The sequence below is a fragment of the Peromyscus eremicus genome, chromosome 11 (assembly GCF_949786415.1).
Source record: "Peromyscus eremicus chromosome 11, PerEre_H2_v1, whole genome shotgun sequence".
Classification (NCBI taxonomy): domain Eukaryota; kingdom Metazoa; phylum Chordata; class Mammalia; order Rodentia; family Cricetidae; genus Peromyscus; species Peromyscus eremicus.
In genome coordinates this window covers 19216769-19288857 of record NC_081427.1, presented here as the reverse complement: position 1 = coordinate 19288857, position 72089 = coordinate 19216769, and positions in this window count along the sequence as shown.

The window sequence follows — 72089 nt, the reverse complement described above, 5'->3', positions numbered from 1 at the left end:
CTAATGGTTATTAAATTTTAACAATGTTAACACAATAATACTAACTTTCATAGTTTTCACATTGCTTATAATGCATTCTCTACAGACATAACACATTTTTAAATTTAATGAATATTATCAACTTTTTCTCATTCACACCTATGGCGATTTAACAAAACAGTAAGTTGAGTCCTGATTTGTACTAGTTTGCTGTTCCACATTTATGTAAATTGTGTATGGTCACTGCTGTGATTTATCTATGGTGTGTCTCTACCAAACTGCATGTTCAGGCTTGTTCTAACATACATTGTTCTTGACCGGCTTTAAGAAGTTTTTAACAGTCATTGGAACTTTTAAAGATTAACATATTTTTAGTGACTGGATTTTACTTTAGTAGGAGTAAATTAATTCTTGTGAGACTGCCCTAATTGAGAACAAATAGATAGCTCACATCAGTCTCTTGTCTTCTACATGGTCCTCTTGTCCTTACACTATGAATGCTAAGCAGAAGCTGAATCCTTGCTGGTGCCATGCTCTTGTATCACTAAACCTGTGAGTTAAATACACATTTTGTTTTTGTTTATAACTGGTCCAGTATCAAGTATACTGGGATAGCAACAGCTTAGGGACTAAGCCCTTCCTTTACTGTGATCAATTTCAACCTACATTATATCATAACCAACTGTCCTTGCAAAATTAGGAATGTTCAGTAGTGTCATGAATTGTTTCAGCCACATAGATATGATGGAAGTAAATAATTTAAGAAAGAATATAATAAGTAAATGCAAGGCATTTATAAATTTGTATATTTATTTAACATTTAATTGTTAAGTTCATATGATATAGCTGTAGTATTTTCTATCTCTACTTATCAACTTCCTGAACTCCTAACTTAGGGATTGTCTCTGGTAAGCTGACACAAATAGGATCTCTCCTACCCTGTCATTATCCCGACAGCACTACAAACGATGATATTTTCAATATTAGGTACTTTGAAAAAGCCAGAAAAATATCAAGTGTCTTCCTATATAGGAAATGCTTGCATGGGAGACAAAAGTCACTTTTCATGATGATAATAAGCAAAGCAAGAAGGTTTATGTGTATAAATAGAACCATTTACTCACTTTTATTTTGGTATTTTTATTAGCATGCAAATTAATTACTTTCCTTTGGATGCTTTTGAACACTTTTTTTTTTGCATTCATTAATATGTCTTCCCAATTCCTTTACCAAGTTCTCTTTCCTCCACGTACTTCTACCCCATCAATTTTCTTTCAACTTTCATGTCATATTTATTATAATATTCAATCCTATTGCTTAAAATCTCATTTCCCCTTTCACGGGAATATAAATGCCCATAAATAAAAAATCAGAAGCTAGGATATGCATATGAGAGAGAACATGTGGCATTTGTATTTCTATCTCTGGATATCTCACTTAGTATAATAACTTCTGCATTCATTTATTTTCTTCCAAATTTCGTGAGTTCATTTAAATGGCAGAATAAAATACCATTGCACATAGCTACCATATTTTCATTATCCATTATTCTGTTGATGGACATTTGGCCTGATATTTTCCCCTTGCTATTACAGAGAATATGTTCTCTTCTCATATTTGACAGTGCAAGAAAAATGTTCTCTCTTTGATCAAGCAGTCTACTGGACACATTTGTTGATTACTCAGTCTTTTCATATTAAATCTCACTGCATCCAATTAATGCTTCTGATATTCTCATAGATAAGGAACCATCCACTGGAACATGTACAACCTACTAGTGACCAAAACCTCAATGATAAATTACTGTTAATGCTCTCTCATCACCTGTCAGCTATAAATGAAGTTTAAGTAGCCACCCACACTAAAATTTTGGCTAGTTTAATCTTGTATAGGTCTTCTACAGGTAGTATGAGTTGCAGTGAGTGCAACAGTAATATAATGCCCCAAAGATAGCTTTGATAGCACTATGCCCTCTCTTCTTATGCTTCCATTCTACCTTCTCTTGGATAATGGCCAAAGAGTCTTAGGTAGGGGGTAATATAATTGTCTTATTTTTAGCAAAGCACTTGCAATCACTTAACTCTCAACACTCTACAAATGTTCTCTTTTCAAGGTTAAGAGCAGCCCAGATCCATGTGTACATATAAAATAACTGGATGGTAACTTTATAACATGACCATGAGCAAAATAAATAGGGTAGGTTTGCCACTAGAGCCTATCACCTTCCCAGGCATGGGATTTTGACCAGGTTTGCATCACCGGGCATGAATTCTGTCTTATGGAGCAGGCCTCAAGTCAAACCTGAAAGACTTTGGTTATCACCTAACATTCAAGGCACTATTGCTCATCTAGCCTGGTGATTCACCATTAATCTGGTCTTCTGGAAGGCATTTCTCTATAGATCACATGTTAGGTAATTTCCTTCTGGTATGAAAAAACATCCTAACCAAAGGAATTGAAGAAGCAAGGATTTATTTGAGCATAGAGTTTGAAGGGAAGACTAAGACAACTGGGAGGGATGGTGACAGGAAATTGAGACTATTGGCCACATTATATCTATAGTCAGGAATAAGAGAGCAGTGGGTCTAGGTGCTCAGTTAGTTTTCTCAGTTTTGTGGAGTACAGGACTCTATCCCAGTCAGCTGCAGCAACCACAGTTAGGGAGACTCTTCCAACCTCAATTATCTCAAGGTAATTCTTCACAGTTATGATGAGAGGATTGATCGTAGGTGACTCCAGAGCATGTCAAGTTGATAATATGAACCCTAAGAAATCTCATGCTCACTTCATTTCTGTGTCCATAATATGCCCTCACATTATCTCATCTGTTCACTGCACTGACTTACTAAAATAATCATCAGTAATTAACAAATACTACCAAAACTTGACATTTCTTTGAAGACTTCACAACCAAATTTGGTGCTTTTATTTGTTAATTTCCTATTTTTTTTTTACCTGCAACTCATATTACAAACTCAATGTTTTCAGTACAATATTGCTCAGAAATAGTTATTCATGTGTCATTTTATGATACTGTCATATACGTGTTCAGTGCCGATACTTGATCATAATTTTCTCTTAGTCACCAACCTAACCACCAAGCCCTCAATATCGATGTGTGGTGGTTTGGATGATAAAAGCCACTTGTAGGTACAGATATGTTAACACTTGGTCCACAGTTGGTGACGAGGTTTGGAGATGATGTGGAGATATGAAGCCTTGCTGGAGGAAGTGTGTCACTGGTACTGAATTTTGACAATGTATAAAGTCTGCTGCCACTTCCAGTTCACTTTCTCTACTTGATACTGTGATTGACATGTGATCTGTTGGTGTCCTGATCCCCATACCATGCCTTCTGCTTGCTGGCATGCCTCTCTGCTATAATTAGCTCTCATCTCTGGAATCACAAGCTCAAAGAAACTCTTTCTTCTATAAGCCACTGTTGACTATAACGTTTTTTCACAGCCACAGGAAGTAACTAACATACTAAGAATATTCAATATCTCCCCAAGTGTTTGGCCCTAATGCCATTTACTACATTCCTCCATCCCAATATCCAATATAATAAAGCACAGGTTTTCTGAAAACATGATTACGTCACTTAAGGTCATTAAATCTCTTAAAGGTATAGAGTCTATATATATTTTTTTTACAAATATCCTTTAGGTAAGTTATTGTTGTTTAGATATATTTTTGTCAGATAAAATATAAAAAATAAGTTGAAAATACCAAAACTTGTCAGTTTTCAACCACTGTTACAAAATACCAGCCACATGATCTTCTAAGATGATCTATTATGATCACTTTCAGAGGCTTCACTCCATTTTCTGGGTCCTGTGGCGACTTGTAATAGAACTGTCTGGCAGTGGGGCTGTTAATGCACTGGTCATAAGGGCAGAAAGGAGGGAAGAAGAGAGTGAGAGTCATAATAGAACTCGAAGGATACATCTTCAATTACTATCTTTCTTCCACTTCTGCCTACCTCCTGCCATAGCATAATAGACCTTTAATAAACAGGCTTTAGTGGAAATAAAATGTACAAACTGTGTTCTTCTTTTCAAAGTTAAACCAATCAAGCTCAATTTATGCTGCCCATATATTTGTAGATGGGTGACCTTCCACTGAAGCTTTGTCCACCCACCAGGCAGGGGTCACACCTTTTAATAAACTGACTCTCCTTCCAGCAATTGTCAGTTACCAATAGCCTCTCAGTATGGGTGGGATTTTGTTCTTAACTCTCTTTTCTATGCTGTAATTCTTTTGACTTGATCTGGTGCAGATCTTGTCCATGCTGCCATAAAGCACTATGAGTTCATGTTCCAACTGCCCTGCTATATCAGAAACAGTTTCTTTGAAGTCATCTGCTATCTCTTGCTGTGGGATGTTCTGTATGGCAAATGTGTTGCTAATTAGTCAATAAATAAAACACTGATTGGCCATTGGCTAGACAGGAAGTGTAGGCGGGACAAGGAGGAGAATGAAGCTGGGAAGTGGAAGGCTGAGTCAGAGAGACACTGTCAGCTGCCACGATGAGAAACAGCATGTGAAGAAGCCGGTAAGCCACAAGCCATGTGGCAAGGTATAGATTTATAGAAATGAATTAATTTAAGCTGTAAGAACAGTTAGCAAGAAGCCTGCCACGGCCATACAGTTTGTAACCAATATAAGTCTCTGTGTTTACTTGGTCGGGTCTGAGTGGCTGTGGGACTGGTGGGTGAGAGAGATTTGTCTTGACTGTGGGCAAGTCAGGAAAACTCAAGCAACAATCTCTAGCTTGTTTGCTCTTTCTGACCCCTTTTTCCACAATGATCCTTGAGATTTGGTAGGAAGGGATGTGTCTTCATTAGGGCTTCTATCGCTGTGAAGAGACACCATGACCGCAGCAACTATTATAAAGAAACAGATTTATTTGGGTTTCTTACAGTTTCTAAGGTTTAGTCTGTTATCATTATGCTGGGAAACACAGTGGCATACAGTGAGGCATAGTGCTGGAGAAAGAGCTGAGAGTCCTACATCTTCGATCCACAAGCAACAGGAAGTGAATCAAGACACTTGGCGTGGCTTGAGCATATATGAGACCTCAAGACCACCTCCACAGGGACACACTTCCTCCTAAATGCCATGCCTACACCAACAAAGCCACACTTCCTAATAGTGCCCATACTCCATTTGGGGGCCGTTTTCTTTCAAACCACCACAGGATGTGATACCAATGCCCCAGTTAAGCCTGAGTATCCCACTATCTCTTACTCTCTATATTTCGACCAGTTCCAGGACTCTGTGTCTCACCATCTTCTGCATAAGACATGATCTCTGAGGAGGATTGGAAGATGTATCAATTTGGGAATAATGATAAGTTATTAGGACGTGGTTTAATATTGTCCATTTAACTTAATAAGAATAGTAGGTCCTCCTTAGAGCCTATGACCTACAGAGCCCATGACCTTCTTGTCCCCTGATCACAGTGTCTGGTATGGGTTACATCTTTTGGATCAAGTAAAAAATACAAGCAGAAAGTGGTTGGTTATTGTCATGTCATTTATTCTGGGATTGTGTCAGTGGGCATGACTTGTCAAGGTGGTCATTATTGAAGTTCTCAGGGTTCCAAAATGGAAATACTTATTAATTGCTTTTCTCCTCCAACAGTGTACATAGACATAGTACCTTCCAGCCCTATGTTAACTACCCAGTAGGGACACAATATTTAGGTGAATATAAAATTTATGTCTCCATGTTTTATGACTCAAGTATGTTGTATCTTCAGAAATAAAGTCTTACTGTGAAGTTCTTTAAGATGATAAAGCACTGACAATAACATGTAGTGTTTGTAGGTTTCTGGGACCTCACTGGCCAACAACTGTAAAAGAGGTCGTCCTTCCTGGCATTGGACTTTCATTTGTTTGCCTGTGGTGTTTGATATGGACATTACTATCTTCTTACAGGCTTAACTCCATTTAAACTCTTTCGATGTACATTTCTGTATATATTTTAAGAAGGTTCTACAGTAATAGGTTTCCTCGTGAATTGAAAGGTCTTAAGTGATATTTATTCTTCTCCATATTCTTTACCATTCAATCTCATCCCTAACCTACCTTAGCCCTTCCTGTTTCATTATTCCACTTTAAAACCCTTTATACCACTATATTTTATCTTCCCTTTTGTTAACTCTCCTGCTAATCCTTACTAATTTCTTAATATTTAGGGGCATTCCAAATAAAACACATACATATCAAGAATAATAAGCAGGATATCACTAAAACGAACAAATGAGAATATTTTATTTCTTTCCTTTTAATTATTTCCTTTATTTATTGAGATTATAATATAATTACATCAATGCTCTCTTCCTTTTTCCCCCTACAAATGTTTCTAATTTATATCTCCTTCTCTCTTTCACATTCATAGTCTCAGTTTTTTAAATTAATTGTTGTTTCATACATATACATATGTATTCCTAAGTACATAAATGCAACTTGTGCAGTCTATATAATGTTATTTGTGGGTACATTTTTAGGAATGAACATTTGATATTGAATAATCTATTAGTGTGATCTCTTATGGGTGGACTATTTCCCCTGCTGTTAAATTTCTTAGTTGTCTATAGAACTTTGTGGAAGATTAATACCTAATAGGCATTCTCCTGTTCATGTTAACATGTCTATTGTTCTTGTTCAGCTTATCTTTAAGCATTCTAAAAACACTTGTTCTGACACATTTTTTCTTTCAACTTAAATGACAATATCTCTTCTAGAATATAGAAAATTGTTATTAGATTTTTTTATTTATTGTGTATTTCAATATACTAATTTTGACTCCAGCACATTTTCCCAATAGTAATACTGAATTTTGTCTCAAAGAATAGAATTATAATAGTTAATATACATTTCTACCTGCAGATAGCAGCAAAATACTATAAACCGAGGCCAATTATTTTCTTTCCTATTTCATGTTTTTATATTAAAACGCATGCAGAGTTCTATATTTTTACATCTCTTAAATACTGTTGCCTTCTACTTTCACAAGTTTGGGCAAAATAATAAAGAATTCTAAACAATGGCCTTAAGTGGTGGTTCTAAGCAGAATGACATCATCCTGTCCCAAGAACCATCTGGCTTCTTCAGCAATGCCTTAATTCCAGTGTAAGTAACTGAAGTGTTGTTTTAAAAACCCCTGCAAGCCAGGTGTGGTTGCACATGCTTATAACTGATGAGTCAGACACAGATCATTTCACATTCTAGGCTACTTTGTACCTCCTACAGAATTCCAGGTCAACCTGGGACTCACTGAAAACCTATAAATTCAAAAATTTCATATGAAGTTATTTGCATAAATCAGAGCCATATAACAATTCTTTGCGATATTGGGATGCTCTGTATCTACTTCAAAAATGCAGTAGTCACTGGCTGCCTAGCCCCACTGAGTTGCTGGAATTCAGCTATTTCAACTGGCAGCCTGGATTTTTATATATAGTAATGCCAGTTCAGTTTAAAGTTAAAAGGGCATATTAAACAAGTGGAAATGATATAGGGCTGCACAATTCTAAGATAATGCACAATTTCATTAGATTAATAATCCCAGAGGATTTAACTAAAAATAATTAAAAGCTTGTTATAATGTTCAAATACTATTAGAATCTTTGATGCTAGAATTTGTGATAAGAATTAGGATTTGGAGCTGGGCGGTGGTGGCGCACGCCTTTAATCCCAGTACTCGGGAGGCAGAGCCAGGTGGATCTCTGTGAGTTCGAGGCCAGCCTGGGCTACCAAGTGAGTTCCAGGAAAGGCGCAAAGCTACACAGAGAAACCCTGTCTCGAAAAAAAAAAAACAAAAAAACAAAACAAAACAAAATAAAACAATTAAGATTTGGAACTAGGCAGAGTAACTACAATACTTAAGTGTATAGCTTTGGCAAATTTAACACTTTTTTAATACTTAAAGATACCATGCTTTTGTGTAGAGCTTCTTACAAAATGAAAAAAAAGGAATCACCTGAAAATACAATATGTCTTACCTGCAACACTTGAGACTATAAAACTTCTAGAAGTAAAGCAAGATCATTTTTTTTGCAGTGGTTTCTTATATGAAATATCAAAAAGATGCACAAAATATAACACATAAATTTGACAAGCTGGACCCCTTCAAAGTACAATCTTACGAACAACAAACAAAACTGACTGAAAAGGCATTCTACAGACTTGTAGAAAATACTTTCAAGTTGTGTAGGTGATGGAGGATTAATATCTACGATAGGAAAGAGCTACTAAATTCAACAACAAAGAAGTAAAAAGCTAAAACAAATACAAATGTGCACTTAAAACACTGACAAATTACTTAAATATTTCTTTGTAAAAACCTAAATAACTAACCATTAACTATATGAAACAATGTTAAATGTAATGGAAGTCGCTGGACTCAGTTGAATTCTTGTAGCAATTTTGTATTAAATGAAGGTCAATTTAAACTGACTTCTAAATATTGCTGTTATCAACTTTTGTCAGAGAGAAGCTTCTTTTTCAATGGGTGTTAATTAGTACAGAAACTCCGAACTGGTCAAAGTGTGATGAATAAGTGAATGTTTGATACTCAGTCTTAAGTAGTAAATCCAAATCAGTCTCCCCAGAGTCCAGGAAATGTTGCCAAAGAAGGAGAAAATTCTAAGAGGTTGAGAATGAGAAGGAGTTTTATGAAACACTATCCTCTTGCTATTTCCTGGCCACTGCAATCATAAACACACATTAGTTGTGGCTACTTTAGAGACCTTTCCCAAATAAGACATAAAAATAGTAATGTGTGGGATATCTAGGAGAGTAATGAAATTTTCATCAGATTGCTTTAGGACTTCACTAGTATCTTCACACTGGCAGGCCTCTGTCTCTTAGACTACTGACCAGAATTGCACCTTGGCTTTGAATTTTGTGCCTATCAGCTAATCTGTAGAGTTGAGTTTATTAATCTCCATAATCCTATGAGCTCTTTTTAGTTTGCTTTTCTGTTTTGTTTTCTATGAATATCTTAGTAATCAAATGGAAAGGAAAACATGGCTTAAGATTATTCTATTTCCAACCACAAGAACAAAATTTACACATTTTTTTACTTCAATATCAAAGCATGATCACAGTACTGTTTCAATTACCATGATACAACAAATAAAACAAGCTCAAAGAATCCAGGAAGAGAGGATCACATTAAAAACATTTGCCAGGAGTACTTTTTTAAGTGTAGCTCAGAAAGTAGAATTCAAATGCGAAACAGTCGTCCTTCTGATAAATGAGCAGAAAGCCACTTGAGTTTGGGGCAGTCTTACATTTTAAGAGAGGGTGAAGCAGAGTAGTATAAGATAGCACATCAAAAAGCTGCTTTTGAGCCGGGCAGTGGTGGTGAATGCCTTTAATCCTAGCACTTGGGAGGCAGAGGCAGGCAGATCTCTGTGAGTTCAAGGCCAGCCTGAGCTACAGAGTGATGTTCCAGGAAAGGTGCAAAGCTATACAGAGAAATCCTGTCTCAAAAAAAATTGCTTTTGTTGTTTTGTATACCTGTATTAAATCATACAAACAAAGGATGGCATTCTTCAAGGGCCAGCAAAAAAAAACAAACAAACAAACAAACAAAAAAACAAAAACAAACAAACAAACAAACAATAGTGAATGTTTATGAGTAAATTAGAACCATGAAAATCATGGAGTTTATTAGTAGAACTATTGGAGATGCGATCATATAATATGGAGTTACTTTAGTGAAAATATGTATTTAAAAAACATGCATAAAACATTAGCAAAGATGGCATGTCACTTGGAACATAATCGAATAAGTCTTTAAATTCGTTAGGACACATTTAAGGTGGCAATATTTTTTTTTCTAAATTCATTGGTTCATTAGAAAAATTACTAATATTTCAAGCAAAATATTTATCCAAACTGCTAATTTTATGAACATTAAAAAGGTAATCATTGGAAAAATATCAAATAATTTTATTGCTAAAATAAGTAGATAAATACCACAGAAGTAACTTATTAAGAAGTTGGCATAAGAAGAATTAGAAATAGCTGAGGAGCGCCCAACTGGATCAAGCCCTCTGGATAAGTGAGACAGTTAATTAGCTTAATCTGTTTGGGAGGCATCCAGGCAGTGGGACCAGGACCTGTCCTCACTACATGAACTGGCTGTTTGGAACCTGGGGCTTATCCAGGGACACTTGGCTCAGCCTGGAAGGAGGGGACTGGACCTGCCTGGACTGAATCTACCAAGTTGAACTCAGTCCTCAGGGGAGTCTGCCCTGAAGGAGATGGGAATGGGGGGAGGGCTGGGGGGAAGGTGGGGGTGGGGAGGGTGGGGGGAAAACAAGGAATCCGTGGCTGTTATGTAAAATTAAATTAAATTATAAAATAAAATTAAAAAAAAGAAGAATTAGAAAAACTATAGAATTGCTATGTATCTATGAAATGAATTGCTCTCCTAATGAAAATAAAACATTTTTTTTCCCAATAGGAAGAAAATTTAAATTTGAATGTATATTTTATGTAATATTTTTAGAGTACATTTTAAGTAATGTCTTTTGGCTGTTTATAAAGTATAGTCAGTGTAACACAAAAGAACAAATAATAGAGCAAAAGACACACAGTCATGTAATTAAATAGGACTAGCAAGTTAGAATGGATGCATAGTAGGTAAGAAGAAGGTAGTTGGTAGATATTTGACATGTTTGAACTAAAATCAATCACTTTTCAATGTCTATTCCTTTTGACTTGTTCTATATAGTCCAAGAAATACAATATGGAATTTAGAAGTCTCTTATGAAAAGTTATATTAAGTAGGGGAATTATACAATAAATATTTTCTAAATACTTAAGGATTCATGAAAACCAATTAAAATGCACATGCCTTGTCTTAGAGTAGACAATGATTTTAAATATATCACTCCTCTTGAAAATTTGAGACATAGGAATTAAAAGCTGTGCCTAGTGAAATACAGAACAAAATTTCCAGCTATTTGTGAGGCTTAAGTAAGAAGATCAAACATTAAAGCTTTTCCTGGCTACACAGTGAGTCAATGAGAGACCTTATTTCAAAATAAAAGTGACAAGAGAGGGAAGCAGTCTAGCACAGAGTTCTAGCACAGAAGTATTAGCTAAAAAGCATTAGTCCCTGGGCTCAATTCCTAGTACAGAAATAATAAAATAAATAAGTATGCAATAGGAGAGATGACCAAAAGGAAATTTTGAGCAATCCAATGAAATAAATAATCTAAAGTGTTCAGGTATTTGAGTCTGGAGCCTCAGCTTAGTTGCGAGTCATTGCTGTTACAAAGGATTGACAGTATTCCCAGTATTCCGTATGTGTTCAGTGTAGTGTGGTGCACTCAGTGAACAATATTATAATTATTGATACTAGTGCTGAACACAATTAGGGCTCCAGAATTCAGTCAAGTGATGCATGTGATCAGGTGGAATCAATCATTTAATGATCCTATTTGATGGTTGATGTTGCCATTTCAGTGCTATGTTCCCTGAGTTCAAATCTTGCTTTAGATTTTTGTTCTTGCCACAAAAAAACAAACAAAAACAATAAACAACAACAGCAAAAAAACAGGAAACACAAAAAGAGTCATTTTGCTTTCATTCATGTTTATGTTGAAGTAAATATTTCAGGCATATGTTTTTCTTGTCCATTGTCACGATTCTCAACAATACATAAAGAGAAATTTATTTGAAGTTTTCTAGCACAAACAGGTCAGTTCTGACACAGAAAGCTTTCTGCTTATTTTTATGTGTATTATCCTATGTGATGATGCATATTTGAGGAAATATTGTATTCACTTGTTCACATTCTATACTCAAAAAACTAATAATTAACTTGTTTGGTCCAGAGAAGATAAAGTAAATAAAAAGTTTCTTGCATAAAGAAACCTTTTATCTTCCATAGCTCAGTGCTTGCCTATTGGAAGAAATCCCAAATGTCCTTACATCTTTCAGTAAAGCATTAATACCTGTCGTGAAAAACCTTTACTAGTGCTAACTGTTCAATCAAGCAGTGAATGGGGAACAGCAGGCCTAGGGGTTGTCTATGACTATCTACAATAAAATGAAGCGCTATACTTCATGGCTCCCTAAGCATGCCACTAACCCTTCAGATTACAAAAGGCACAAAGTGCCATTAAAAAGCATCAAGATTTCCTGAAGACAATTATAAAGGCATATAACATCTGTTCTCAATCATGGGCAACAGGGGAGAAAATGTGCACCACATGACATGTTCCATGCACAAAGAAGGCAAGCTGAGGGAAGAAAAGCAAATGAAAAGGCCCTGTCCAAGAAAGAACAGTGCGAAGTTGGCATTTTGTAATGATAGGGACCCACGGAGATCTCTTTGAGGGACTCTGTAGTGGTAAGATCAGTTTGTCCTTCTACCGTCAGGCCCACCTGAGCCATCCTCAATTATTGGCACTATTCATAAAATGCTACTACTTATAGGAAAAATTGGTTGTAAAATTTCAAATAGACACCTGAAGATGCCACATGGAAAAAGCTTTATCTCAGTGCCTTGTTTTATAGTTCATGTTCAAAAGTGCCTTCATTCCATTATACATAAATCCATGTTTTTTTTCTAATAAGCCTTCATAAATTTAAAACATAAGCATAATGTTCCTATAATAAATATCAACATGCATAAGTATTCTTGAAAATAATGATCAGGTCTTACTGTTTGAACGTTTCTATGTCTGGCTCCATTATTTTTCTTACTTATTCAAAATGGGTTCCAATCACACTGCCTTTTAATTGTCATAGGCATAACACACCGTCCAGTTCCATGTTTGCATATAATAATTGACCCTTTGCCTGCTCTCCATTTATTTTCTAGAGAGTTTGCTTCCTCAGCAATTGCATGTGTCAGTGACATGCTACTAACTGCATGAGGGCTTTTCAATCAAGGTGAATTAAAATCCGATCCAATAGAGACCTTTCCAGCTTCTGAACTGTTTACCCGTATACGACTACTTAGCAGCTAACAAAGCATTTTCAAAGTGTTTGCATTTATATATCTACTATATTTTTTTAGAAGACAGTACAATAGGATATTTGGGTTAAATATTTTGTTCCCTACCTTTGTAACTATATATGCTATGTGCTAAAACTTCAAATTTATTTTTAAATAACATGATTGTCTCAGGATCCCTGCAATGCTATTCATTTTAATTGCACAGGACAAGGTTAAACCTTTAGGATTATTAGTACATAAACCTTGGATATTTTAAACAAATAAACCGGTCCTTGAACACATAACACCACTGAGAGTTTGGACATGCCATATGCTCTTGATCTTTGTTTGGAAAGAATCACTTAGGGTTTATGTTACATAGGTGGATGGTCCAGGTCTACAAAACTGACCTTTAACATCTCCCTGATGGGCAGCACTTCACTGTGACAGTGTATATCACTCTGTGGATAGCCGAATTTTGTGTCCTCCATTTGATCTATTGGAAGGGTTTGACTGTTTCCTTGCACCTGGCTCCTCATGGATTCTGTTTTTCATAACTTCTGGAAACTATGTTTCTAATTGAAATAGAGTCACATCGCTTTCCCCACTCCCTGGCCTCTCTCCAGCCCCTCTTTGGTACTTTCTCTCCAGCCCATCCTTTGTATCCTCAACTCTCAAGTTGGCAGCTCCTTTTCTTTGATTATTGTTGTTGCACTCATATGTATGTGCATACATTTACATAAATATGTAAATCCAGCCCATCCAGTCCATATTTTTTCATTATTTGGGTGTAGATGGTTTCAGGCTGACATTTTTCATTGGACAACCCTTTCCTTGGAGATGTTCATTCACCTTCTCCTAGTATCATTAGTTGCATGTAGTTCTTTTTTTTTTGTCCATAATTAAAACTTTATTGAAAAACTGACACCAAAATAAAAGATCACTGTTGTAGACTTTATAAAATCAAACACAGTTACATTGTCGTGGTAGAGTCACTGAACTTGATAAGGCTTTTTTGTCTCCTCAAAAATTCCCCCTTTCTACTTTAACACATCTACTGATATTGCCACTGTTTTAGTCTTATTTATGCAGCTGTTTCTAGGAAAGACCGTTTTACAACAGAATTCCTGGCGTTCTGAATCTTACACCTTTGCTTTCTTCTGAATATTTTGTGACCTACAGATGCAGTAGTTGCCATGTACTTATTCATTGGGGCTAGGTTCTCCTCATTCCAATGATACCTGCATTGTGTACAGTGTGGACTCTGTGTGTGTGTGTGTGTGTGTGTGTGTGTGTGTGTGAGAGAGAGAGAGAGAGAGAGAGAGAGAGAGAGAGAGAGAGAGAGTGTTTCCATTTGATATATTAAAGAGACTTCACTTATTTTAATTTGTAACCCTTCATTCCAGAAAAACTGTAACTGACAAGATAATAACTATTCTAATTTCTTTAGGTGGCTCTGACAGGCCTAGGAGACTGTATAAAAACTTAGGACTTTTAAAACAACAATTAAGTCCATGTTGAAAGAAAAAAAAAACTTAGCAAATTATCAGTTTTAGTACTCAATTTTTAATTGCAAAATTCAGAATAAATATACACTAAATTAAACTTATAATTTGGATTCATTCATGTTTGTCTTATTTGAGGTAAATAAATCCTTGAGTCATTTATAAAATGGACACTGTTATAACAGTATGTTAATTATATTTTATACCAAAATATGTGTATTCATAGTGTGTCTAATTTTACCATATGATAAACTCTGCAGAACAGCTCTTACCATTCTTTTCAAGATTATTTTCAGAACCAAAGTTCAATCACATGATATCAAATATAAACTTCAAACTTCAAATAAAAAATATAATTGCATACTATGTATATAGCATTTAGTATATTTATTTATTTAACAATTTTGATATTTACGTACATACATATGAACTTTTTCCTGCTACTTCATTTATCTTGTTCATATTATCAATGCTGGTAAGACAATGACTGCATAACCTAAGCTCCAGGCAGTAAATGAAAAATGTTCTTTATCTTACCTAATAGTAATATTATAATATTATATAATATATATATAATATATATAATATATATATAATATATAATAATATAATATTATAATATTACTATTATATTATAATATTATAATATAATAGTAATATTATAACTATAACTTGTTTAATTAAATTGTTAAATTATAAGTTTAATTTAGTGTATATTTATTCTGAATTTTGCAATTAAAAATTGAGTACTAAAACTGATAATTTGCTAAGTTTTTTTTCTTTCAACATGGACTTTATCTTTCTAATAGTAGAAAGTACTGGAAGCTAGAGACATCTGGCCTGTATACCTGTTATATGTGAAAAACAAAACTGATAAATGATTGCCGGAGGGAGGAGGGGAAGAAATGAATAGAGAATCATGGGTAAACATTCATAGAACGGAACTCCAGTGTAATTATGGATAGATGAATTAAAAAAAAATGTAAGGAGGACACTGTGACCTCTCATAGTTACAATCTACATTTTAAATAATGCACCATTATTGCAACAATTATGCAAGATGATAATAAAAGCAGACATTTGCACCCCAGGGAAGAAGACACTTGGCAACTCAATATTTTGATCTTCATTTTATAAACATCAAGCTACTCAAAAAAAAATCACATTTTAATTAAATTATAAAATCAATATACATGCAAAGCATAGTACCACAACTTTTCAAATTACATATTTTCTTACTCAGCAAATTTAATTGTCTCTAGTCTCTCACTTTGTTCTGAATGTTCAGTACCTTCACTTTGACTTCTAAGCCCATGATGTCTCATGAAAATAGCTTTGTATGGATAGCAGTAACATTATTTTTTATATTCCTTGAAAAGTTGATTTATCACTTAGTAGAAGGTTTAAGTAATAATGTCCTTTCCCCCACTTTAAACACTTTTGCTGACTAGTGACTACAAAGGGCCTTTTTTTTCAACAGTGCTGTCAAACTTATTTTATGTGGATTTATGTAGTTCTGTGTTGCATAGTCAAATCTTTCTTTGTGTCTGTTTTACAGGAAAATAAAGAGTTTCATTTACTTATATTTTCAATAATTTCTATCTTCTCAGGTCTTGTCAATGACATGGATGACAGATTCATATGTGTTACTAAGTTGCCTTGAATCATAAAGCTTGGCATCAGTTTATGTCCCCTTTTAATTAAAATATCCAATTCAAAAATTCTATCTTATTTATTCCTTTGGAAAAATAAAAGTATGACAACAATGACTAAATATCATTTTAATTATATCTTTCCATCCATTGAAAAGCTTCAGTTTCAAGTTATAGTAATCTAGCTTATTTAACTAAAAGTCAATATATTTAAGAAAAACAAACAACCCAAAACCAATTAACCAAACAAAAAATGTTATTTTAATTATTGGCAGGTTGGGTAACTTCCAGAAATAGCTCTTCTAAAATGAAAATCAGTTTTCTCCAAAGACAAGCCTTCTGATTGGTTATCCATTCCCAATTATAAGCCATTTACAGGTCTTGGTGTATTTATTGGCTCTGTTCTTATCTAAATTTGAACTTCTTATGTTACAAAACATTGACAGATAGCCAAGTGAGGATATGTTCATTATGAATAGCTAAAGCAATGAAGAAATATCCCATAGAGAAAGCTTGACTCAGATAGACATGGGCCATATTTTCCCTATCACAGTTAGAATGTAGAGTTAATACATGTTCATAAAAATACAAATATTTAAAGCGTAATGGGGTTTTTGGAAGGAGAAGGGTTTAAGGAGTGGAGGAGGGTGGTAGGTGCTGAATATTAGAAAAGGATAATTGTATACATTATTAGAATTTCATAAAGAAACCAGTTATTCTGAATGCTAAGGCAATAATAATAGTAATAATCTTCACTTTCTTCTGATTTAAATATTTTAGACCAATTGAATAATACCGAGAATCAGAAACTTCCTCAAAATGTAGTTGGGATGTCTGGTCAAACAAACTGCCAGTAGTCAGATTAACAGGACTACAAGAATATAATCTTACAAACATTTAAATATGCAGAGATCCATCCTGAAAGAGAGGAGGATCTTAGGGTAGAACAAATACTTCAGGGAGAGTTTCTTGGTTACTTTTACATTGGGGTGAAGGACCAATATAATTATCCAGGCAACTTTCAAAAGAAAGCATTTAACCAGTATTGCTTACAGTTTCAGAAGCTATTTCCATGACTTCCATGGGGAGCTAGGCAGCAGGCAGGCAGGGATGGTGCTAGAGCAATAGCATAGAGCCTACATCTGTTTCACAAGTGAGAGAGAGAGAGAGAGAGAGAGAGAGAGAGAGAGAGAGAGAGAGAGAGAGAGACTAGGCATATTCTTGGCTTCAAACCTCAAAGCCCATCCCAAGTGACACATCTCTAACAAGGCTACGCCTACTATCTTTCCCCAAAATACTTTCACCTGCAAGTGAACAAATTTTCAAATCTACGAGCCTATAAGGGCATCTTCATTCAAACCATCATAAGAGTATGTGACATTTCACATTCCAGATATGTGGGACTAATTGCTAGGATATCCATCCCACATACACATATTTATAATAAGAAAGGGCAGAATATGTACAGTTCACCAACAAAATTAGTCTTATCATTTAAATTAGTCACCGAGAGATGTTATGATGTTCTGTGTGACAAGTTAATTGATAAGAAGTGGGCTTGATGGTTTTACAAAGTAGTGATGATAAAAGATAAGATTTACACAGTAAGACTTCTACATAACCAAACAGAAAGAATAATTTGATGGTCAAAATTATTTTCAAGTATATACTTAGTTACATAAATTTTATATTTAAGAAATCTACTCTTCTAGTGTAAAAAAAGAATAAGGACAATTACACAAGCACAATGAAACCTAATGATAAGTGATGAGATTTGTCTAAGAATATATAGAAAACTAACAGTGCAGATAGAGGGCAATGAAAGAAGAAAAACACCCATGCTTTTGTTATACTTCTGAGTTATTTTTTTACTTAAGTATCACCCTTGATATTTGAAGTGAAGCATTTATTTCCATTTTGAATATTTGTTTTTCTAAAGACCTTGCAAAACGGCATAAGAAGGACACATTCCTTCTCAATATCATGATAAACTCTCATAAAGTTGATGTTTTTTATTTTAGTAATTTTGAACTGGGATTTTTACTGTGTATGAATATACAGTATTGAGATTGAAGATTCTGCAGGTAAGAGCATTGTTGTTCTCACAGAGGATCCAGACATGCAAAGAGGCAAAACACTCATACACAAATTACAATAAGTAAATCAAAAAAACTGAATACACAAGATTATGAATTCATAAATTATTAGTCATACTTCTAGGTTATAATTCTTAAAAATTGAAATATGAATACTTCTTTTAAAATTTTTCATTAGTGAGCAAATAATAGGTTTCATATTTTTTTATTTTCAAACACATGACCTATGTTATTTCCCCAATTATTTTTAATTCTTCATAATCCAACACACTAATCCCATTACTCCTAAACAATACCTCCTCAGCATTTATGTCATGTGTAAATGCTGCATGTGAATTTAAATATGTATACATATATATTTCACAATAGGAAGAAAGTATGGTTTGTGTTTCTTTCTACACAAATGACCCTCCTTTTTCACTGCCTCCTGATCATAGACTCTTCTTTCTTTTATATTGTCTTTGTACTACTTGTGTGTAATACATACATATAAACAGATTTGAGAGTCTACATATAATATAAAACCTACAAATTAGGTCCCTCTGAGTTTAGTGTATTTAATTAATGTTATGACACCAATTTCCACACCTTTTCCTGCAATGACATAATTTTATTCTTTTTTGTGCCTGAATAAAACTCCAGTATAGATACGGACATATGTCTTAACACACACACACACACACACACACACACACACACACACACACATACACACACATCATTCGTCACATTATCTTTGCTTATTTACCTATTGGTAAATCTGTAAATTGGTACTATATGTTTGGTATTGAAAATAGAGCTATAGAGAACACGGATTTGTAGCAATATTTTATTTGTTCCTCCCAATAAAGCTTATCTGAAGATCAAAGGAAAAAGAAAACCACTATATTTAGCAGGCTTTCTCAGCCTGCCAGTCCCTAAATCATGACATGGAGATTTATTATTATTTATGAATGCTTGGCCTTGGTTTAGGCTTGTCCCACTAGTTCTTATAACTTATAATAACCTATTTCTCTTCAACTATGTTTTGTCTGGGGCTTTTTACCTTTCTTTCATTCTGTATGTCCTACTTTCCTGCTTCTTCCATGTCTAGCACACTGGTGGCTGCCCTGGCTGGCTGGCCCTCGGTGTCTCCCCTCTCTTTTACCCTTATTCTCTTGTTAGCCTAGATTCCTCCTACTTATTCTCTCTACCTGCCAGCCCTGCCTATCCCTCTACTGCCTAGCTATTGGTTCCTCAGCTTTTTATTAGACCCATCAGGTTCCTTAAGCAGGCAAGGTGAAACATCAACACATCTTTACATAGTTAAGCAACTATTCTGAAACATAAAGAAATGTGACAAATCTTTACATAGTTAAACATATCTATTCCACAACACTATATTAAACATAGAAGGCAGGCAGTGGTAGCACACGCCTTTATTCCTAGCATTCAGGAGGCACAGATCCATCTCCATTCTCTGTGAGTTCAAGGCCTCAGTGGGAACAGAGCCAGGCATGGTGGCACATGCCTTTAATTCCAGTACTAATCATGAATGTCTGGAGGTCTGTACAGACAGACAGGAAGTGAGGTAGCTGGGTGGAGAGAGAAAGTGAGATGGCAGGGACAGAAAGAATATAGGCGTGAGTATATAGGAAGTAGGTCTTGTAGTGGGTAGCTGTTCCAGCTTTGACTTGGAAGTACTACCCCTAGCGAAGGTTCTGGTAACTGTTGCACCTACCTATGACATGCCTCTGAGGCGGGGTCAAGACAGGAGCCCTTAAGACCTGAGATCCGGCTGTGCTGTGACTCTTGGTTCCTGGTGATCCTGGGTGCTGGATGGTAGACTGAGCAGAGTTCTCCAGAGAACACTGCTGGACTGCACCTCAGCTCTCCCAGATTCTGTAATCAACCCCTTTACTGTCTATAAGTTACTCCAAATAAACTTTCTTTTTTGTTATGTGGAGTTGCCTTAATAATTCCCCCAATAAGGTCTCTCTTGGGCTGAGGGTTTCCTAGGGTAAGAACTTGTGGCTGTGACTTATTCTGTTCCTCTGATCTCTTGGCTTTCATCTCCAGGTTTTTTTTTTTTATTAAATAAGACTGTTTAGCAACTTGTCTTACATGGATATGATGGCATCTCTATGGCATGCTGACTTAGATTCCATCTGATAAATACCCAGGTAATCTGAGATACCTCAGACTGTCCTAAAATACTCATCTATTTGTGTTTCTGTTAATTGGTCATTCTTACATTTTGTCCAATGTGGCTAGCAAATCCTCTCAGAATGATTTTGGTCTTTGAATTACATACATATTTTCTTTATGTTTTATAATTATTTCAATATTTAATGCTTATAAGTTTTAAAATGTTTGGAATCTGTCCTTTGATATAATATTTTATATATGTGATCTTTATTTATTTTGTTAGTCCTTTTAATCCTTTGTTGAGTATAGCAAATTTTATCAGACCTTTTTTAGCTTTAGAGAATGTTACATTAAAATATCAAAATATGACTCATTTTGTATCTTCAACTTTAATCATGATTAGTTATTGCTTCATCTGTTTTAAACTCATAATAGCAGGAATTAAAATGTATGTCTATAGCTTTTTCCATTGAAATTATTTTAATAATAATTTTTTTTTTTTTGGTTTTTCAAGACAGGTTTTCTCTGTGTAGCTTTGCGCCTTTCCTGGAACTCGCTTTGGAGACCAGGCTGGCCTTGAACTCACAGAGATCCGCCTGCCTCTGCCTCCTGAGTGCTGGGATTAAAGGCGTGCGCCACCACCACCGCCCGGCAAATTCTTTTAATTGTAATTATACATTGTTTTAAACAGTCATGCTATTCTTTTTGTTAAGTTTATGTTTTATAATGTAACATCAGTTTAAATGCTCAGTAAAGCTTCAATGGCAATTGGCATTTATAATATCGGACTAATATCTTGACTTTTTCCTTCAAAATCAGTCTGACAATTTTGGGTTTCAATTTTTGTTTCCTTAGCTCAACAAACTAGCCATAGTATTTCATTCCTACACTGTCAATATGACCTTTCCCTGAATGGTGGTTGTGGGAAGTCTGGGATACACACCATAATGCCATTGCTTCCTCTGATTGGTCTCGAAACTTTTATTTTTTGCTCATTCAATTATTCTGTCAAGCAACTTATTACTTTATTATGCCTAATAATAATTTATTTTATTTGTTGGAGTTACTAACTTTGACTGGGTTGTAAGCCATTGGTATATCTTTTTATATAATTTAAATAACAATTCATAGAAAGATCACTCTGCCATTGGAAAATCCATCTTAGATTACAGTGCATTTTTATGATTTACATACTCATGGTACTGTGAGTTTCACTGTCTCATTCCTGCCCCAGAAGTGAAGAAGACGCAGTTTATTCTTTGAGAAGAGATCAGTAAGTAGAACATTTGTACAAAAGAAAAATTTGGATTCATGACTAATCAGTAGTAGAGATTATCATTCTCATAGATCAGGTTAAAACCTGACTCAAAAATCAAGACATGTTGGTACATATACTATTACATAAATAATGAATGAAACTCCACTGCTCTAAATTTCCCACAATACCCTTCCTTGCTTCTCCAAGGACAAGGAGCCAAAAGTGTTACTTTTCCTGTTATGTGTTTTGGTATTTGGTTATTACTCAGTCTGTTGAAATGCATGTACTGAATCATGCCTACAACTTAAACAGATCACACTGACTTTTCCTGGATTAAAGAGATTATATAAACATAGCATGTACACATATGCATAAGAGGAATTCCTTCTTAATGAATGTTGGAAGTAAACCCAGATCACCAATGCTCCATTTAGAAGGTTAAATTTAATTGCATATATTGTTGACCTTATCTTTCTTTCTATTTCCCCAACAGACAAGGAGAATGTAATTATTTTTGAAACAGAGTAATATGCTGTAAAGGTGTGACCTTTCCACAGTTTAAGCAACAAGTTCCCTCCAGGGGTTTCTGGTGAAGCATAATATTAATATACCTAAGCCAGATTGACTTTTAATCAAATATGCTAACATATTACCAGAAAAAAATATCCCTGAAGTATTTAAATTGTCACTGAGTACAGGATATAAAAGGAATACTTAATATTTGAGAAAATGTATTTTCTATAATCTTGCTTTTTTATCTATAGAAAAACTTACAAAAACATATTTATATTTAAATGATCAACTTAGTGTATGAAATTTCATCATGAAATATAGTCTTATTTTTACACAAATGGGAAATTACATTTGCCTGTTCTAATGAAAAGTTCTTGTTAATTTGATTAGGCAAATAGGACAAAGAAGAATTTATACAAAAAGATTGAAATATTTCAGATTTTGTGAATGGAGAGTTTTAACAGTATTTATTGTGACATAGAAATGTTTAGAAACTAGACATCATGTCAATCGGTTACTTCCATTTTTTTATGCTTCACAAGTAAGCATGACTTAGTGTTTAAGATATTCTTGCTAAGTTCTTGCTTCATACTAAACAGAATTACTGTTCTTTTCTTACTAATTATTTGAAAATAATTAATGGTTGTGTATAAGGCATTTTATTTTATTAAAAAAATCAAAGGAAGAATTAAATACTTTGAAGAATAAAATATTACAAAAACTCTTGCAAAAACACAACAGCTGTGTCATCCTGGATATATTCACTAATGAAATTCATATGGGATTTAAAACAAACTTCTAGTGCCTAAGAAGCAGAAATTAAAGACTGTGACTGAAACAACAACAAAAATCACATGATTAGATGGTTTTAGAGCATAATTCTACCAGACTTTCAAAGAAGAGTTAATGCCAATACTCCTCTAATTATTCCACAAAATAGAAAGAAAAGCAACATCTCCCAACTTGTTTTATGAGACCAGGTTGATATTAGCACATAAATCATGTAACAATGCAACAAACTATGGGGATTACAGACCAATACTCCTTATGAACACACATGCAAAAACTGTTCAAAAAATACTTGTAAGCCTAATACAAGAGCACATCAAGAATATCCACCACCAATCTTGTAAATAAAGCATTCATGAACTTTAGACCAAGAGCTGTAGAGCCTCCACGGGATTGGACTAGGCCCTCTGTATAAGTGAGACAGTTGTATAGCTTGACCTGCTGAAGGGGCCCTCTGGCAGTAGGATCAGGATCCATCCCTGGTGCATGAGCTGGCTTTTTGGAGCTCATTACCTATGGTGGGACACCTTGCACAGCCTTGATGCAGGGGGAGGGGCTTGGATGTGCCTCAACACCATATACCAGGCTTTGCTGACTCCTCATGGGAGTCCTTACCTTTTCAGAGGAGGTAATGCAGGGTGGGTTGGGGGGGTAGGCTGGGAGGGAGCCAGAGGAGGGAAAAGAAAAGGACCTGCTGTTGGTGTGTAAAATGAATGAAAAATTTCTTAATAAAGAAAAATAATAAATAATAAAAAAATAAAGCATTCATATTTTAAAATATCCACTACCATGAAGAAGGCTTCATCCCAGAGGTGTAGAATAGTTCAACATATGTAAATCAATAAATGTATCCACCATATTACAAACAGAAAAAAAGACCAAAAATATTCCATTGACCAATGGAACTGATTTTGAGACACAGATATAAATCCATACGTTTATGGATATCTGACTTTTGATAATGAATCCCAAAATGCATACTGGAAAAATCACAGCTTCTTCAACAAATGATGTTGCTCAAACTGGATGGCTGGATGTAGAAGAACACAAATACATCCATACTTATCACCCTGTGCAAAACTCAAGTCTAAAGGGATTAAAGATTTCAGTATGAAGCCAGATACAGTGAACTTGAGAGAAGAGGAAGTATGGAAAGGCTTGGACTTATTGGCACAGGAGAAGACTTTCTGAACAGAATAGCAACAGCACATGAACTAAAATCAACAGTTAATATATGAGACCTCCTAAAACTGAAATGCTTCTATAAGACAAAGGACATAGTCACGTGGACAAAGCAATAGGCTACAGAACAGGAAAAGATTTTTTACCAACTACACATCTGATAGAGGGCTAATATCTAAAATACGTGAAGATCTAAAAACAAAACAAAAACAAACAAACAAAAACACTTTATGTGAAGTGAACTAATGACCCAAATAAAAAATGTACATTTCTAAACAGAGAATTATCAAAAAAGAAAACTCAAAGGGCTAAGAAACACTTAAGGAAATGTTTAACCTTCTTAACCATCAGGGAAAAGCAAATCAAAACTACTTTGAGATTCTAACTTACACTTGTCAGAATTGCTAAGTCAATAACACAAGTAACAGCTCACACTGGTAAGGATGTGGAGCAGGGGAGACACTCATTCATTGCTTGTGTGAGTGCAAAGTTGTAAAACCTTTATAGAAATCAGTGTGGTGGTTCGTTGAGAAGATGGGAATCCATACACCTTAAGGTTGAACAGTAAAACTCTTGGGCATATACCCAAAGGATGGTTCATCTTATCTCAGAGACACATGCTCAACCATGTTCATAGCTGCTGTATTCATAATAGGAAGAAACTGCAAACAATGCAGATATTCCTCTGCAGATGAATGGATAAAGAAAATGTGGCATGTTTACACAATGGAGTATTACTCAGCCAATAAAAATGAAATTTGCAGGAAAAATGAATGGAACTAGAAAATGATCATCCTGAGTAGGGTAACCAAGATCCAGAAAGACACAGATGGTATATAACTTGATTATATGTGGATATTAGCTCTTAAGTCAATGACAATCATACTGCAATACATAGAAACACAGAGGTTAGGTATAAGCAAGAGAGTAAGGTAACAGTTTTCCATAGGAAGGGAAAATAAATTGTTATGGAATGATGGGGGAAGGGTGAGGTCTAGAAGGGAGGTATCAAGTGGGGAGGGAAAAGACAGAAGTGGGTGTGGGAGGAAATACAGGGACAGACAATCAAAAAATAAGGACCATTTGAATGAGAGTATGTAATCCTAAAAGAGTAGAAACTTCCCAAACAATGGGGGGGGGGAGAGACCCACTGGACTTCTCTCACCAACAAATGAAGCTTCCAGTATAGGAATTGGGTTATGTCTAATTCATTTGTTGGAAAAAGGAGTCCTACGGGAACCCTCAAACAAGCCCAGCTATTGCCAGGTTATACATTGCTCTCCACAGTTCTTGGTAAGGTTTTCTTGCTGAAGAAAGCACCCACACATCTCATTGAATACAGAGAAGTGGAACTGGTAAAGTACTACCTTCACAAGTATGGACTAGTGTTCTTGGAACAGGAAAGAATTCTGCAAGATGCCAAAGGAAAACCATTAACACCAACCCAGCTACAAAACATTTACTCTACAATGGTGTTCTGTTTGCAACATATGCTTGTGCATTGGTAGTACAAAGCTCAAATGCGTAACCAACCAATAATTTGGTTTAAAACAGAACTCATACCCAGAATTGTTTGGGGGGACTGAGAACCTGAGACTAAGGGTAAAAACAAAAATACTACCATTCTACTAAAAAATGTAGCATTAACGACTTGTAAGGACATTCTGCTACATTCATATGTCAGTGCGTTGTTCAGATACAATCAGAGAAGCTTTCCCCTGCAGCAGATGTTAGGAACAAATACAGAGAACTATAGTCAACTAATATGCAGAGTGAAGAAAGATCTTGAAACACTCAGTGAGAAGTGGGGTGGCTGTTTCAAATCCCTCTTGTTAGGGCTCCTGACAGCAGAAGAGGAGGTGGAGTGGGTGTAAGAGCCAGAGAGAATGGATGACATAAAGGAAATGAAACAAGCCTTTCTGACTGATGCACAAATGAACTCACAGGGACTGAGGCAGTATACACACCGCATGATGGGTCTGCACCACATAGGGTCTGGGAGCTGAAAGAAGTGCACATAAGCTCTCATCCTTAACCCAGAAGTGATCTCCAGTGGATAACCACTTGCATATGAAGAGTAGTTTCGTCAGGGCACCCTCAGTCGGGAAACAAACTACTCATACTTGTAGGCTGCATGTCCAGCAATAGATAGTCAACAAAAATGAAACTTAATGACATCTTTGGGGGTTCTTCCTCTCATAATGCACATCAGAACTTTTCCTTTAAAAATGTTATTATGTTTAATTTTTATTTTAATTTAAATATAAATTATATATATATATATATATATATATATATATATGAATATGATTTCCCTTTCTCTTCTTTTACCTTATAGGTCCATGGAATATACATTATGGCTTCCAATTTAGTTTTTTTTTTAAAGGGATTCATGAGTGTTAGCAAGTAGGTCTGAGTCTATATTAGTTACTTATGCCTTTTCTTTGGCTCTTTTCCTGCTGTTTGTTTTGCCAAATTCTGATTTATTTATTATACTATCTTTTTTATATTTTATTATTTTCTCTTAGATGCCTGTCTAAAGAAAGACAGGAATGGGGTGGATCTGAATGTGGCACAAGGTGGAGAGGAGTTCCTCTGATTAGGGGGAGTAGTGGGAGGGAAAACAGTAATCAGAATATACTGTATAAAATATTTTCAATAAGATAAAATAATAAAAAAAATTAAACACAGCTTTAGTCTGTCCTTTTTTAAATTTTTTTTTCATTTTTGAGATTATGATGTAATTATGCCACTTTCCTCAGCCATTTCTCCCTCAAAATCCTCCCACGTATCATCTTGTTATCATTTTTTAATTAATATTTATAATTATATTTTATAATTAATTTAATATAGTTACATAATTTTTCTCCTTCCCTTCTTCCGTCCACCTCTTTGCATATTCCCTGCCTCCAAACCCTCCATGCCCTGGATATCAAACTGGTAGCACTTTTTCTTTCTTATTGTTACACACACACACACACACACACACACACACACACGCACACACACACACACACACACAAAAATACATAATACAATATGGTGAGCCCATCTTTGCTGTTCATGTGTATATGAATTATTAATTTTAACCTTCAACTTGAAGGGTCTAGAATCACTTGAGAATGCTGAGATTTGAATAGCTGAGAAAGGAAGATCCTCCCTAACTTTGAATTTGTATGGGTTAGGGAAAATTTCAGATGGGCATTCGTTCATTTCTGTTTCCTGACTGTGACTGTAAAGTAACCGGTCACCACACACTCATCATGCCTTAACTGCTATGGTGGGTTACAACCCATTTAACTGTGAGCGCAATATAAACCCCTTCGTCTTTTTTTTTTTTTTTTTCTTTAAGTCGATATATGGTTGTATTGCAAAGGGTCATACAATATTTCCAGGATAAAATTCTCAATACAAAAAGTCCATTAACCCCAGAGATATCACACAACAGAAAAGGCAGAGACAGAGAATTGTCACAATGGACATGGATATTTCTAAAATGCTTATGTTACATAAATGAACACTCATAAAATCATTCATTTTACATAGTGAAACTAAATATTTTCAAAACTTAATTGGATGTGACTAAATTTTCTTTTTTCTTTTATTTATTTTATTTTACAAACGTTAGTGTTTTGACTGCATGTATGTCTGGGTGAGGGGGTCAGGTCCCCTGGAACAGGAGTTGTGAGAACCCATTTGGGTTCTGGGAATTGAACCCCAGTCCTCTCTAAGAGCAGTCGGTACTCTTAACCTCAGAGTCATCTCTGAGGCCCAGGTATAACTATATTTTAAAAGAAGGTGGGAGTTTTCTTTTCTTTCTTTCTTTTTTTTTTTTTATGAGGTTTGCAGGCAAATGGATGGATTGTCCTGAGTGAGATAACCCAGACTCAGAAAGACAAACATGGTATGTATTCATTCATAGGTGGATACTAGATGTAAAACAAAGGATGATTAGACTGCTACTCACAACTCCAGGGAGGCTACCTAGTAAAGAGGACCCTAAGAAAGACACAGGGTTCGCCCAACTACAGAGAAATGAATGAGATCTACATGAACAAACTGGACTTGAGGCAGGTAAAGAAGGGTAAGGGTTGGGGGAAAGAGAGCTTAGGGGAGCAGGAGATCCCAGTTGGATCAAGAACAGGGATGGAGAACAAGGAAAGAGAGACCCTGATAAATGTAGACCCCATGGGAATAGGAAGAAGCAAAGTGCTAGAGAGGTCCCTAGAAATCCACAAAGATACCCCCACAATAGACTACTGGCAATGGTCGAGAGAAAGCCCGAAATGAACTACTCTGGTGATTGGATGGCCAAACACTCTTAACTGTTGTGGTAGAACTCTCATCCAATGACCGATGGAAGCGGATGCAGAGATCCAGGCCCAGGCCCCAGGTGGAGCTCCAGGAGTCCAATCGGCAAGAGAGATGAGGGATTGTATGAGCGAGAATTGTTGAGACCAACATTGGAAAAAGCACAGGGATAAATAGCCAAACTAGTGGAAAGCCCCCAACTGGATCAGGTCCTCTGGTTAAGTGAGACAGTTGATTAGCTTGAACTGTTTGGAAGGCCCCCAGGCAGTGGGACCGGGACCTCTCCTTACTGCATGAGCTGGCTGTTTGGAGTCTGGGGCCTATGCTGGGACACTTTGCTCAGCCTGGGTGAAGGGAGGAGGGGACATGACCTGCCTTGACTGAATCTACCAGGCTGAGCTGAATCCCCAGGGGAGTCCTTGCCCTGGAGGAGATGGGAATGGGGGGTGGATTGGGGGGAAGGTGAGGGGGGAGGAGGGAGGACAGGGGAATCCCGTGGCTATGTAAATTTAAATTAAATTATAAAATTAAAAAAAATAAAAAGCCCTTCGTCTTTAAATTGACTTTTGCCAAATACTTTGTAATATCACAGAAAGTTACCTAACATAGTAATTCATCATACAGAAGTGAAGAGATGCCAGTATTTGTTTATTGTGGCATTATTAATAAGACTAGTACCCATCAACAAATGGAGGCATAAGAAATTATTGTATCAGTATCTATATACGCATATATATGCATGAAACATGAATATTTCTCAAATACAGAGATGATGAGTGAAATTATGTTTTTTTAAATATTAATGGAACTAGAAATTATGTTAAATAAAATAAGACTCAGAAATAAATACTACATTTTTTCACATGTTGAGTCTAAACACATAGACATGTAGTATGTGAAGGAAAAGAAGAATATTTAGGAAGAGAAAGGGAACCAGGAGGAGGTTGGGAAAGAGAAGGTAATGAGTAGTAATATGGTAAAAGTGAGTAATTATGAGTTTCTGTAACATGTAACGCACCCTAAGCAGAGGCTACCTAGCCCAACATAATGAATGTTCCTATTCATGTGGACTCTGAGTGACTTAAATCAGTTATTTGGAGGTCCAGTCTCATCACAGTCTTCACCCTTTCCTGTAGTATTGCTAGTAAATATACTGTAGAATCAATATCCAATCAGTCAATGAGTAATAGCAGACAATTCCCCTGAAGAAACAGATGATGATCCAGATTTTATTCATAGTTTAAATGCCACAATACAATGCCTCAGAAATGGGAAACATCATTATTTTTAGTATAGAGAATATTACCCTGTGTGATACAGAGACTGTCACCAATTAGTCCCTGCCAATTTACCTTTTTCTTTACAAATATCAATCTTATCATTTTCCGCATGCATGTTCCTTCCATGATGCCCCAAGTTGTTTCCAACATGCTCCACGTCTTACATTTAAATGTTGCACCTCTCTGAGTGCTTCCCATCAGGCGGACCTGTGTGTGACTCTTGGTCTGCAACTTGAGACCTTGAAGTTTCCTTAAAACCGTATATCATATTACATCCTAAATCTTAGGTCTTATTATAAATCAATTGTTTCCTTTGATTTACGTTCCCTCAAAAGAATAGTGTGACTTCAGAGAGTGTTATGTTTCTAGCCATTAGACATATGCATATTCTTTAAAAGTTCTAAAATACAATAAATGTCTTTGTTTGTGATTTCTCTTCAGAAATATCAGATAAGTTAAAACAATCAAATGTGTGGAAGAACAAAAAGATCAAATCATCTTTATTTCTAAGTTGTCTCCAGGGGTGAGTCGTAGTGCTGAACATCAAACCTTGCTCCATCCTAAGTCTCCTCCCAAAGTTAAGGAAGAGGGAGTCTGAGTCTCCCAGCCAGCTGTTCATCATTTGTACCCTTCCATTTCCAAACATTAGCTATTTCAGTTACAGATGCAAAAACCAAGGTTCATTTTTTTTTTTCAGTTTTCCCAGTAATCGACACCTGGAGATTTGTAGGTGAGTTTTAAGCCCACCCACTTTCCCAAAGACAGCATGCCATGGTACACTTTCCTCAAATCATTCATCTTTTGCCCATCATCTCTCCCAACGATGGCTCAAATATTTAAATTTCTCCTTAGTCACTATTATCTAACCTTAACATTGGCTTTGTCAGATCTGTCAATAGTTTAGTGAGAATTAGAAGTATGTGCTTAATAGACACAGATTATATGACTTTTCTGTAACAAATTAAGTTTGAGAGGAAAAATATTTCAAGTGAAATTCAGTAATAAAATTATTATTGATTTTTCTCAAAATGTCGTCTGTATTTAATCACCAGGACATGGTTGAGCCCATTCTTTCCAACGTGTTGATTCGCTGAAATGTTTAAAATGGATATACAAAGAGTCACCACTGAAGCTCCTATTACAGTGTGTCTGGGAAGATCCTTTTCCCTTTGTAAAATCTCTTCCATTTCTTTTGATTCTCTTGGTGCAAATAATGTTTCATAAGCTGTCCATATAAGATAAAATAATTGTCCCCAAAATGTCAGCTTTCTAGCTCTTAGAACATGCACATCCTTACTTGTCAAAAGGGCTTTTATAAGTTTAATTAAGGTTCAATAAACCAGGAGATGTAGAGAACAAAGTATAATATATTTCTAATTTATATATTTAGGTATGTTAAGACATTACATCATCCTATTTGTCTTATCTTTAAAGATAATATAATACCAGAAACCATATTGTTTTAAAATAATCACTGGAGAAAATTTGACTTTTGGATATAGTCATAAATGATAATAAGATCTTTCTATTGCCTCCAAACTGGCAAGCAAGATGCAAAGCAGAAGATGTATGTTCTGTCTATATTTCATCTTAAAGCAAGACTCAGATTACAGGACCCTGATATCACCAGGATTTGTTAAACTATGTCTTACCTTATTAAGTGATCAAAACCTATCAACCTATTGCTCTCTTCTGCCTGTATAAGCAGAAACCTCAAGAAGACGATGAGATAGAATCATCATTCTTAGAGTTAGTGATTTGACACAGTTGCGTGTAGTGACTACTGGCAGCTATGAAACTTAGCAGCATTAGAAACCCAGGTTTACTATGAGTGAGGCTTGGAGGGCATCTCTCTACAGCCTGATGTATGATCAGCTAGGGAATAAACAATGCCAGGTTTGCAATAGCAATTTGTAGGTTAATTATTCAGAGAACTTGGCATGGGTCTCCTTAAGCCTTAAGGGTTGGTGAGCAAAGATGATGAGATCCGCTTTTTATCAGGTCATCCCTGGTGGTAGGAAAATTACTGAGTTGCCCCAGTGAGCCAGGAAGGAAATGAGTGTAAAACAAAAAATTTCAAGGATTTTCATGCAAGAATAAAATTAACTTAGTACCTAACATAGAAGTATACATTATACGGAACAATGGCAGAAAACACTTTCTCCATTTTATGTAGATCCTTAGTGCTTGACTTGCTGTAACTCCCTGTGAAGATGAAGAGATAACCCATGGCTAAAAGTAATAGTTGCACAATCATTAGAAACAAAGTTTGGATTCCAGCACTTACGTAACACGTTGAGTGTCCTGGCCACAACTGTAACCCCAGCTCCAAGGCAGACAGAATCAGAGGTGTTATTATGTCCTGCATGCCCTCAGTGTAGGCAACAAATCTCAGTCCCCCAGGCTCATAGAGACACCTGTCTCAGTGAATAAATTCATAAAAATATAAGACATCCAACACCTTCTTCTAGTCTTTGTATAAGCATGAAGGAACATCTCACATACGCAGGTGTATATAACCACACAAACGTATATATAAATATGTATTTTTACAAAAATAAAATCATTGATAAATATGTCATAAATCAACGTTTCATAATATGAAACTCTAGATGAAATCATCTAACTACTCATTAACTAAATATAGAAATGGAAAACATGCTTTATATTCACAATAGGCTACAGAATTTTAACCAGCTTAATGAAAATTTTAATTTAAACTAAAAGAAAAGAGAGTCTGTAACTTATATGCCAGTAAACATAATGTGAATTGTCTGAAGGTCATATTCAGAACTATTAATAATGCAGACATGTCTGAATTAACTGATAATGAGAATGGGATAGCCATGGACTTTATTACTACTTGATAAATGCTCTAAAATGGATTTTGTTTTACCACAGTCTCTCTGCAAAATGTCATATTCATACTCAGTGACCTTTCCTAGAAAACTAAATACCTGCAATTAGAGAAGAAATAATTTGTTAAACAGTTTCATGCTTGAGCAACTTTTATCTGCTTAAAATCCATTACTTTATACACTTAAATGGCAAATTATGAGCTATCTAAACAGTAGCAGTCTAAAATATTCATTGTTCACTAATCTATATAAGATACAAGACTACTAAGATGAAATAAAATATGCTGAGGACTTCAGACTTAAGCTATTTCTATATGCTCAGGGAGGAAATGATGACATTGCAAGGTAATATATTATTAATAATGAATTACGGCTGTATAAAAGAATAAAGTGGTATTCTGTTTATATATATCATGGCAATTAACTTTAAATATGTTAATCCCCTAGATAGTTACAAAGAGAAACACACTGCAAACATAACTATTTCAATTTTTTTTATTTAAAAATAGAAGTTAAGAAGTCCTAATCTTAATTTCACAGGAATGAGTGAAAGGCATGAAGAATTCCCTGATAGCCTCTCTCTCCACAGTGTACAGCTATTACCAACATCACCCCTGAACGATGTTGTGTCTGTAGCGGCTGATGAATCATTACAGTCTAATCATTGTCTTCTAAAGTCCAGGGCTTACTTTAGACTTCATGCCTGTATTTTATAACTTTCTAAAATGGATACTGAAATATATCCACCAAAGTAATATACTTGTAGTTTCACTGTCCTAAGTTCATGTGTGCTGGCCAGACACAGATGTCCCCTTCCCTCTGTCTTTGGGATTCACTTATTGTCTTAATGTCTTCGTAGTCCTTCCTTTTACATAATCACTTGTAGTTGAGTTTTGTCAGGGTATATTTTTACTAAGTTAATAATGACAATAGGAAAAACTGCTGTTTAATTTTAACTATAGAAGATACATAAAGTAATAAAACATACAATTAAAGGGAAAATGATGGTTGACAGAAACTAAAAGGATAGAGATACGTCATTGATATCCAAGCCACACACAGTTTCTCCTAGTTAAGGTGAATAATTATAATCATTTGGTGTATGATACTGTGTCTATAACAACAGAAAATGGAACACTGATAAAAAAGAGTACAGAAATATGAAGAATTTGTAGAAAATAACATTTTACTAGAGTGTATTTGTTGTACAATTTAAGGAGTTTCTGTGTGGCATTTGCAGATTATGTACATATTGTGTACTTGCGTCTACTCATCCTCTCCATGACTACTTTATCCTCTCCCTCATTCTTTCCTCATCATATCCATAATTAACACTTGCCTTTTCATTTCATATGAAATCAGTTTTCTTTCATATTCCATATATGAATTACAAAAGGTACAACCCTTTTCTCCCTATGGTACCATATAACTTCACTTACATGTCTTTCGATGTTCAGAAAATACTGTTTGAGTTTTATTCATATTTCAGTAAAACTGTACATGTGTACTGCATTTTTACATATATTATTTTGCTGATATACATTTAAGTTGATTCAGTAATGTAACTATTTTGAACTGTACGTGATAGTATGAGTACACAGGCATACTTGTGTTAAGCTGCCTGTGATAGGTGTTAGATGTTTGTCCAGAAATTGCATAGGTAAACAACATTTGGAAGTTGTTGTATTTTTAATTTAATGTGGAAACAACATGATTATTTTCATAGTGGCTAGACAATTTTAAATACTCCCACACAGTAAAAATTCTTCTGCAATATCACTAGAATCTGTTATTTGTGTCCCTGATAATTACCATTTTGACCAGAGTAATTTCTATTTTCTACTGGTTAGTAATGTTGAACTTTGTTATAATATTTGCTTATCTATTACTATATTCATAAGGCATAAATTTTTAATTTGCTTTGATATTTGAAATAAATAAATATTGCAATTTGTTGCCACTCAGACCATTTTTTTCATGTTTTTACTGGCATCTGTGTTTCCTCATCTGAAAAAAAAAATGAGTTCAGTTTTATTGTGATTTATGTATTATTAAGTAGATTTGTTTTTTAAGTTTGGAGTCCTTTATGTATTCTAGATATTAGTCCACTGTTGAATAGGTCTGGCAGTGATATGTCCCATTCTGAATAACGTCATCTCATTCTGCTGATTGTTTCTTTCATTGTGTAGAAATTTTTAGTTTGAGATAACTTGATGGGTCAGTTATTTCAAATATCATGGTATTGCTGTCCTTCTCATAAATTCATTAACTAGGTCAAAATTTTGTACTGTTTCTTTTATGTTTTGTTCCAATAGTTTCAAAATGTCAGGTTTTACATTATGGTCTTTAGGGATTTGTGGTTTTGAGAAGGTTAAGAGACAGAGACATAATTTCCTTCCGATTCATCTTGTTACATTAGTCAGAGTTATATAAAATAACAGGGCTTATAGAACAAATCTCTCTCTCTCTCTCTCTCTCTCTCTCTCTCTATATATATATATATATATATATATATATATATATATATATATATATATATATATGAGTAAATTATTGGAATGGCTTTCAGGATGTGGTCCAGGTAACCCAACAATGACTAACAATAAACAGGAAGTCCAAAAGTCCAGTAGTTTCTCATCCCAGGACTTCAGATGTCTCAGCTGGTTCTCAGTATAGCTGGTATCCCAATGAAGTTGGCTTTAATACCAGTAAAGGGTTTGACTTGCCAGGAAGGTGAGAATAAGCAGGCAAAGAGAGAAAGCTTCCTTCTTCCATGTCCTAAAATAGGTTACCAACAGAAGGCATGGTTCCAATTAGATCCGGATTAAAAATCTGGATTAAAGCTGTGTCTTCCTACCTCAATGATCTGGATTGGAAGTAGACTTTCCTAATTCAAATTAAGCAGAGATCCCTCACAGAAGTCTTATCTACAATTAGGTTTTAGTTTATTCCAGAAGGAATCAAGGTTACAACTGAGAATATCCATCACTCATGCCTCTTTTGCTCTTTTCACTCAGGACTGATTTGTTTATTTTGAGAAAAATAGTTTACATCATATTTCTGTAGAAACAATAGAGCATTGTTAATGTAAAGTCAGTTGAAAATTAATTTAGAGCTCCGCTGATGTGTTATTCTTCCTCTGAAGATAGAAGCTAATAAGTACAGTCCCATTATTATATGCTGCATATGAGAATTCTTTCAATCACTATCTTGTAAAATCTCTTGTAACTATACATTATTGTTGGCTTGGAAAGCAAAATATATCTCTCTGTATAGCTGATAATCTATATTATATTATATATTATACAATAGACTATAACTTACATAATAAGTGACATGTGAAGCAATAATAACGTATAGATGTAAGATAATTTGCATATGTATTTTTCAAATGTACATATATTTGTGTGTGTGTGTGTATGCAAGCATGTGTTTATACACAGATACCATCAGACAAACAAGGTGATACATCTTCCAAATTGCAGTGTGTATGAATATTTGTGTGTATCTTTGTCAACGTGTGTATGTTAGTCTATAATATTTGCTTATCTATTACTATATTTATAACGCAAACATTTTTAATTTACTTTGATGTTTGAAATAAAATAAATATTGCAATTTCTTGCCACTCAGACCATTGCACAAATAATCAAAATTTTTATTTTATGAATGTTTTTTGTTTCTTACAAAACCACGTTTAATTCCTCCTTTTGAATTTTACAGTCTTCCATATATAATTTATTCCCATTCTTACAAAACTTGTTTCATTCTTTAGATCAAATATCTGCTAATGTAAGGTTTATTTTTGCCAAATGAAAAGTCTGTGCATAATTTAGTGACTTTGTATAGATTTAACATATGTCTTTTTTCTAAGAGATGAAAACAGCATTTAGATGTTTTGAAGAACAGTTACTATTTTTTATTCTTGCACAATTTATTTTCTTTACTTTTGAACATACAAAGTCATCTCACATGATAAATATGATAGTTTGAATGAGAAATATCCCCCATAAGCTCTTATGTTTGCATAAAGTCTCCAGTTTGCAGTGCTGTTAGGAGAGGTCATCAGGGGTGCAGCCTTGAGGGGAGAAGTACTTTACTGGAGGAGGGTTTGTAAGTTTGCTGCCTTGCCCCTCTGCTAGATTGGTTTCCACTTCATGTTTGTCCTTGAATGTGATTTCTCAGCTTCTTGCTTCAGCTGCCTGCTCCAACGATTCACGGGCAATGATGGACTCTCCCTCTGGTTATCATAAATTATTGTCCTATAAATTGCTTTTTATCACTGTGTTTTATCATCACAATAGAAAAGTACCTGATACAATGACAAATGGTGTGGTTTATACACTTCATTTGACATGAGGTAGACGTTTCAGATGTTCCTCTATTTCTGTAAGATGCATACCAGCATCTATTACAAACTCGAAGTCCATAGATTATGCAGTTCTTTTACAAAGTGGTGCTGTATTAACAAATAAGGTATTCCAACTACTTATTATCATCTCTGGATTGCATATAATTATTATATAATACCTACATATTACTTTATTAAAGTAGATTCTGTACAATAATCAGAACACAGATTGTTGAAGTTTTGCATTTTGGAAATGGTTGCAATTTTATGAGCCAATATAATCAAAAATGATTGGATCTGTACGTGTAGGAAAAAAATGGGATGGGCTGGCAATATAAACTGTTTTAATGTCCACATTAGGATAATTTGACCCCATAATATTTTCCTTTTCATGTTTTAGTGAATTTGCGGTTTTTTACAGTATGCTTTGATCTTATTTATCCCATCAACTTTCCTCAATCTCCTTTCATTTCCCTCTTCACACTACTATATGTCCTTTCTTTTTCACTGTCAGGACTGATTTGTGCTGCCCCCAACATCTGCGGATTGGGGGTCTAATGTGATAAATCCACAGGAGTCTGATTAAGGAGTATTAGGGAAATCTATTAGGGTAAATTGAGGAAATACACTCACCAATACAGAACGGAGTAGACAGCTGAGGTCATCCTCTGATCTGACCAGGAGCAAATCCACCTAACACTTTAATCAAACCAGGATGCAGACAGCAGGGAGAAATGGCTCCTGACCCTTCTCACTTTCATTTTAATAGGTGACAGGTACAATAGCAAGAAGCACCACCTCTTTCAGGCCCTATTGCCCAAGGTTGTGGGCAGAGCAAATGCCACTACAGTGGTCTTTCATTAGAGAATGGTCAACCTACCAAAGTTGACACTCTTACAGAAAATTGACTTTTCATTACTTAGTAGCTAACAATTGCCAATCATTCAATGTCTAGTTGTAGGATTATTGGTTGTAGTATTAAGGCAACTCTATGTAGTTAAAAAGGGAGGTTTGTTTTGTGGGGTCACTTACAAGTAAAGGGATAGGTTACAGGGTCCGGGAAAGGTGTAGCGCAGTCCAGCAGTTTTCTCTGGAAAACTCTGCGTCCAGGATCCAGGAATTAAGAGAGCTGGCACATCTGGATCTCGGGTCTTAAGGGCTCCTGTCTTGGCCCCACCTTGTAGGCGTAACAGTTACCAAAGCCTCAATGGGGGTAGTATTTCCTGATCAAAGCTGGAACAGCTACCCACTACACAAGATGTTGTTTCCAACCTCCCCTCTCCATGTTTGAATTTATTCTGTCTTGGATATTCACCATTTTTTTGCAGGCTGTCATAACCTCTGTGAGTTCATATGTGCATGTTTTTGTTTTATTTTGACTTTCTTTTAGTTTTGGAAGGTATTAAAGATATTTTGAATTAGAGAAAACTACTGAGATGAAACAATATACTTAAGTGTATGCTCTGAATAATCTATAACGTAAACATCAGCAGTCTTAAGCATATACTGTTAAGTGAGTTGAGACCTAAGAAAAATTCACAAGAGACTAGAAATGCAGATATTGTTTATTGATTATTCTGTGAATAATTTTATATACTTTTATTTTATATTTATTTGAAGATTCCTTTAAGAGGAAAAAGCCCAATGTTTATATATTATGATTCTAACTGAAATGATATCAGAAAATTCAACCTGTAAACACAGAAAACATATTTAAATGAACATGTTAAACAAAATATGTAAGAGCATGTTATCAGTATTAAATTGAAGGAAATGATAACAACACAAACAATGTTTCATATAGTTGTTCTTTGGTAACCTGTAACTATTCCTACACATGAGGCCTGCCCTTGGGTTTAGTTAGTATGCTCAGTATTAATCCATTCAGGAGAATTATGTCCTTTCTCCCAGACACTATCAACTAAAAATAGCTTCCTGGTTCGGGGTAGGACTTTGTACTTATTTCCCCTTCTTCATGCTGTGACATTTTCCAACACGCATGTTTGTGCTATTACAGTCTCTTTTCCCCTGGCCCTATCTACGGTCAGCTTCCTGACTCATTAACAACATCAGGTCTGGATTCCATTTCATGGAGTGAAAACAAAGTGGTTGGTTGCTCTGGTAACGTTTATGCCTATCGTGTATCAGTGGCATATCTGGCCAGCAAATTGTTATTGTTTTGATCAGGGTTCTCTCCTCTGATAGTACACACAGCCCTTTCTGTCAGCACTTCTGTCCTGAATCTAGTTTGTCTGTGTATTTTGGATACCGAATAAACACTTTTTTGATTAGAGTTTTCTAAGAACTTGTGGAAGATATATTTCAACCAATGATTCTTGTATTATTTTTATTTTATTTGTATTAGTTTGCTTTATTTTCTTTTGAGGAATTGCAGCACAATCCAGACATAGTTATTAATAATTACAATGTTTAAATGAAAATATAATTACGTTGTTTTCCCCTTCCCTTATCTTTCTTCAATTCCTCTGTGCTTCATTACTATTTCCCTCACTGTCAGCATTAGTTGCCTGAAGCACTTTATCTATGGGTGGGACTTTTGGAGATTTACCTCTACCACCGTAGCTTGTCATTGGTGGTGCACTTTTTCAGGCCTTGTTTAGGCAGTCATATTGTTGAGGTATCATGGGTGAAGAGTCTCTAATTTCTGGGGGGAACAGTCTCTCAACAAATCTCCTGCTTTAGAGCAAGTTCTTTATAATTGGATGCATGTTAAAACATGTAAGATGTCATATTTACCATTATTATGGCTATATGTACTGTTCCAATTCTCTCATAATTACTTCCACTAACTTTAAATTAAATAGTGGCTACTGAAAGTATGATCAACATTTTATCTAATTCAGATAATTTAGTTTGATAACCAATTTTGATATTAAATTATATCTTTGGTAGTTTTCTTTTTCTTTCTATTTTTAAAAACTTTTTAGCAGGAAACTTTTTTATTTAAAAACATTTTTTTATTAATTTTACATACCAACCACAGATCCCCCTCTCATCTCTCCTCCTGCTGCCCTCCCCCTCCCCCTACTCCAAAAGGGCAAGTCCTCCCTGGGAGGACAGCTAAGCCTGATATATTCAATTGAGGCAAGACCAAGCCCCTCCTCCTTGCATCAAGGGTGAGTAAGGTGTTACATCATAGGTAACAGACTCCAGAAAGTCAGCTCATGCACCAGGGATAGATTCTGATCCCACTACCAGGGGTCCCTCCAACAGACCCAGCTACACAACTGTCTCTCTTATGTCTAGTCTTGTCCCATGAAGGTTCCACCACTGTTGGTCTAAAGTTAGTGAGTTCCTATGAGCTTGGTTCAGTTGTCTTTGAAGATTTCCCCACCATGGTCTTGACTCATTTTGCTCTTCCCTCTTCCCTCTCAACTGGACTCCTGGGGCTTGGCCTGGTGATTGGTTGTGGTTCTCTGCATCTGTTTCCATCAGTTATTGGATGAAGGTTCTATAATGACAGTTAGGGAATTCACTAATCTGACTACTGGGGTAAGCCAGTTCAGGCACCCTCTTAAGTATTGTTAGTAGTTTAATCTGTGGTTGTCCTTGTGGGTTCCTGGGAACTTCCCTAGCACCAGGTTTCTCCCTTATCCCATAATGTCTCCCTCTATCAAGATATTTCTTTCATTGCTTTCCCACTCCATCCCTCCTCAATTCCCCTCAACCAAAGAATAGATATAGAAAATGTGGCACATATACACAATGGAGTATTACTCAGCTGTAAAAAACAATGACATCATGAAATCTGCAGGCAAATGGATGGAACCAGAAAATATCATCCTGAGTGAGGTAATCCAGACTCAAAAAGACAAACATGGTATGTACTCACTCATAAGTGGAAACTAGATGTAAAGCAAAGTATAATCAAACTACAACCCATATCTCCAGAGAAGCTAGGAAACAAGGAGGACCCTAAGAGGGACACATGGATCACCTTGGGCAGGGGAGACAGAGGAGAGCTCCATGAGTAAATTTGGGATGAAGAGGAGCAATAAACGGGAGAAGATCTGGGAAATGAAAACATGAGGGAACGGGATGATCTTTCGTTTTTTCTTTCTTTTTTTTTTTAAAGGATGCCCTTTTAAATTATTTTGAATTAAGGTATGTTTAAATTTACAAAAAATATTTCTGAATGCTTTTAGAATTCAAGACAATAAGTGGCATTCATTATCTATCCCCCAAAATGAACCCTATAAAGTTAAGGAATGTTAGAGTGAATGAACTTCACAATTGTCATACATGAGATAATAGATATAGAGTTCATGTACCATAATCACACATGAGTCACTATGAATATGCTGTTAACGGCAGTGTAAAGTTAAACTTCAAAGTTGTGTTTTATGTGGTCTCTTATGGTCAGTTAAACTGTTTGGTGGTAGTCAGGATAAGAATATAAATACAATTAACAATTGAAATCTTTGTAAAGTACACAACTACAATCTTATGGTCATGTTTAATAAATGACAAATCTATTTTCCTTTTATTATTTTTATATGAATTTAATTTTTGACAAACTAGAGTTTTTTGTGCAGCATATTAAAAGTTTCTATGGATTTCTCAAAATGAAGTAACTAATCTTCATATATAACTCCACTCCAATTCTCTCTCCAGTAATGTTCTAAAAGTAAATAGGAATATAAGTAATATTATATAGATTAAGCAGGTTGTATTTATATATTTAGGAAAATATATGTACATGTATACATGTAGTATTAAACCAAACTAAATGATTAAACCGAAACAGACAATGAATTTGAAAAAGAGCAAGGAATGTTGTATAGGAGGATTTGGAGGGAGGAAAAGGAAGAGGATAATGATGCAATTATACTATAATCTCAAAAAATAAATTATAAAATTTTAAAAGTAAGTTTTTAATATAGCTAGGCATTGAAATGGTTCACTTAAATTGTCTAATAAAGTTTATATATCAAGGAAGCATTTTATATTGCATTGTAGGACACACATTTGTTATTTTTTAATATTCTCTAACTTGTATTTATAATTACAAATGTAGGTTGTCTTCTCCTGATGTCAGTAACAGTCCTTTCTAATATTTTTGAACTATTTTGTAGTATGATATTGATGACTATCATATATAATAAAAATAAGCTAATGGATCTCAAAACTATGGAAATACATTGTTAACCATCTAGTTCTACTTATATGAATATACAGATTAATATAGAGCTATAAACATTTAAAAATAAAACCATTGTTTATAACCACAGGAAGAACATATTCAAATAAAACTGATATGATAATACAAAACCAAAATTGGGATTACTTAGAAAGCTTTAATAATTATATGATATATTTAAAACTGTTTTCCAGACTGTCTATACTACAGATAGTCAACAAAGCTTGACTATTATTTCAATAGCATGTTATTAAAAAAGGTATGCTATTCAATAGCTCATAATGAGCAATAGCATAATTAAAGTGTAGCTAATCATAAGTGGAATTCCTGAATTAAAATTTTTCTTCAAATTCCAAAGTCAATGAATGCATTCACATGAAAAATTAAGAGATTACTCTAGAGTTTATTGTAATTAGCAATTACAGTTATACCTCCAGTTATAATTTGTAGATTTCTGTGGAGCAGCTACTAATCCACATTGAATTGATTTAAAGTGATTCAGAGAACAATTTTTTTATAATTTGCCATAGTTCAAATTGAATACATTTGTTTAGGTTACAATATGCTATTAATTATATATATTTTTAATTAGTTAAAATATACAGTTATGAATTAAAATAATTTTCAAAACAAATAAATTTAAAATTAACAAAATAACATCTTGTGTGAAATAATATTCTACAGAATATAACTGATAGGTAAAAATATGTGTCAGATCTTTCTTCTTGAGATAAAAATAGTAGAAGCAATATATACGTTGAATAACTATACATTTTAGGTATGGTCATGTTACTAATTTGTATTTTAAGACTCTACCATGGCTTTGCTAATATTCAGATATGAGCTCTTAGCTTTTGGATAAACAATAAATTTTGTTGAAACCATTTTACTTTAAATATTAGTATGTTATTCTTCAAAATATACAACTAGATTAGCTTCTGGTAGAAAGCACTCGACAAAGTACAAAACATTAGAATCTGTACAAAGAAATGAAATATCATTAACATAGATAGGTGCTGATGAAAAGTTTTCTAGAATAAAAGAGTTGCCACTAACATGAACATGCTCATCAATCAACCAGGTATGGAAGTGCACACATGTAACCCCAGCACATGGGAAGTGGAGGCATTGGATAATGAGTTTAGTGCTGGAATTTATTACATAGAAAGTTTGAGAACATCTAATATTGTATGGACTCTATCTCAACAATCAAAGCAAAACCAAAAACAAACAAATTTTCAGTCTTTTTTTTTTTCTGTTTTTTCGAGACAGGGTTTCTCTGTGTAGCTTTGTGCCTTTCCTGGAACTCACTCTGTAGCCCAGGCTGGCCTCGAACTCACAGAGATCCGCCTGACTCTGGCTCCCAAGTGCTGGGATTAAAGGCGTGGGCCACCACTGCTCGGTTTCAAAAGCAAATATTTTATTTGAAAATTTTCCATCAAAAATCCATGTAATCTTAACTTTATGATGAACTTAATGAACAAAACTGAGATTTCGTCAGAGCAAAGAGAGTGTGTAGATAACAATCATGGATTCCTCTTCAAGAAAATTGGTTTATGGAAAATGAATAATCGGTGAGAAAAATAGAATAACTTGAGTTCATCTGACTTGTGTATTTTGTCAGTGGGGAATAAATTGTCTACTATTCCAGGAGACTGAGCTTTTAAACACTAATTGTAAGGTGGATATTTATAGGATGACTAATAAGTTTCCTGATGAGGAGTTCTATTGATTGCAAATAGATTTCCATTGACTATCATCATACAGTAGAGAGGAGGAGGGTGAGAGTGTGAGTACACACAAGAGCATGTCTGAGACTGAGGGTGAGAATCTTCTTAGCTCTGGAACTAATTATACCTGCAGGATCCCACCCCCACAACTGTTCAACTTCTATAACATAGTGGTTACAAGCACCACCACTTTCTGCATTAGACAGGCACTGTGTGAATTTTAGATGAAGCAAGTAATCAGCCCATAGAATTGTCTGATGTGATTTGGACTGCCTCGTATGAGTAAGCCCACATGAGAGCCCAAGCTATGTAAACATGGTCTTAGGTTCCTTGTTCAGCAGCCAAAAAAGCTACTGGTTCTAGGCAAAATTTTTGGAGCAGGGAAAAAAATACCTGTTTGGAAAGCTAGCATACCAAGGGAAATGGAGAAAAACAAAAAGCTTAGGTTTTGCAGGCATAATAATTCATAAAGGTGTACTGGCAAATTCATCAGACAGTTGGGAACCAAGGTATTTACATGTTTCAGGGTGGTTATCAGTTTGGAATAGTCTGCTTTTCTGACACCTTGGTGGGCTTTACTTGTAGGTCATTGAGTCTTCTGCATTTTGTGTTAAGAAGAGTTACGGACTAGAAAATTGTTTGACTCATTGCTTTAGTTAATTTTCGAACCAGAAAGGTGGCTTCTTCTTACAAGAAGAGAGGAAAGCAATCAAAATCTGTTTTATCTAGGATGATATAAAAAAATAGTAATGCCTTCTCTGAGGGGTGTCTTTTACATCAAGCCTAATGGGAACATAATGCTCTAGTGCCTCAATGTAAGACTTCCAAAAACTTTTTAACCATCGACTTTTTTTTACAACAGTTTTCTTCAGTTTTCCTTTAGAAACAGTTATAAATCATTATTACCAAATATCATCTATGTGGGATCTCTTTTTGCCTCTCAATACCAGTAAACTCAAGTTATGTAACTATAAAAATAACTAAACATCGTCAGCTCCTGAGAGTTCAAGAAACTCAGTTGTTCATCCAGTAATGTGAATTTGGTAGAAGCTTTAAGTGTTCATCTGAGAGGAATTTGTGTGAAATGTTTTAAAAAATATATGGTACTTCACATATAAATATGTGCAGAATTGACATATATTTTCACAATAATTTATCCTAAAAATAGACACATTGGAAAATATCCTTAACAGAAAACATGTTGAATATTTCACAAAATATTTCATTTTCCCTAGCTGCAAATGGAATTCAAGAAGCAATAACCACACTAATGATTAAATCAATAAGCACATTTGGAGAGTTAATTAAACTTTCCACAAATAATCTTCCAGTTTTCACATTACCTAGTATCACTCCAATTCAGATTCTTTGGAGGAAGGACTAACGAGTTCACCTTGTATCATAATGGCTGAGGGTGATGTGATGTCACTTTCATCAAAGCTTATGGAGCAGCCAGCTAATCAGAGTGATAAAGATGAAGATATTTTTTCAGGATCATTGAAAACTGCTTTCTGAGTATTGACTTCCTTTTCCCCAACCTTATGAAAATAATTTCATTTACTATTTCTAGATTTTATGAAAAATATTTCATATACTTGCTGATGAGTAAGACCTAACTTTTAAAGCTGGTATCTTGTTAAAATAGAATATAACTTATAATGGATGACATTCACTATCTACTACCAACTTTTCTTAAAGAAAACATTTAAGCTGGGTGGTGGTGGCGCACCCCTTTAATCCCAGCACTCGGGAGGCAGAGGCAGGCAGGAACTCTTTGAGTTCAAGGCCAGCCTGGTCTCCAAAGCAAGTTCCAGGAAAGGCACAAAACTACACAGAGAAACCCTGTCTCAAAAAACCAAAAAAGAAAAAAGAAAAAAAAGAAAAACATAATACTATCTACTATTAGTATGTAATATGAACTAAAAAAAAGTAAGAGGTAGCCATAAGATAGCCATACACAAAATAGAACAAAAATCTTAATACCATCTGAATTGAAATGGTAAACATTTATTGACAACCTGGGTTTAGTATTATATTCATAAGTAAATATTGTATACAGATAATATGTACTGCTTCAGATATAAATTATATATAATGATTATATAGAATGTGAAAAACTCACAAAAGGTTTCAAAATATGATTAAATAGAAGGAAGCAAATTTTTTAATTAAAACCAAAGTAAATATACTGGAAAAAATTAATAAGTGATTCAATTCTAAGAAAATATCATGCAATGTCATTGCTGTTTAATGCCAGGTGAAACCTTAGTTCATACTGTCACCCGAATATGTACTCATCAGCTGGTACTTTCAGCAACTATATCTCTCCTTCGGGAAATATGCTGCACATCAGAAGTGCTGCTGAATCACACTAAACTCAGTTTTTTTTTCTGTTTTTAAAAATATTTTTATTGAAAAATTTATGCAGTATATTATCATGCATTTTCCTCCTCTCGCATTCTCCCAGATCCACGTGTCCTACCTACTCACTCAACTCTACACCCTTTCATTCTCTCAATCTTTAAATCACAACAAACTAAGAAACTTTCTTTCCCCAGGTACTTCTCTCCTTCCATCTTTTCAACACACACACACACACACACACACACACACACACACACACACAGAGAGAGAGAGAGAGAGAGAGAGAGAGAGAGAGAGAGAGAGAGAGAGAGATGAAAATATAAAAGCAAGAGACTTATTTTAAAAATGTCCAAACAAAGCTATATGTGTTAATTTTTTATTGGCCATTTACTCTAGGGCATAGTGCCCACCTTGAGGAGTAGTTAATATACCAGTGAGACTCCGTTGGAGAAGACTAATTTTTATTCCTTTGTAAGTAAGCTGTCGACTATAGACAGCTTCTTCATTATGGGTGGAAATCTGTCTTCATTTCCTCCTCTCTGTACTGGTACCCAATCTGTCTTGAATCTGTGCAGGCCTTATGCATGCAGGCACAATCTCTGTGACTTCATATGTGCATCAGTCTTGCTGTGTCTGGAAGATATTGTTCCTCATCACCAATCATAAGTTCAAAGACTGAAGAGCAAAAGTATTTGCTCTGTGTTGTAATTTATCTTTTTTCTTTCCTTTCTCCGCAGTTGATTACTTCCCTTTCTTTCTACACTATTGTAAAAGAAGGATGTTTGATTGTGACTCAAAGTCATCAAAACTGTCTTCATTTTCAGTCTACTGATTAGAGAAGATCTAATAGGAGTTTCTGTTAGGCAGTTGTGCTCAGGAAACTCATAAAACACAGTGTTACCCATACTCAAAAGAGGAAAGTTAAATATCACAGAACACACACAAATCAAAACTATTGATTCCTGGTTCATCTACAACAATTATTACCTTCAGACTGCTACAGACTTTTCAATAGTCCTTATTATGTGCTTAGAAATAGAGGATTAAATAATGTCATCAATTTATTCTCATTTTTAAACACTATCTTTTTGCCACAACTTTGTTAACAAATTCATTATATGTGTGTGTGTTTATAATATTGCTTTCAAATATAATTCTTAATTTTTGCCACCTCAGTTATTAGATAAATATCCATTTACTCTCAGGGATTCTTTGATCATTTTAGTTATGGATAATTGTGATAATTTATTTGTAGTACACATCATTTTTTTAAAAATTTTAGGTTTGTTTAATATTTGATAAACTGATAAAACCAAATCAGAAGAAACTACCTAATTCAGAATTCTCCTAAAACAATCACTTTTGACTCTAACAATATTTTATGTATATTATAGTCTTGATATTGAATACCCTTACCTCACTTATTATGGAAAATGTTTTTATTCTTGAGTGTTGTCAAAAACATAATCAAGCCATGGAACTTAATGATGAACATTTAAGAGAACACATGCTAGTAAGATACTAAGATCAGATCAATTTATGTTTTATTCTAGAACAATTGAAAGATTCTAGAAATGCGTAAAATTCTCACCTAGTCATGGTTAAGAATGTGTCCACTCTATTTGTTGCCAGAGCAGCCGGAGTGACATCCAGAAAGAAACTGATAGGCTTCTCTTAATTTTAATATTTTATGTTTCTGGTTGACACCCTTTTCAGCCAATGAATGGCTAGACATTCAGCTGCTACACCAGGCTGAAATTCAGGAACTCTGAGTTCATCGACACTTTGTTAATGCTGTAAATTGTTTTCATAGCAAAGCAGATTGTAATGTACTTTGGCAATGAGATATATTTTGCCAAATTTCAGTACCCAGTTACAGATAAGGCTTAAGCCTCTTATTTCCATTTCATACATCACTGGTCCATGACATTAGATATAGCAAACATTTTTGGATGAAAAAGAATGAAGAAAGCTAAAGGGTTGTTAAGATTTGGCAGTGAATATATGTTATTCTTAATGTTGAGATTTGTAGTGCTATGAATTATAATGTCCCATCACAGAAGTTCAGATATTTAGACACTTAGTCTCCTTGTGATGTGTCTGTTTGGGGTCACTTAGGAGGTGTGGCTTTGATGAAGGAAGTGTGTCATGGTGGGTTGGGAGGGAGTGGGCTTTGAAAGCTGAAAGCCTCGTGTCACTTTAGTTTGTTGTGTCTCCTTCATGCTTCCAGTCGAGGCTGTAAGGTCTCAGCTTCCTACTTCAGCTGTCATGTCTGTCACGTGAGCCACCACTCCGTGCTGTGATGGACGTCTATCCCTCAGGAACCATAAGCCAAACTACACTCTTCCCTGTGCAAATTGTTGTAGGTCATGGGACTTTATCACCACAATGGAATAGTAGCTAATATAATAATTAAATTTTGGGGGTTTAGAAATATGACCATTAGAAAAAAAAACCCTTCTGGTTGTGTCTATAAAATCTGTTTCCAGAGATTATATGAGTTGGAAGCTACCTCCCTGAACATGGGCAGCAACATGCAATGTGTTTTGAACCTTAATAGAACAAAAGAACTATGACTAACACATCCATTCTATATATGTCTCCCTGCTGTCAAGGGTTGAGAAACTCAGCTCTTTCATGCCCTGTATCCATGATGTTGTACTCGACAATGTTCCACAAATAATTGAGTCTGTTGAACTTGCACAAGAATCAGGCACCAAAGAAAATATCTCCTACCATAAGTTTTTTTTCTGCTTTTTTATCAGAAACAAAATGTTACTAACACAAAATGTAACTGATAATTTTACCAATGAAACTGCCTTTCTATTTCAAACAATCAAAAATAAATATTACAGTTATTTCTTTGCAAAAGTTTTGAGCTTTTATGTGTGCTCAACATTATTAAAAATGATCAAAGACAATTGATTTTTCAGAATTTTCCTTCTCTGAAAAGGATCAAATAACACTGAACTTCTTAGCTATTGGCTGCTATTCATTTGCAGATGTTATATCAATATTCTCACTTATAAGCACATAATTAAATTCATGACCCAATGGATACATAACTGAATAAACATAGTTTGGGGAAATTACCTTGTTTTATTTTGTGATGATTCATTCCCTTACATATTTTCCTACCTTTTTTTTTTACTATAAACTCGATGAGATTTGGAAAAGCAATTGAAGACATAAAATATATCTGTAAAATGATTGAATAAGCTGCCTCAGAGCTGTTCCTTCTTGCAGTATGATTGGTAGGCTTTGTGAAATGTCAGCTACTGTCTATAGTAAATATAATTTACACTGCTGAAAAGAGTGATTAGAATCAGATCAGTGAGGGGTTAATGATAAAAAGCCGTAGGCAAAGATGTGTGCTGTTCATTTTGCAATGGATCAGAACGATGACAAGTTTTGACACTGTTTTACATACCCAGCAACCCTACAGGCATGTTCAATCACATTCTGAGATACAGAGCGGTCTAATCATTTTTATATTAAACAATTCAAATTCTAGTACTGTGTTTGACTTACATTTTGAAAGACATTAAGTTGAGCCATTTATTGCTTGCAAGTTAAAAAGCATGTTTCATAAATTGGGTTGTAAGAAACATTAACAAAAAAAGAGCTCTAATGAAACATAACAGTGTAGAGAGATGGGGTTTAGCAGAGACGATAAACCAGAGATCAAATTGCAAAACTAAATTGCAAAAGCAAAATAAATAGATTTGGTATGCTGTTGAAAATAACAACATACATATTTGTTTTTGAAAATAGTGGCATCTAATAACTATTAAGGAGTTATCTGAAAAAAAAATTGTGTTTCTTTTTCTTGCAGTTAATGAGATTGCAGAACTTAAAACCTTGCCAATGGCTAAGGGAGAAAGAACAGGAAAAAATTTATTCTTCTTTAGCATCTTTTGGAGAATGCTTTCTATTGCTTAATCAAATAAAATTGGATCATAAAGGAAATCAGAGGGAAACAGGATCATCCCTGAGAACTCTCTAAGGAAATTTGAAGTGTGAGACAGAAGTGAGGTCAAAAATAAAGTTCTTCTTTGTTGACTGTAAGTTTATGCATTTTATTATCATATAATACTAGTTAATAAAGAAAAAAGTAATAAAAAACTGAATACTATCCTTCCCATTTTAGTATTATTAATGTTTAATTAACAACCTGGGAAATTAAGTTAAGAATATTTTAAGTGTAATTTTCAATCTCAAATTAATTTTTTTATTTACATCTTTTCATTTATTTTGTATTCATGTTGATTATGTGCATGCCATTCTGCTAGTGGGGCGGTCTAATGAGAACTTGCATGCCTTGGTTCTGTCCTTCCATCTTGTAGAGACTGGGGATTGAACACAGGTCATCATACTTGGCTACAGATGAAATTAATCAGTGAAACAGCCCCAGAAAATTTTAACATTAAATATAATAGAATATTCAAAAATGTTTTATTAGCATAGATATATGTACAATATTATTAGATGAAATTATATATATATATAATATATACATATATATATATATGTATACTAGGAAAATAAAATATTTCTTGTTATTCTAAAAAAGACCTAAAGATGTCTGAGATGGTAAGCCCTCTAATTGGCCTTAAGGCCCACTCAATAAGAGGTAATTCACTCCTGATACTGAAATGCTAACAAAGTACATGGGTTTAGTGAAGTTGTGGATCTTAGAGGAAAATGTACTCCTGCGAGGACACTAATTGGTCATAATTGCTAATTGCAACCTAAATGTTTATATTTACATGCAAAGACTAGTGGATCTACTGGTCCTCACCAAATTGGCTTCTCTTTGCAACAAACAGAGACCATTACAGAAAACCAAAACTGGTAGAAATCCAGAGAATTGATTATGGCAGGCCCAAATCAAGTGTTTTTTATCTATTTCTTCTGCACCTATGGATCAAGAAACTTAACAGAAGAGGGGGTAGGAAGACTGTGACAGCCAGAGGACAAGGAATATGTGATAGTGTATTTCATAGATGTAATAGGGAATCTTCACCCATGGTACCTCAAAAGTATGACTGCCCAAACAAGATCTAAACAATGACAATAGCAGTAGACATGCTATTATGGAAGTGAGAAATCTCACAGGGTCCTACTCCTGGACCAAGAACCAGAGACGTCTAAGAGATGTTGAGAGTCAGAGTATTTTTCCTCCAGAGAGAAAGAAGCCCTCTACTTGGTTCAGTGGGAAGCTGATATAATTATAGATATGCACATTTATATGCAAGTATAGAAGGGGGACAAGAAGTTTAGGAGCGAGGTAAGCTGCGAGGAGATGCAGGAAGAAATGGAACCTAAAGGAAATGATGCAGTCATATTTTAATAAAACAGAAAGATATAAAACAAAAAATCCAGGCTTCAAGAATTGAAAGATTTCCAGGTAGAAGCCTCCCTCTGTAACCACGTTTCTTTCTCAGTGACAACAGCTATTTGTGTTTACATTGTATGTCCCCCATTTTCTTACAGAAGAACTTAGTGTAATAATATCTATAAATAAGCCAAGAACCGTGGTAGTTCACTCTGTTTTACAAAAGTACTTTCAAATATGAGCCGAAGTCATGTATCTGTTTTGTGCTTTTGTGTTGATATTTTTGTTTTGCCGGTGTTAGATATCTCTCTAGTCTATAATCGAAGTTCTTAGTGTAATTTTACTTATATATAGTCTTAACTACCACAGACGCAATCAGATGTTGAAACATGCCCACATAAGTATAGCAATAGGTTAGGTGTATACAGTTATACAATTACTCTCTCAGGCTATGTTTTGTATATTTGAATTCACAAGAAAGCACCTCTAGGTCAATTATAGTCAGTGTCTCTCACTATTTTTCATTCCCTAAATTTATCATAGACATAAACCACATGTACTATAAGATATTATATTTTGTGTCTAAATTCCTTTACTTTTGCATCATTTATTTGAGATTCAAACATATTGTTTCAAGTCACTCTTGCTTTTTGTTCCAGAGTTTTATTTCAGTGCAAACCAAGCCTCATTTATTCTTCCAAAGGAATTTATATTTATCAGTTAACTTGTACTCAAAATCACAAAATGGTACATTAAAATATGGCAGTGTGATTTTCAATACATGAATACATTATGTAAATGTTGTGATTAGATTAAACCTGCTTGCATACTCAAATACATAAGTTTTTCATGAGGAAAAATAAAGGTTTTAAAATATTTTTCAGTCATTGAAATACAATGTAGATTTTTTTTAAAAAAATGGATTTTAAATTACAATAGAATCACATAACTTTACCCCTTCTCTTTCTGCCCTCTAGCCCCTACTAATACTCTCCTCAAAACCCTCCCATGTCCCTCATTGGGTATCCTTTTTTTTATCTGATAGTGAATATTACAGCTATCCGTCTGTCTATCATCTATCTATCTATCTATCTATCTATCTATCTATCTATCTATCTATCATCTAATTATTTATCTCTCTATCTATCTACATATGTATGTGTGCATATGTGTCTATGTAAGTATTTGCGATTATAAATATATCACATTATGAGCCTAATTTTTGCTGTTGGGTATATATAGTTTCAGGGCTGTATTACTGAATAACCAGTAAGGGGAGTTAACCCTGTGATACACTAATTCTCCCTCTCCCAGCAACCATTAGTTGCTTTTAGTTCTTCCTCTAGGGGTGGGACCCTATGAAGTTTCTCCCTTTCCATGTTAGCATGTCTACTGATAGTGCAGTTGTTCTATTCTTTTTATTCAGCAACTACTAAGAGAAATCTTTCCCCAGAAGACTTCTGGTTAGTCTGGCTTTTACAATCCTTCTGCTCCCTCATCCACAATGTTCCCTGAACCAAACATGCAGTATCCGTTAAGTAACCCATTATCCACGGATACCCTGGCGCTTGGATCACCAAGCCCCATTGAACTCTGCAGTGTGTGTGTGTGTGTGTGTGTGTGTGTGTGTGTGTGTGTGTGTGTGTGTGTTTGGTATGGATGTGGTTTCCATTAACAGTGAAGAAAAGCTTTTTGATGAAGGGTGATAACTGTCCTTATCTGTGGCTATAAGGATAAGATTTTAAATGTAAGGAGCTTATGCTGGTCTAGCAGAGTGGCCACAGTAGATTCTTTCCTAAAGACTATGAACTCAGTAGTACCCATGTGTTGACTAAGTTTCAAGTACTAATCATGGTTCCTCTCCTGTTAGGTGGGACAACTGTTAATCACCATGGACATGTGAGTGCCAATTTTGTACCCTTATCTTCTCATGTTGGTCATTTTGTGGTTCAGAGGTACTGCAGCTAGAGAGAATGAATTACTTCCCACCTTTGGCAACTTGCATTTATTTTCTCAAACAACAAAAATCAGACAACAGAAAGGAGGCATTTATGTCAGATTTACTTAGAATTATCAGATACCTATGTCCTCAGTGTGTACTGTCTTTCAACAATAGGGGCTTAACATCATCACCTGAGAGGTCACTAACGACTACATCAGTAGTCTAAATAGTTTTGGGAGTTGTTTGAACTACCTTGACTTATGGTATGAAAGGATATTTCCCATGCCTAGCATTAGGGGTTTTGTTAGTCTACGGTTCTTGTGAGGGCAACATATATGCATTATATATATAAATATGTGTGTGATGAAACACACACATATATATGATATGTTAGATATATATGATGCATACCATACACACACATATATATTGATTTGTGTGTGTGTGTGTGTGTGTGTATGTGTGTGTGTGTGTGTGTGTGTATTGAAGTAACTCAAAAAGTGTTCATTATTCTTTTCAATTAAGGAAATAAAAATTGAAAGAACTTTGAGATTTCATCTAACCACAATAAAAAAATCAACAAAACATGTCAAAAAATGCTGGTGACATTGTTCAAAAAGAGGAGAGAAACCTCATTTATTGTTGGTAGAAACACAGATTTGTGTAGCTAGTCTGGAAATCAGTATACAGGATGCTCAAAAATCTGAAAATATATCTAAACCTTGACCCAGCTGTATCACTCCTTGGCATATGTCCACTGGACTCAACATCCTACTCTATATGTACTTAGTAACATCCATTGCTGACCTATTCACAATAGTCAGGAAATGGAAACACACTAAATGCCCTTCAACTCATGAATGGATAGTAAAAATGAGGTACATATATACTTCAGAATTCTATCCAGGTGTAAAGAAAAGTGAAATTTGCAGGCTAATAGATGGACCTAAGAAAACTTGTATTGAGTAAGGTAACCCTGACTCAGAAGGATAAAAATTTCGTATTCTCTCTCATTTGCAGTTCTTATATTTTTTAGTATTATTAGCAATTTAATAAAATTGTCTATATGGTATGCAGTTGTTTGGTTTGCATTTTCTAAAAGACTAACAATAATTAAGCATTATTTTATGTGCTTACGTTCTTGGGTAAAGTATATATTCAAATCACCCTCAGTTCTCTGTTGGCTTTTCACAATTTATTTTGCACTCTGAACATAAACATTCTTTTTTATCAGATTGAGTATCTGAAAAATTTCTTTTCAATTATGTCTTGAATTTTATTCATTTCCATTTTCTTTCTTTTTTTTGTTTTTTGTTTTTTTTTGTTTTTAGAGGAAAAGTTTCTTTGTGTAGTTTTGGTGCCTGTCTGGATCTCGCTCTATAGACCAGGCTGGCCTTGAACTCACAGAGATCCCCCTGGTTCTGCTTCCCGAGTGCTGGGATTAAAGGTGTGTGCCACCACTGCCCAGCCTCATTTTAATTTTCTTAATCATGTCTTTTTCAAGACATTTTTGTTTTAGTTTTATAAAGGTCATTCAATAACTTTTCTTTTGCAATCATGCATAAGATCTAACCAAATTTAATGGAAGTTTATGAGGATTTTTCAACTTTGTTTTTGTCTAGGGATATATAGCTTCATGTTAAGAATTAATTCTGTGATTTATTTGAACTGTTTTATTATAGTAATTGGTAAGTAGTGAGATTATGGTTTTATTTACTTGTTTGTGTGTTTATTTTACTTTGGTGTATTTAGGTTTCTGTGCTGTGTCTGAGTGAATGTATACTATATATGTGTGATATTCATGGAAGGGTGCATGTGATTACTAGAGCAGGAGTTACAGAGCTGGGAACAGACCACAGAATTCTAGTCCTCTAGATTACGAATACTCTTAAATACTCACTCATTGCTATTGCCCTCAGTGCTGGTGACAAGAACCAAAGTCCTCTTGTCCTCTGCAAGGCCAAGGAATACTCTTAAATACTGACCCATCACTCTAGTCCTCAGTGCTTGGAACCAGACCACTGAATTTCAGTCCTCTACAAGACCAAGGAGTACTTTTATAAACTGAACAATCTCTCCAGTCCTCAGTTCTGGGGACCAGACCACAGAATTCCAGTACTCTGCAAGATCAAGGAGCACTATAAATACTGACCAATCCATCAGTTCTTAGTGATGTGGACCAGAACTAAGGAACTTCAGCCTTCTGCAAGGTCAAAGAGCACTCTTGATCACTGACTCATCTCTCCAAACCACTAAGTTCATCATGATTGTGTATATAAGTGTTACCTTAGAACTAGTTACTATAAAGACAACCTGTATGTCATTGATTTTATTTTTACATAGTTTGTATGGCAATTTCTGAGCTATTTTGCTGTTGTTTGTTTTCTAAAAGTATGTGACTCTCTTTACCCAACATCATTGTTTATTTTGGCTTTTAATAAGTTTAGAAATCAGTTAGTACAAATCTCATTTTTAATTTTAGTATTGAATTATTTTATTACTCTAGTTTAAACACAATGAGCATGTAAAATAAACCCCTTTATTTATTTAGTAGGTATATATACATGTATAAATATAGGTGTTATCATCCTTGAAACTATATCACAATCATTTAGTCAAATAAAATCTCCGTTTATTATTAGAGCAAAGGTAGTTTAACACAAAATAATTACAAAATGTTTATTATGGCATCTTTAGTCCTAAAAGATGTAAATTAAAATAACAATAAAATGTCAGTATATCCCTTGGAAAGTCTGAAGCAAAATTAAAATACTGTGTAGAGTGTAGAAAACTAAATCTCTCAATTACTGATGTTGAGGCATAAAATATTTCATTCATAAAGTAATTTGGAGGTTTTAAGAAAACTAGGCACATGCCTACCATATGGTATAGCAATTGCACTTTCAGGAATTTCTGTTAAAAATGAACATCTATGTTCACATACAATCCTGTCCATGACTGTTTAGTACATATCAATTCTTAAAAGTAGAAAAAAAATGGGTACTATCTCAGCATCTCAGACATCTTTCAACAGACAGATTGAGTCAATTAGTTCTAGTGCTTAAAGACTGTGGAAAAGTTCTCTGAGAGTTAATAGTGTGAACTTGACAGAATTCAAAAATAACCTGGGAGACAAACTTCTAGCCTTTTCTGTGAGGAGATTGTGAGAATGGGGTACTTTAGGTGGGAAGACTCACCTTAACTCTGGGCAGAATTATTCCACAGGCTGGGATCTCAACCAGAATAAAAAAAGGAGAAACTGAGCCGAGTACTGCCTTCATCTCTTCATCCCCCACTGCTCATTTGGTGACCAACTGCAGGGAGGGCCTGCTGCCTTGTCCTGGCTTATGTGATAAACTGCTCCATTAAACTCTGTACTGAAAGAAAACCTTCTTCCATTAAGTTGATTTGGCCAGGTATTTTATCCCAGAAATAAGAAAACTAATGCATGTAATTTCTCAAAAACAAATATATATATATATATATATATATATATATATATATTCATATAAAATTTTTAAATGATGACATACATTGCTTATAAACAAGTCAATATATAGGTTAAATAGGTGACAATATCATTCCTATTTTTGAAATAGGCAGGTAAGAGCATGGGAACTGAGAAAATTAGCTTCAGAGAAATGAAAACATGAAAGAACCAGTGTTTACTTTTGAATATCTGTGTCCTCACTGTTAACTGTCTCTATAATAGTTGTTACCTCAGGGTTACCAAATATAATATAGTGTCACTGAGAACAGAGAGAAAGAAAAAAAGAAAGAAAAAGACCACGTGGCTTGAATATCTCAAAACTCTTCCGTGCTACTTCAGCAAATTTGTGTCCAGAACAAAAGAGAAAGACCAGGCTGCAACAATGTAATACAACTTGAGATATAATGTTGCTGAAGAATCGATTAAAAATGTGACAATTTAAACTTTGCAGAATGTAAGAAGCAGGTTAAGAGCAGAAAGATGTGGAAAAACTGGCTTGCTTAAGATAACTATTTTTAAGAGAGAGAACATTAAGGCACTTAGGAAGTAAAGGAATTAGACATTTTTGAACAGAAAAAGAAGGGAATGCTGGTAATAACCATGATAAAAATGACATGTTGGACATAAGACATTCCGACACTAGCATTTTAAGGTACAGGAGACTAAGAAGTGCCTTTGGGGGGCATTGTCATGAAACTGTTTTCTTTCTAGAATTCAATTCATTCCATAGTGTGTGGGAACACTGGCAAGTGACATCTCTCACCTGTCTTTGAGATGGGTGTTGACATAGGAGGTCTCTGAAGTACTAAATTGATACAAGGAATGTAAATTCTTAGGAGCTGTTCCTGATTTAGATATCTGTCTATGACCCTGAGGCCTTTACTCAGGCCACATCACTGTCCAGACCACCCCCTATTTTTGCTCTTCTACCATCCCAGCAATTCCTTTTAGGAATTTTTGCATGCATTCCATTTGTTTCTGTGGGAAACCAGCCTGTGATAGTTAGCATTTCCGTAATGTATGTAACTGACTAATGTTTATTCTTTTTTGGTAGAAATGGATTATATTAAATATGGAGGTCACATTTGCATTGAAGTTAATAGCTCATTACCAGTGTTCCTTTAACTTTAAATGTCTTTTTTTTTTTTTTTTTTTGGTTTTTCAAGACAGAGTTTCTCTGTGTAGCTTTTCGCCCTTCCTGGAACTCACTTGGTAGCCCAGGCTGGCCTCGAACTCACAGAGATCCACCTGGCTCTGCCTCCCGAGTGCTGGGATTAAAGGCGTGCGCCATCACTGCCCGGCTAACTTTAAATGTCTTAACAGCATCATCACAAAAGTAATCATGTCTGACATCTGGTATCCATGCTTTGACTTCTTCCTAGGTTCTGTCCAAGGCTTGACAATATGTTATGAACTAATTTTTACACTTTTCAGTTATGAGCCTATGAATCCTCTACCCTCTGTTTTTTTCTTGAGGCTCTCTTTCCTAATTTAGCAATTTCATTTTATTTTCTGATCTGTTCCTCCATACTCTACATATTAGAGTTGACTTTGTAATATTTAATCTTAATTTTGGCACTTCTAAACTCAGAATTCTTTCATGGCTTTCAATTACTTACAGAAAAGAGTAATTACAGAGCTGTGTAATAAGAATGTTCTTTTATATTTTTCTCATTATTTTTGGTAGTGCATTCAGCTAGCACTTTTTGTCCAAAAGCATATCACTATATAATCTAACTCACCTTCCTTGTTTACCATGACAGGAACTATGTCCAATGTTTACTTTATAAATTCTTTTCCTAGATGTTTCAAAATCTCAGTATCTTCATAAACTACTCCATAAACTATGTAATGCTAATTCATGCTTTCTTTCAATGCTGCTTCTTCAACCTGCAATAACCTTATTTTCCTTAATCTCCCTTGAAAATGTTAACTGTTTAAGAGGCAAATAATTCACAACCTTCTCATTTCTGTTGTGAAAGTGTCAATATCTTCCTTACTAAAAACAAAGCGAGTTCCAGGAAAGGCGCAAAGCTACACAGAGAAACCCTGTCTCGAAAAACCAAAAACAAAAAAACTTTAAACAGCTTACTTTAGAGTGGCCTTTTTGCAATATGGAGAAAAAATGTGCAATATTTACAGTTCTGGAATGCCAGATCTTTAATGACTAAAGAACAAATTCATAGATAATTCACATCACTACCTCACTCTTTCAAGGAAGCAAATCATAAAGAGGTTTTCTTAAATATATGTAGTTAATGACAGAACTAGGCTAAAGGATTTTGTGTTTCATCAGTAGATACGCTAATTTTAAGACCAGTTGGACCTATGTTTGAATTCTGATTTTTGTCTATTATAATACATGAAATCATCTCAAACTTCAAAATATAATAATTTTCTTTTGCAATATGATTGCAATGATTTAAAGTATATCTTTCAACTAATCTTTCTCCACTGTGCTTTTTCATGGTCCACGTGGTCTCTAGGAACACCACAGGTAACAAAGATGTGTTGAACCTTAGATGCAAGTTTTAAGCCTTTCTACCACTTCAGGTTGAATTAAAGAGGACTCTAGCTGTTCCTGAGGATGTACATCAGGACACTGGGTACCAGGAACATTCCTGTGGGCGATGCCTGCAGCCCAGGTTCTTACTACCTGCCAGTGTTCATCATTGCTTCTTTTCACTGAATAGTCCCATAGCCTAATGTTGTGTTGACATTAGGAATGCCCTTTCAGGCTGTTAGTTCGCAGTAAAACTTCTAGTAATGGTGAAAATAGGTGCATTATAAGAAAAGAGAAAAATGTCACCCTGTCACATATCCCCCTGTTCCCATTGTGACATAATTCTCTCCATTCCCCTTTTGGTTTCTGCTTGCTGCTTCTTCTCACATCCCACGCAGGTACATGCTGCCATTTTTTTAAAACACTGTTCTATCTCATATGCAAAAATTAATGGAGAAGTTCTTTAGAGCACTTGTATAATTAATCTACTTTTCGAAAGGATTAAAAAAAAAACATACCTGAAATACTTATTTAAGTCAGCTATGAAACTGAAGCAGACAATCCTAATGAGTCTGAATATCACTGAAGTTACAGGGGCATTTCTTATTTTAACTCACCAAAGGTGGGTGTATTTGCATTAAAATTATAAATTAAATATTCCTTTCATTCAACATAAGTTAACAATAGCATCTATTAAAATATTTAATCCAAGACAATATTTCAACTACAGTTATGTTTGTCTTTTCCTCATTTTTACTAGAAATCAATGACATCTAAAGGCATCTGAACAGCAAAGAATAACGTATTTTTGCTGCATTTTTTCAGAATTATAATGTGAATCCATGAAATATTGAGCTGATTGCAAAGAAAGTTATTCTGTTTTTTTTCTTTTAATACTCTTGGCCTGATAAAAAATACCTTGATTTTTTTTTTTTTTTGGTAAAGTTTATTTAATTTGCTTTCTATAAAATGTGAAACTCCAAACTGCTAAAGCCTCACTGGGTTTCTTTCCCCCTACTGTTAGGTTATGTCAGGCTGTCCTGCACAGTTTGCTGTGGTGTATAACCTTGGAGAGTCTCTTAAAATACTGTGCTGTGGCATGTTAACGTCTTTCAGGAAGCAGCCAGGACTCAGTAACTGTTGTGACACTAGGTGGCATTCCTGCGCAATCAGAGGAGGAAATGGCAATGGCAGTAGCTGTTTTTTCCTTCTCAGATCTGTTATAAAATCAGACATAGTCGCATCACAGCTGGGGATAGTTAAATATAGAAGTTCACCGAGGAGATCATGATAGCAAGCTGGTTCTTTTATTAGTATTTACATTTTTCTCTTGTAAAAGTCGTAAAGATGATCATACTGCCCTCTCAAAAGGAGACGTGTGGATGCTTGCTATAGAAACTTCTTTTTCACACTTTTATCTATGATGCTTTAAAGCAAGTATTTATTTCTGTTTGCACTAAGACAAAATTCACATTTACTTAACTTTTATGTGAAGCAGGGACACACATGTCTTTCCAGAAGAAAATACTTCCAATATTTAAAAAAAGTTAATTATAGCAAAAAGCATTAATAAACAGAAGAAATCACTTAGAATTTCAAACATCCCATTCTATCTACAGAAAATCTACCTCTGTGAATGCCAAAAATGTCACAGCCTCATGTATTTTATTAAATGGTATACTTCCTCCATACATTTTTCTAATATTTACTGTGATTTTTAGATGTCAAAGTTAATATAATTAATATGTAAATACTATTCTGTATTATTTACAGACCATTGATGAAGAGGGAGGGGGTGTATCTATGACTCTTTTGCCTGCTCTTGGGATTCTTTTCCTCCTAGTTTCCTTGTCCATCTCTATATAAGGGCTTTTACCTTGTTTTATTGTATATTGTTTTGTCTTCTCTGGCTATAATCGCTTGGAGGCTTCCTCTTCTGAAGAGGAAAGGAGGGGGAGTGGATCTGAGAGAGAGGGAATGTAGGGAGAGCTAGGAGGAGTAGGGGAGGAAATGGTTGAGATGTATTGTATAAGAATCTATTTTCAATTAAAAATAAACTTAACTTGTAATAAAATGAGGTTTTATAGATTGTTTTATAGTATCGAACATGTATGGTATAAGTTACTATAAGTTCATATTTAACATAAGATAAATACTTGTTTGGTTACAGAGTTTTTAAAAAATATATTGGTTATATATAACATAATATGTAATTTTCCCATAACAAATTTACAGGGTTTCCTGAGACAGGCAGGGAAGAGAGGCAGAGAATTTATTATTACTGATGCATGTGGTTAGCTCGAGTAGTTATAGATTCTTTTTTAGTATTTTAAAATATTGGACCATCAATCATTTAAAGGCTTTGAAAAAACAAGTGTCACTTAGTATGAGCCTAGATGACAGGAAACTCATTTAATGACTGAAAGTTGCCTTCTCTGTCATTGTCAGGACTGTACTGCTCAAAGTCCATTATGAGCCTCGCATGACCTGACATAAAATCCAATACAGTACATGCCCCAAGGTATTTAGTTACAAGGTGCAAGAAATTTTTTTCTTGGATAAATGACAAGGAAGGAAGATTGGCAGGTAATTTGCTTTTGATGACCTCTAAATCTTTCCAATTACTCATTCTGTTTTAGAGTTTCAAGCGAACAGAGAGTGAACCACAATATGGTAAATAAATGAGAATTTTAAGTATATTTAAATACTTTATACATGTATTTACTTTAGGGAAAAACATTTTTTAACACAACATAGTATAAGGGAAACCAGCAGGGGGTGAAAGAATCAATAGTTTACTTCAACTAAAACAAGCTTCATAGGTATGTATAATATTGGATGTTGGAGTTATTGATTTTATGTAGTTTTATTCTATGGAAAGCAATGATGTCTTTGAAAATATAATTTCTTGGTAAGGTTATTTCTGAATGTTTAAACACCCTTGCAGAAAAAAAAAACTTTCATGTGACTAATGATCACTTTCTAACATTTGTAGTAGGGATAAATGTGAGAAGTTTGCATTTCTTTCACATTTGGTATACTGACTCCATCGCAAAGATTCTGGGTGATTCTAATGCTTAAATTCTTTTTATGAAGACATCATTTGATAGTAAGTAACATAACATTAAACCCAGGTCCACACAAACCCACTGTTCAGTCTACTAACAGGTCTCCTTTGCACCTGAAAAAGGCTAATTGCTTTTCTAGTTAATGAAAGAGGAAGTCTTACACTAAAAAAACTAAGTCTATCTGCATGGAGGCTTTTAAACAAGTATTCATTTTTCTTTAAAAAATTCATTTTCATATATAAGTATATGTATATATACATGCATATGCATATGTACAAATCTCCTAAAGCTCATATTGTTCTAGTCAAGACTATGTACAAACAAATTCTATTAATTTTCAGAAAGTTACTGCTCAGTGAAATAAAATTGCCATTTGTTTGTAACAAGGAAATCCCCCAACAGGACATATAAATCAGTATTATTGGCAGTTGGAAAAGACACATTGCCTAGATTACTGGTAGTGACTAGGGGAATAAATGACCATTTTAGTAGTTTTCACAGCAACTGGAAGAGTAAATGAGGATGTTTTTGAAAATTGCTGATGGAAAGTCATCATAATGGAAGTCAATGTTATATAAACAGCATTTACTTCCCTGATTTCATCATTTTGAAATGGAATAAAACTCATGTGAAAAGTGTTATCTTTCTGGCAGAAAAGTGCTGAAATGGTATAAAAGAAGAATCAGAAAGAGTTTTCAGATGGTACTAACAGGTAGCAGAAAAAAGTTTAGTTACTATCATTCTGAATGTGAAGATCTGACACGGAGAGTCCCAGCAAGAATTTGTGTTGCTCTTTCAGGATCCACTGTGTTGGGTTCAGAGTCACAAGTTAAAAGCAGAAGCCTTTCTTTTAAACTAAATAAAACAGCACAGAAATACTGACAACGTGTGCCAAACTACCCACTTTATATTTGAAACGTGAATATATCTGAATCTCATGGATTTGTTTGAATATCTACAGATTCCAAAAAATGGTATTTTAATCAGAAAAACCATGAAAAAGAAAATACTATGTGATAAATACATCAAAATATATTAGGATTCCTCTTTTAGACAAGTAAATTGCATGTTGTAACCAAAGACATATTAGCTTAGGGAGATAAATGCCCACATTTAAACAGTATTAAATGTCAGGGAGATAAATGTTAAAGTGAGAAATCATTTGAAATTTTAAGTAGAAGATCAATCAAAATATGTTTATTCCTCTAGAAGCTGAATTCATAATGAAGGAAATGTTAAAGAATCTTGAGTCAAAGAAAGCAGTGAAGAGATGATTTAACCTTGGCTTTCAGCTTGCCCTTTCAAAGTTTATGCAAAGTAAAAGTCTGGGTATGAAGGAAAGTGTGATCAACTGTATTAAATGAAAAGTAATGAGGAGGTGATAACATCACTGAATCTGTAACTGGTAATTTTTGTTTATAATACATGTACTTACACACACATATGGACACACACAACACAGAGAGACACACACGAGAGGAAGAGAGAGAGGAAGAGAGAGACAGAGACACAGAGACAGAGACAGAGGCAGAGGCAGGGGCAGAAACAGAGTAGTTTGCAAAAGTTTTTGAGCAAAGGGTGGAGGTCGAAGGGAGGGGATAGGGAAGGGAACAAGAGGGATCAAGATGGCCTAGTTGGGGGAGAGACAGAGAGGGAGAGCAATTAAGCGGATATCTTCACAGAGGAGACCATTATGGGGTTAGGGAGAAACCTAGTGATAGGGAAATCCCCAGAATCCCACAAGGATGACCCCAGCTAAGAATCCTACCAATAGTAGAGAGGGTACCTGAACTAGACTTTCTCTGTAATCAGATTGATTATTACCTTAATTGTCATCGTAGAACCTACAACCAGTAACTCATGAAGCAGATGCAAAGACCCAAAGCCAAGCACTGGGCCAAGCTCCTGTAGTTCAGTTGAAGAGATGGAGGAGGGATTACAGAAGCAAGGAGAGGCGTCAAGATCATGATGTGGAAATCCACAGAGACAGCTGACCTGAGCTAGTGGGAACCTGTGGACTCTTGACAGACACCTGGAGAACCTGCATAGGACTGAGCTAGGCCCTCTGAATGTGGGTGACAGTTCTGTGGCTTTATCTGTTTGAGGGGCCCCTGGCAATGGAACTAGAATTTATTATAGGTGCATGAACTGTCATTTTAGAGTCCATTCCTTATAGTGGGATACCTTGCTCAGTCTTGATGGGGGGGGGGGCTTGGTCCTGCCCAACTTGGTATGCCAGCCTGTTTTGACACCTCATGGGAGGACTTACCCACTATGAGCGGTGGATGGGTGTTGTGGAGGGAAGGTGGGGGCAGGAGCCGGAGAAGAGGGAGAAGGGCGAACTGTGATTGGTATGAAAATGAAAAAATAAATAAATAAACAAATAAATAAATAAGAGGATGAGTGATGTATCAGCTGATAAAGGCCCCTGCAGCCAAGCCTGACAACCTGAGTCCCTGGGATCTATATGATAGAAGGAAAGAACCAACTCCTATATTTCTTTTAACTTTGACCCCTTTTAACGTATTTTTAAATGTGTTTTGATCATCCTCTTTCCTCAGGAGATTAAAGTGATTAGAACACACAGGATGTTAGGGGATTGTACAGAACTTAGTAAACATGCACTTCCTCTGAGCTACATAATGATATAGCTACTGGGTCTCTATGAGATGTTTCAGTTTCCTCATTCTGTTCCAGAATTGCAGGCCAATTTTCACTGACGAGAAAGCACGTCAGATTGTAGCGCGCTCTGCAAATGATGCTGCAGACTCATTGTAACCTCCTAGCCCAATGCTTAAGAATGAAGGTCCACACTCAGACACAGTGCTTTACTAGCTGTAATCACGTGAAAATAGAACGAAGTATGGTTGTTGTGAGATTCCAAGTGTATGGCTTCTAAGACCATCTCTGTTTTAAAAAATCCATCATATTATTTTTTTGAGAATTGTATACAAAATACATTAAACAGTTTTACTCTCTACTCCAAATTCCCTCAAATCTATGTCCCCTTCCCTACATACTCAATTTTATGACTTCTTGTTCTTTTAGTTTTCAGTTTTATTTGAACATTTTTATGTATAGTTGATATACAAGACACTGAAGTCATTTAATGTATACAGATTGATAAATATATACCTCTAAAATCATATCAATCAAAGAGAGTAGTTTCTATATGCCCAAAGGCTTTCTCCCATGTTTTAAATTGCCTCATGCTTAGACCAGTAGCTGTGGAACCTGAATGGGACCGGACTAGGCCCTCTGCATACAGGAGACAGTTGTGTAGCTTGGTTTGTTTAAGGGGCCCCTGGCAGTAGGATCAGGGTCCATCCTCGATGCATGCACTGGATTTCTGAAGCTCATTATCTATGATGGGACACCTCGCACAGCCTTGATGCAGCAGGAGGGGCTTGGACCTGCATCAACTGAATGTACCAGGCTCTGCTGACTCCCCATGGGAGACCTTACCCTTTTAGAGGAGGGGATGGGAGTGGATTGGGTGGGTTGGGTGGGGAGGTTCGGGCGGGGGGGAGCAGGAGAAGGGATGAGATGGGGATCTCTGGTTGGCATGTAAAATGAATAATTTTTTAAATAAAAAAGCAAAAGGGAAAATAAGATAAATAAATTGCCTCATGCTACTATCCATAGATGACCAGTATTCTATAGGAAGACATAGAGAGAGTGGTAAATATAGAACAAGGAATGAGGGGTGTCAAATAACAGTAATAACAGTAAGAATGTCTAAAAAATAATAAGGCATCATACTATTAACGACCTGTCCAAAAACCCCATAATACACCTAAATACCTAAATCTGTATCAACACACACACACCACACACACACACACACACACAGAGAGAGAGAGAGAGAGAGAGAGAGAGAGAGATCAAAAACTAAACCAAAATAAAACCCTCTTACACAAAACATCAAGAGGGTTGGGTTGTGTCATTCTTATACTCTTGGGTGTTGGGCCATTCACTGAAGCATGGTTGGCTTATCAGAAGCCACTTTCTTAAATAACACTGACTCTCCCTTTTACAGCAGCTACGAGTTGCTAATATCCATCAACTCCTCAGCTAGACGCGGGATTGCATACTCCCAGCACTCCTCCATGTTGGGATTCCTTCTGGTTTGAGCTTGTGCAGGTCTCCAACTGTTGTTATAACCACTAAGATTTCAGTGAGCAACTCCTTGAAATGTCCAGAAAAACTCTGTTTCCTTGTAGCTGTCTACCACCCATGTCTCTTTCTTTCTACTCTCTCTTCTCCAGTGATTCCTGAGGCCCGTGTGAATGGGATGTGATATAAAGGTCCCATTTAAAGCTCAGCAGTCCACAGTTCTTCTATTCTCTGCACCTTGGCCTGATGTGGTTTTCTGTGTCTAATGAGAAAAGCTTCTCTGATGATTCTTGAGGACTGTACCCAGTCTATAGATATATTGACAAATGATTAGAAGTCAGATGAATACTATGCCCATTTAGCCAAACAAATAATAATAAGTTCTCCTCCTTTCCATGTCTTGCTACTTTTCTTTGCCACTTTTTCATTTAAATTGTGATCAAAAGAATGTCTGTTGTCTAAGTGGAAGGACAGATAGCAAAGCCACTTACAGTCTTATCTAATAGTAAGATGTATTGTTCTCCAAATGTCCTATCTTCTCTCAACGTCCTAGACAGGTTGAGGAGATCTGGGGCATCTGAGAGGGTATAAGAACACAGAACACAATATCAAGCATTTCAGTCACTGAATGACAAAGTCCATGAAATAAAAAGTCACACAATTATCTGTATTTGGAATGAAGAAAGGAATAAAGATATTCCTAAGATCATGGGAACACACAAGAGGATGAAGAATACAAACAGGAAAAAAAAGAACAAAATGTTAGCATTCAACTCATACCTTTCAATAATAACGTTAAATATTAATGGCCTCAACTACTTAGTAAAAAGGCATAGGTTAGTTAAATTAAGAAACAAAATGTCTTTCAGTTGTATGCCATGAACTCATTTTACCTTTGGAGATATGAGCCACCTTATAGTGAAACGATGGCAAAAAATATTTCAGCAAATGAGAGATACAAGAAGCAAGTGCCAGTCAATGATAGACAAAATAGATTTCAAATAAAATTAATCAGATTAGATGAAGGACACTTCATTCTAATCAAAGGAACAATTAATCAAGGAGACATTTGTGGTGGTATTGTGTTCCCTGAAATATTTTGCATCCTAATAAACTTATCTGGGGTCAGAGACAGAACAGCCACAATATTAAACATACAGGATAGGCAGTGGTAGCACATACCCTTAATCCCAGCACTTGGGAGGCAGAGCTAGGTAGAAATCCATGTGTTCAAGGATACAGCCAAGCATGGTGACTCACGCCTTTAATCCCAGAAAGTGAGCCTTCAATCCCAGGGAGTGATGGTAGAAGGCAGAAAGATATATAAGGTGTGAGGACAAGAAGCATTTGGTCTGGTTAAGCATTTGGCTGGTTAAGCTTTCAGGCTTTCAAGCAGCAGTTCAGCTGAGACCCATTCTGGATGAGGACTCAGAGGCTTCCAGTCTGAGGAAACAGGATCAGCTGAGAAGTTGACCAGGTAAGGTTAGCTGTGGCTTGTTCTGTCTCTCTGATCTTCCAGTGTTCACCCCAATAATTGGCCTCAGGTTTGATTTTATTAATAAAGACTATTTAAGATTCATGCTACAGACATTACAATGTTAAATATGTGTGCATAAATCTGGCTTACCCATTTTCATACTATTGGACTTAAACACACAGCTTCACTCTATCTCAGGATTCCTGGGTGATTTTATTAGCCTACTTTCTCCAAAAGAGAGGTCATCTGGAGAAGAAGGAAAGGAAAAGAAACAATACAAACTGCTGATTTTTTGTACTTACTATTGTTGTGGTAGACTATACACACATCAATGTTCAGTAACAGGTTGACAAAAAAGAAATGGAATTTGCTACATAATCTAATACTCTCTTAGTAATCTTAGTATACAAAATAAGAAGAAAAATATTAACCATTTCTTGAAGAATAAGTTTTTGTTGTTGTTTAAGGATGCCTTAGCTTGGGGTAGGGGAGATGGGTCAGTAGTACAGGCAAGAAGATCAGAGTTCATATCCCAGCAATCACATATAGAGCTGGGTGGGGGCAGAGACACTGGAGTTGTTGGAGCTTGCTGTGTACTGGTTGCAGCCTGTCTGGAACTTTCAGTGAGAGACCCTTTGCCAACAGATTGAAGTAGAGAGTGATAGAACAGAGCTGTTCTGGCCTCTGCACACATGCAAAGAGATGCACACCCCCAACACTTACTGCATATAAACTCAAATAAGTTTGAATTAGCCATCTTCGTATTTCACATTACTCAAAAAAAAAAAAAATGATACAGTGGAACAAAGAGTCTCAAGTTCACTGGACTTCTTTTAAATTATTTTCTTTTCAAACCACTAAACTAAATCAGTAGTTTTCAAAAGGGACAACTTGCACGAAACTGTAATGTCTATATTTTGAATTGATTTTTAGGTTATATTTAAAATCATCAAATTTTGTACAAGTGTATTTAATAATGTTCTACATTATACAATGTAAAGTGTGAATATGAATTGAGAAAAAATATAAAAAATGCTGACTAGTTCTCTTTCTTTTGCAAAGGGCAGCAGAAGAAATAGGAAGAGGAATTTCAGCATGAAGGATTTGGAATTACTTCCTGTCAACACAGGCACTAAAATATATGCTTTTTTGATTGAACAATAAACTTCAGTAATAAAGCAGTGAAAAATCCAATAGCACCTGATTACAGAAATATTTTATGTCCCATAAGTAAGTCAATACCCAATTTAAAGCAAAAACAAAACCCCAAAGTTTACTGTACCTTGGGTTAAATATTTTGACTATTACACTCACCATGAATTTCATATCAGTAATTGTTAGTCACTGTGTAATACAAACTTTACAGGGCTTTAAATAGTTTTATTTACTTTGGGGGCACAAAATACTCAGCAGAAGTTAATTTTCTGTATAATTCTTCTACAAACTTTTCATTAAAATTGATGCCAAATCTATATCTGAGATAAAGCAGTTAGTAATATACTTTCATTTACACAATCATTCTTTCAATTAGAAGGCTGAAAAATGTTTTCTGTAATTATCTGATTGTTTGATTTGTATTTGAACATGACTTACACATACTAACTAAAAAAACACATGACCCTCTGTTTTCTGTGGCTTTCCAGGGAATAACTAATCTAATGAAATTGAAGTGGGTGAGAAAATATGTTCAAGTGTAATTTTTGTGCGAACATGCTTTGAGAAGAAGAAAGTGATTTAATTAATATGGTAAACCATCTTCAAAGTTATACACTTGGTGATAGGTTTCAAAATGCAATTAAAGCCTCGTGTTTTGTTATGGTAATATCCTCCTTGAGGAGGCTTTTTTGGTTAAACTATTGAATGAAACAGGCTATAAAGGTTCAAGCAAGGATCTTCATGCCATTAATTGTGTGTTTATATTTAATTAAATATTTGACAATAGTATCTCAAACTAAATATTTATGACTCAAGTATTTTATACAAACACACACACACACAAATAATTTGAATTTTTTTCTAAGGAGATTACTTTGAAATTTCTCATTTTTTCTGTATTATTCTTGAGCTTATTAGACATCATTCATTTTATTTAATAAATATGTACATTGACATTTCTGTACCAACTGAAGAATTAAGGATATTGGGCGAATTGACCACTTAATCTTCAAAAGCTATAGCAAGGCAAAAGCTGTTCCTTAATAGGGTAGTGAGTGTATACAAGAAGGACTTTGATGGCAAAATCTTGAAAAACCTTTATGCAAGTCTATGATAGCTACAAATAATGTGTCAAACTGAGGTACCCTAGTGCATATGCTACAAAGGGCAGAACAACTTACAAGGCAATGTGGACCGGAACAGAGACTCAGGTTCCACGCCTACTGAAAATGAACAGCTAGTCAGAGCACAACAAAATTGGGCAGTGTCCAATATAAATGAAGAGTGAGTTGTGCCTAGGATCTCAAGCAACTTCTGGTTCACTTCAGCCACAATTGGATTCTAGCAGGGCTCCAGTGCAATAGCATATAAACTTCACCCTAAAAGGGATACCTTGATATGCCCTACATAGTCAGACTTCTTATTAACTGCGTAAAAGGCCTGTGAATTTTAAATAATTTTGTTATGTATCCTCTGATACACTGAAGTCTTGTGAAGAAAAAAGATACTCAAGTTCTTTATGAGAGAAATTACAGAAAGGCTCAGACACCCACAGTCTCTAGAAGAGATGGATGGCATATTACCAGATTTGACATCTGTAAATACTGTTCCTGTTAACTTTACTAATAGCTATTGATGGGGGAAAAGCCAGATTAGTTGCTTCATATATTGTCCAGGTTATGAGTAAGATGTTTTCAATGAAACAAGTCTGGAAGAGATAATTTAAGATCTATAGGGTTTTTTTTTTTATGACAAAATTTGATCATTGGTAAGGCGTGTGTGTGTGTGTGTGTGTGTGTGTGTGTGTGTGTGTGTGTGTGTGTATACCTCTTTCTTTTATCTATCACCTGCTGGAGGACATTTAGTTTATTTTTATAATTGGGTGCTGTGGGATGGTCTGTATGTCAAGTGTGTTGCTGATTGGTCAGTAAATAAATCACTGATTGGCCATTGGCTAGGCAGGAAGTATAGGCGGGACAAGGAGAAGAATTCTGGGAAGTGGAAGGCTGAGAGGGAGGCACTGCCAGCTGCCACCATGACAAGCCGCATTGGAAGATCCCGGTAAGCCACGAGCCATGTGGCAAGGTATAGATTAATGGAAATGGATTAATTTAAGATATAAGAACAGTTAGCAAGAAGCCTGCCACGGCCATACAGTTTGTAACTAATGTAAGTCTCTGTGTTTACTTGATCGGGTCTGAGTGGCTGTGGGACTGGCGGGTGAGAGAGATTTGCCCTGACCGTGGGCCAGGCAGGAAAACTCTAGCTACAATTGGGCTGTTGTGAATACTGAAATTAGTAGGTAAGTGTGTGATCTTTATGGCCTTTACATATAAACCCAGAAGTCAAATTGCTATATTGTGTGATAACTACGTAACTATTGTGAAAAGTCAGATTGCTATATCATGTCTTTATTTTGAGAGTATCTAATCATAAAATTATTGTTGGAAATAATTCTTGTAAAGGAAATGAGGATCCTTCTATTGGAAATAAGTAGACAGGGAATACTGTATGACAGACTCAGAAAACATTATTGGATTGAGTTTTGAAGTATGTATAAAGCAGAAATTTCAATCAATAAAGATGAGAGGTTATATGAAATTTCTCAGAGAAGTGCTGAAAGATGTTATGTAATTTCTTATTACTACTTATTAAAAATTCAAAAGGAAATGAATGAACTGATGGGACAATTATTAACATGAATGAACCATGCAAGGCTTTTGAGCCTCTTCACAGAATAAAAAAGTAGACATTACTTGGTGGTTAGAAAAAATACATAATTTTATTGGAGTTCATACATTTTTACTTTGCACTTATGTTTATAAATGCATAAATAGTGCAGACTGAGCCTTTCCTATCAAACCAGGCTATC